General features: G+C 33.2%; 2 protein-coding genes and 2 non-coding genes across 8 annotated transcripts; 3 read left to right on the top strand and 1 right to left on the bottom strand.

Moving 5' to 3' along the window:
• Positions 1-26,142: 26,142 nt before the first annotated feature.
• On the top strand, positions 26,143-26,249 carry LOC128283031 (small nucleolar RNA R71). Its single transcript, XR_008273374.1, has one exon. It is a non-coding gene; the product is annotated as a small nucleolar RNA R71 (small nucleolar RNA).
• Positions 26,250-44,044: 17,795 nt separating this feature from the next.
• On the top strand, positions 44,045-50,133 carry LOC108486959 (calmodulin-binding transcription activator 2-like). Of its 5 annotated transcripts, XM_053019896.1 has the most exons (13): positions 44,080-44,475; positions 44,568-44,619; positions 44,820-44,939; positions 45,127-45,242; positions 45,773-45,861; positions 46,088-46,133; positions 46,359-46,635; positions 46,810-47,102; positions 47,435-47,797; positions 47,885-48,543; positions 48,790-49,363; positions 49,536-49,844; positions 49,928-50,133. In XM_053019896.1, exons 2-13 carry the CDS (start codon positions 44,610-44,612, stop codon positions 49,982-49,984), a joined length of 2,913 nt encoding a protein of 970 aa, XP_052875856.1. In that variant the 5' UTR covers positions 44,080-44,475; positions 44,568-44,609; the 3' UTR covers positions 49,985-50,133. The 5 variants fall into 5 exon arrangements, with proteins under 5 accessions (XP_017646617.1, XP_052875856.1, XP_052875855.1 ...); XM_017791128.2 differs by lacking the exon at positions 44,568-44,619 and having other exon boundaries at positions 44,045-44,475; XM_053019895.1 differs by having other exon boundaries at positions 44,080-44,619.
• Positions 50,134-50,670: 537 nt separating this feature from the next.
• TRNAG-UCC (transfer RNA glycine (anticodon UCC)) lies at positions 50,671-50,742 on the top strand. The gene has a single exon. It is a non-coding gene; the product is annotated as a tRNA-Gly (tRNA).
• An 8-nt stretch (positions 50,743-50,750) lies between these two features.
• On the bottom strand, positions 50,751-52,136 carry LOC108488386 (1-Cys peroxiredoxin). The gene is made up of 4 exons (XM_017792663.2): positions 51,943-52,136; positions 51,694-51,842; positions 51,431-51,577; positions 50,751-51,120 (listed from the first exon to the last, which is right to left on the bottom strand). Exons 1-4 carry the CDS (start codon positions 52,058-52,060, stop codon positions 50,875-50,877), a joined length of 660 nt encoding a protein of 219 aa, XP_017648152.1. The 5' UTR covers positions 52,061-52,136; the 3' UTR covers positions 50,751-50,874.
• Positions 52,137-72,089: the final 19,953 nt, after the last annotated feature.

Here is a 72,089-nt window from a genome sequence, read left to right as displayed (position 1 = left end):
TCATTTATAAGATCATATCTAAGGTGCTAGTAAATCGATTCAAAAGGGTGTTTGATCTTTGTATCGAGGACAATTAAGGTGCATTCGTGTTGGGTAGACAAATCAATGATAACATCTTAGCGGCCTATGAAATTTTACACTCATTCAAAAAGAATATGAAGGGTTCAGTTGGACCATTTGCCTTAAAATTCGACATGAGTAAGGCATAAATGAAGTTTTCTTAAGTAGTTGTTGTGTCAGTTGGGGTTCTATAACGAATGGATAACAATAGTAAAGAGGTGCGTAACTTTTGTGTCTTATTCAGTAGTGCTGAATGGGACTTAAGGGGGCGAATTTAGGCCTACTCGGAGTTTGAAACAAGGTGACCCATTAAGCCATTATTTGTTCATTATTTGTGCCGAAGGTTTCTCCGCTTTGATTAATAAGGCAAAGTGTGAAGGACTAATTGGTGGGGCTAAAGTGGGGATGAGCGGTCTAGCGATAACGCATTTGTTTGTTGCCAATACAATATTTTGTTTGGTGAGGCTACAAAGGAGGTGAATGATATGAAATTAGTGGTGGCCGAATATGAACAAGTTTTAGGACAGTTGGTGAATTTTGAGAAATCACTTATATATTTTAGTAGTAATGTGAGGGTAAATAGAAGAGAACAGGTAGGAAGAGTATGTGGGTTAAGAACGTCAAACAATCCTGAAAAATATCTTGGATTGCCAACTATGGCGGGTCGTAGAAATAAACATGCTTTTCTTGGCATTAAAGAGAGATTACCAAGGAAATTGAAAAGTTGGAGCGTGCGACATTTGTTAGTTGGAGGGAATGAAGTTTTTATAAAATTTGTTTTACAAGCTATTTCGATTTACGCAATGCAATGTTTTATGTTATCAACTTCCTTTTTTTCGTGATTTGGAGAATATTTTGAGCCTATTTTGGTGGCGTAATGTATCTACAAACAACGGCATACATTGGTGTAATTGGACTGCTATGTGTACATCTAAATCGTAAAGGGGTATGGGGTTTAAGGACTTATTCAAGTTTAATATGACCTTTTTAGCTAAACAATGATGAAAATTATTTATGAATCCTAATAGTTTGCTTGAAGTGTTTTGAGAGCTAAATGTTACCCAAGTGGTGATTTTCTGAGTGCAAGGTTAGGTTCTTACCCATCGTACACTTGGCAGAGTATTTAGAATGCCCGAGTATTGTTGGAACGTGGTATGGACTAGAAAGTAGAGAATGGCGCCTCGATAAATATCTGGAACTACGCATGGTTGCCAGGTCCTGGTGATGAAAAGTATACAATCAGCATATTAACATTAGCTATTTAATATTTGTTAATTTAATAGACTTGGAAACATTTACCTGGAAAGAAGAAGTCCTCAGAGTCTTGTTTGATAATGAGCAGGTGAATAGGATTTTGTCAATTCTTTTGATTAATAGCAACTAGCTGGATGAATTGGTATGGAGGGGTGACAGTACTGGAGATTATATAATAAAAAGTGGTTATTAGTGGCTCATTACATAAGGTTTAGATTCAATGGAGGGTAATATTACAATACAATCTACAATATTAAAAACCTTCTATTCAAAAATGTGGAATCTAAAACTTCCAAGTAAAATCCATAGTAGTATGTGGAAAATAGCTAATGAATTTATGGCTACGCTACATAATTTGAGAAAGAGAAGACTGGTGGAGGATGATCTCTGTCCGATTTGTACCTCAGTCAGCCAATGTTCCAGTGCATGCTTTGGCAAGTGAAGGCTGGAGTTATGCCCAACCTGTATGCTAGATGGAAGAGGCCCTAAAAGTTGTGGAAAATCTTGTCAATCGGGATTGAAGTGATGTTGAAAATGAACGATTTGGGAGTTGAAAATTGAGGTCAGAGGTGATGTGGGTTCTTTAAAATCCAATAGGCTAAGCGATTAACAGAGGGGTTTTGGTTTTAACCATGTTAATGCCATTTCTGTCAATGGTGAGGAACTATTACCTTGGTGGTCTAATGCAAGGAAGGTATAGATGATTTTTGGGAAAATGAACAAGAGCTCCAGACCCTTTCTTTATTTTTGCTTGTTTTTCTTTAGGGTTTCTAATTTGTTTGTTTGGTTTCTTTATTGTTTTGTTGTTTCAGTTATGTGTTTTGAGTTTTTTTCCCTTGTTTATCGAGGTACCATTTAGTTGCCCAGTATTTTGAGGGCAGCTATAAAAGCTGGGGGCTTGAATCTGTTGGGGTTCCCATTATTATTAATACATCAGTTGTTTTATTCAAAAAAAAAGTTTCAGCAGAATCAGGGTTTCATATTTTATATATATGTGCATAGAAAAATAGGGAGTGCATAACTGTATAATCATCTTTTGGTCTTTTTTTTAGTTTGAATAAAATTTCCTTTTTCAAAATTTCCTTTTATTATTTTTTTGTTTTATGAATATTTTCTCATAAATTTGTTTTGGTACCAAGTCAGAAAGAGATCATTGATTTGATGTTGATAGTCATATAGTTAAAAGAACCGTTACGATTATTTTTCATATTCGGTCTACCGGGGAACACTTTGGCATGTCTAGTTAAGTTGTTGGTTAGATCCATCAAGGGAAATAACAATTGGATTTAAACGGCCTGTGCAATTGAGGTAGTTGGATCGAGTTGGGCCTTCTAGTTCACAAGGCTACCACAAAGCAAAATAGTGGACGTGTGTTTCATGGTTGTTCTATAATGGTTAGTTGTTGGGCATTCCCATAATTAATTTACACATGAAAGAGTTGGTGTCTTGAGGCCTTATCGGTTAAAAGAGAAGACTTGCTATCAAGGATCAGTCGAAATCGAAGAAAAAATCGAGCTTGAAGCTAGAATATTATCACATCGGTTTATGCAATTTAATTTAATTTTTGTTTATTTTTATTGTTATTTTTACAGCAATTATTTTTATTATGTTTACTTTTATCATATTTAAATTCCCTTTCTTTTTATTTTTGCATAGGCCGTCATACATCATGGGCACGACAATTGCTTGGCACGACACCTGTTTGTGCAACTTGATTAAAATGAAACGATAATTTTAGATATCTCAATCTTTGTGGGATTGATCCTACTCCCTAAACTGCTATTTATATACTATTTAAGAGTAGAAATAATATTTTTGGTAGATTCAACACCCATTGGTAGGTGAGTTGACATACTTTTTTGGAATTCAGATTAAACAATTCAAAGATAGCATTTTTATTTCTCAAAAAAATACTAAAAATCTAGTTAAAAATTCAAATTAGATTCAGCTAAGCCATTTTATTGAAGCATGATTAGTTATTTTTTGTATAACCACTAAACAACCATATCTATATCATGGTATTGAAATTTGCGCTTGTTATCAAGTTGCTCCTAAAATTAGTCATCTAAAGGCAACAAAATATACATTGAGGGAATAATGGAGTTTTATATTTGGTTGTCTAAAGAAACCAAATTTAATATGGTAGAGTGATGCAGACTAGTTTAGAAACTTGGATTACCTACGAAATGCATCTGGGGCTTGCTTTTATTTAGAAAACAACTTTGCATCTTGGTTCAGTAGGAAACAAAACTCAATTTCACTCAATTTCTAGAGCAAAATGTATAGCAGTTGATAGTTGTTGTGGTTTGGATGAAGTAAATGCTATAAGATTATGGTATTGCCACTCTGATTGCCACATTATATCATGATAATACTAGTGATATTAGTATTTCAAAATATCTTTGCTTCATTCTCTTACAAAACATATTAATATTCACCACCACTTAATTAGAGGGCTTGTTGAAACTAAAAGCATTAAGCTACTTCATATGGCTACATCCATGCAACTTGCAAATATCTTTACAAAAAACTTAGACAAAAGCAATTTGAAGGTTTAAGGATGGAGCTAGGAGTGTATAAACGATAATTTATTTTTTGTACTTTTTTGTTTAGAAAAAGGGTGTGCATTAACATTAAGAGTATAGTAAATTCTTCTTTTGACTCTTTCCAAACCATATTCATTAATGAGCAATAAGTCTTTCATCACATTTTATTTTTGATGGAATATCAAAGAGATTCTCATTTATCATTCTTCTCTTTGTCACATAACAAACAAAGGCTCCATGTTGTCACAAGCCTTTAAGTTTTTTTCATCATTTGTTCATCTCCTTGCTTGGGTAAACTTCAATCTCCTCTCAATTTCTCATCAATAGCAAGAATCAAAAGAACCTATATTGATGCAACCGAAAGAAAAAAAAAGCAATGTTGAAATTGAACTAAACTAGCATATTCAACCAAGAACCAGTAGGTTCAATGGTTGAACTACTAAAATTTAACTAGGTTTTTCAAGAATAGCTTCAAATCATTATAAAATAGGGAATTGTGAATTGAAAAACTAGAAAAATATTGTTGAATCATCCTTAAAGAGTAAACCATTTACTATATGAACTTTGAACTTATATCTTCCATTAGCCGTCTTTAACATAAACTAAAGTGGGAAAGCGGAAAGCAGATTTAGAAAAAAAGGAAAATGAAAAGGAAAATAGAAATTTTAGTTTCGAGTTCAAGTTTCAAGTTTCAAGCTTGATATAGATTTTAAACATCCTTCCCACAAAAAAATAAGATGGTTATGAAAGGTGAAATGAAATGTAAAAATTTAAAAGCTTAATCCAGAGAAACCACACATCCACAAGACAAAACTAAATTAGATTTTGGAAGTGAAAATCATGTTCCTTTTTCCAACTTAACCAAGAAGTTTAAAAATATTTTTGTAAGAGCGTACAAGAAACCCAAGTTTTTAAATCAACAATGTAGAAAAATGAATGAAATTATTTGAAAAGTTCATAAAAGAAAAAAATATAAAGCTTGAAGACTACACTTCTGAAAAATTGTGATATAGACATTTGTTTCATCTAATCAGGTTCGTCAAGCATTACAAGGGTGCTTAAGATGAAATGGAAATAAGAAAACTTGAGATAACTAGGGTGAAACGGTGAGTTTTAGTTGTAGGGGAATTAATGAAACAGTGCGCAACACATTATTAAAACGGGGCATTTTGGGATCATTGTTATTAGTCTTATCTAACTTTTGTAACGACTCTCTTCCCATTTTTTACTTTTTATTTTGCTGCTATAAAATAGATGGTTAAGCAGTTATACATGATTTTTCTCCCTTCATTCTTCTTCTTTCTATCAATTCTCTCTTCTATTTTCTATTTTCATCTTTTTGGTTCAGCATGCATTAGAGGTATTAGAGCTTCATCGATCATCAATAGCGGGTGATAGGATCACTATTCAATAAAAAAAATGAGGCCATTTTGCAGTACGTGATGGCTAAGATTCAAGAGGAACTACCTCACTAGGATGCTAAGTTGAATGTTAAACTCGAAACTCAATTGTAGGAGTTTAAGGATGACTTTAAAGGTGAGCTTCAATCTGAACTTCATAATCTATTCGAGTAGTATTTTGGCAACCCCACTTCATCTACTAATAATTTGACAGCTTAGGCTAAGGGCAAGGGGATCTTAGGAGGGGCTCTATCTGGATTTCCTTTTAAGGAGCCATTGGAAATTCCTTATCCTTCTCTAGTGACAGGGAATGCGAGTATGCCCTGGTCAATTCCAGTGGAGTTCCAAGAGAGATTGTACAAGCTTGACTGTCCAAGATTCAATTAATCCGATTTAAGAGGGTGGTGGTCAAAGCTCAAAAAATACTTCGAGGCAAATGGGGTAATTGACAATGTTATAGTTTGAATGGTGGTGCTACATCTGGGAAGAAAAGTGCTGGATTGGCACCATTTCTATGCTCAGAAGCATAGAGGATTACATATGCTGGATTGGATCCGTTATGCCCATAGTTTGAAGGAGAGGTTTGGTGTGAGTACTTCTTGAGACCCCGTGGCTGAATTAGTAACTGTTATGGCGTGTGTGCGTAAAAAAAACCAATTTTATAAAAAAAAACTATATTAAAAAGTAATTTTAAATGCAAGTGTACAATGTCAGTTGTAATATTTATAGTTCCGATGGAACACGAAGTATTCCAAGGGGTCAAACATAAGGGAGGTGGCGATTGAGCAATTCCTAGCTAGGAGCATGCAAGAGAAGGAGTGTAAATAACTAATCGTTAAAAGCTATATTATGACAAATCATAAAATGAGAGATGATTAACCTAAGTTATCAATAAACTTTCTAAAGGACTAAATCATAAAGAATGCAAAGTGATGAAATTAAAAAAATAACTAACAAATGGTGGTTGGTTGAATTTGATATGGTCCAGTAATCATTCAGTTAAAATTCTAAATTGATTAAACTTTTAAAGTGGTTCCGTTTTACCTCTCGGTCCCAACTTTACCAAATTAGACAAATTAGTTCGATTTACCTCTTGATCTCGCTAGCTAGCCCGAAGCTAAAGAATTAGTGCTCAACAAGATTATGTCTCGGTGTCACTTGCCTAAATCTTCCCTTAGGGTCGTCAATCCTAAGTTTTTATGTTCATTCCATTTGGTCCAATTTGTTGCAATTTAGTCCCTTAACCAAAAATTAGCTTACCCATACCTCTATCCACAAACCCCCTTAAGAGTTTAGTTACTAATGTTAAAAGCTAAACTAACAAACATAAAAACAACAACCATGACATCCGTTAAAGAAAAGCTCAAGAAAAATAAGAAAGTTGAGATTTTTAATGAAGAATACTTAAAAGCAAAGTAGAGATGAACATCTAATAGTAAAATAAGAAGCAAGAAACATTAAAGTTAATGGCTTTAACAACTAAAACTAAATAGAACTGAAAATACATAGCTGCATTAAAAGAAATGAATAAAAAATGCAACTAAAGAGAATTGAAAATTCAAGACTTTAACACGTAAAGGAAATAGACTAAAAGTGCACATAAACCATAGAAGGAGAGTAACAAGAACAAGAACAAGAACAAGAACATAATGTAGGAAAAATAAACACTCCACTAAGGATTAAGGTGAAAAGAAGAAACCTTAGAAAATGGAGAAGAAAACCTAAGAGAAAACTAAAGAAAAACTAAATAAAAAAACTAAGCTAATATGACCTCCTCTCTCCTTAGCCAATGTTGGCTGATTTAGCAACAAATTCTAACCCAATTTGTTGACCAGTATGCCCTTGAATGGCCTCGTCTAATTAATGTTTTGGTTGGACAACATTACCCCTAACGTCATTTGTTGTCCCTTCGCGACAGTGATATCACGATACCCAAGGTTGGATATTGCGATATCATCATCAGTCTTGAAATTAGGTGTTCCTTTGTCACATGGATATCACAATACCACTATAGGTTGCTTTAATCCTGGGGCTGATGGGGATATCGCATTTCCCATGCTTCGATGTCGTGATACCCCTTCTTTTGGTGATATTTGTGCACTGTTTTAGGCCTCCATCAAATACCTACAACACTCAATCGTACGCTAGGGTCCCTAATGGCACAATTGGCCAATTTGGGTTTAAAAAACAAGTATAATGAGGCATTTACACTTATTCAATTGAAAACCTAAAAACTAATAAAAACTACGAAAAATATATGAAATTACCTGAAAACAAGCTCTTTAAGTATAACGAGAAAGCCTAATTTCACATATCAAATTATGACAAATCAAACTCATCTACATTTAACTCTTTTCTTGTCTTTAAGCAAACACATAAAGCTTCTTCAACTATTTCTGCAACGCTTTTAAGTTTGGTAGAGACATTCAATATGAGACCTTAGTTTTTTTTTTATAAAAAAGACTCGAGGGTCAACATCAATTTATTGCATCATTTAAAACTGACTCATGGATATCCGAAGGATAATCCACATTAAAATCCCAAGTACAATTCTTTTCCATAACCCATTTACAAAGATGGTCCACCACTTTATTACAGCATCTTGGAACCCAATTAAAATTGAAATAGTAAAAAGACTCCATTAGTCTATAAGTTTCCTGAACGCAGTAGCCTAAAGTAGTTATGTCCGTATTCATTTTATTAAAGCGATTCACCAGGCTGACACAATCAGATTCAAAATCCAACTTAGTCCAATTATTGGTACGGGCAAACTTAATGTTTTCTTCCAACAACTGCAGTTCCGCCCATTCAATTTGCAAGTCTTTGTCCAAAACTCTCACTCGGCCACCAAGAACAAACCTATCAGAGTCCCTAGCCAGAAGCACGTAACTCATTTTCTTTCCAATAATAGTTGCATCGAAATTTATTTTAACTACCCCCTATAAAGGTTTCCTCCAGACTTTCTCCATTATAGTGCTTTCTAAAAGGTTAAAGATCCGGAAGTCATGGCTCAAGGATACGGCTCTCTCCCAAGTCACTTTGGCTTCTTCCTCAGTACCCCAAAAAATGCGATTGTTTCTGCTATTCCAGATGTTCCATAAGACAGTGATAAAGTTAGAGATAGCTTTTTTGTCTAGCTCTCTCACCACGTCTTCAATCCAATTGATACACCAAGAATAATAACCATCAATCAGTTTATTTTTAAAACCACCATACACAAGCACCGCTCGGGCCATTGGGCAATCTTTCATCGCGTGAATAAGAGTTTCCTTATCTTGACCACATCTCGGACAGGAGCTATTAAAACCATTGCGAATGCTGGAAATTTTTTCATATGTAGGGAGGATATTGTGACCCAGTCTCCAACAAAAAATACGAATTTTTTGGAGGTTTTTAGTTTCCATATGAATCTCTAAAAAATCTGGTGGAGATCAAATCCAACATACTTGAGAATCAACCACGAATAAGCCGACTTGGAAGAAAAGTAGCTGTGAGGACTATAGAACCAAATACGTAGATCGTCAGGGCCATTATGGAGAATGGGAATTTTGCATTATCACCGTAGAGCTCATGATCCTTTTTTCATTCTAACCATCCTTTCTCTCATTAAACAGCTCGCACACCTTGTTCTCTTGGACCAACCTTTTATTGAAACTGATGGGATCACACGAAAGCCCTTCAAAACCCCAGTTATCATGCCAAATCTTAATACTTTTGCCATTACCAATATTCCAGCCTAAGCTTTCATACAAAGCACAAACATTCTTGGCAATAGCTTGCCACATGTAAAAAGGTGTATCTATACTTTTAGGATGAAAAACATCACCATCGGGAAAGTATTTAACACTTAAAACGCTATAACATTAGGTGTCCTTGCAATAGATTAAGCGCCACACTTGCTGACCCGAAAGAGCCATGTTGAAAAGCCGTAAGTCCTTGAAACCATGGCCTCTCATACCTTTTGGATAGCACATCCAGTCTCAAGATATTATATTCCAGCCCATGTTCTTCTCCCTTCCCCCCCACCATACACGTTTGATCATAGTTTAGAGCTATTCAAAAAAGCCATTGGGGGTATGAAACACCGAAAAAGTATATGTAGGGATTGATTAAATGATCGATTTGATGAAGATCTCCTTGCCTCCATTAAAATGTAAATGCTTCGACCAGCTGTTAATTCTACTAGCAGTACGATCCAAAATACTCTAAAATACACTAGATTTCTTTTTACCAATAGGAATGGGTAAACCGAGGTAGCCGTCAATCTTAGCAACCACCTTCATCTTGAGTAATCCACCCAGATTTGTGTGCTGATGCATTGGGGTGTTAGGACTAAAGTAAACCATTAACTTATCCAAATTATTGCTCTGGCCAAACATATTTGCAAAAGTATCTAGGATTCACATGAAAGTCTCCACTTCGCTTTATTGGTTCCTAATAAACAAGAGAGCATCGTCAAAAAAAAATAGGTGGTTAATTCTAGGGACATCCCTACTTGCGTGTATGCTAGGCATTAATCAACATGTGAGATAAAACATCCATGCAAAAGAGAAACAGATAAGGGGATAAGGGGTCCTCTTGACGAAGGCCCTTTTCTAGGGTAATAATATCAGTAAGGGTTATATTGCATTTAACTCTATACTTAATCGAACAAACACAATTCACAATTTTCTTAACCTAATCTCTAGAGAAACCTATTTTTATTAACACTTTTTCAAGGAAGCTCCATTCCATTGCTCATATCGAGCTTGACCACACAGTCCTTATTAGGGCTATTATTTGAGCTGCGAATGTAGTGCATGAGCTCATGGGCAATTAAAACGTTGTCGTGGATCATCCGCCCAGGAACGAAGGCGCTCTGATTTTGGCTAATGCAATAAGGAAAGATGTCTTTGAGCCGATTAGCTATGTAATACCCCATACCCGTACTTGAGACCAAGATAGGATACGAGGCATTCCAAGATTTTCAGAATAATTTCAATTAATTTATATTATTTAGTATTCATTTTCATGTTTCATGTAACATCCTTTTTATATAGTCAATTTAAACATCATATAAAATACGATACAATATTTAAATTTTTATATTTACATGCTCATTCAAAATATACGAACCTACCTGACTAAATTGCAGAAATACCAAGTTTTAGGGGCATATTGGTAATTTACCATTTTCCCAAATTTCACCCAATCTTAAATTGATAATTTCATTCAATTTATTAATTTAGATAATAAAACAATTCATTCCTTCAATTTAGTCATTTTTGACATTTTTACAAAATTGCCCCTAAAGTTTTACTTTTATTCAATTTAGTCCATGAGCTTAAAACATGAAAATTAGCCATGCTAACTGAATATTCATATATATATATATATATATATATATATATATATATATATATATATATATTCCTCCTCCTCCTCTCCATTCCACATCCTTAATGTATATATCATGCTTACAAGTAACGTTATCAATAATTTCACTATTGACTTATATGTATATTCAAAGCTATCCATCCGTGTCATAGTCACTAAATTATTTATATCTGGAGCTATGGAACTCCAAATTATGATCCGCTAATTTTTCCTGAAACTAGACTTATATATATTCTTACCATAAAATTTTCAGAATTTTTGGTTTATCCAGTAAGTACATTTTATTCTTTAAATTTGCCCCTGTTCTGCTGTCTGACAGTTCTGACCCTTCTTCACTAAAAATTAATTATCTCCTTGTACAGAATTTTAATGATTTTCTTGTTTATTTATCTTGAAAATAGACTCATTCAAGATTCTAAAAATATAAATTTAATCCCATAATTATTTTTATCCAATTTTTTATGATTTTCCAAAGTCAGAATAGGGGAACCCGAAATCATTCTGACCTTGTCTCACAAAATTTATTATATCTCATGATTTACAAATCCATTGCTTACACTGTTTATTCTATGAAAAACTAGACTCAATAAGATTTAATTTCATATTCTGTTCATCTTCTAATTCGATTTCTACAATTTATGGTGATTTTTCAAAGTTAGTCTACTACTGCTGTCCAATATTGTTTTAGTTCAAGTTGTTTATTTCCATTCTTCCCCCGAACTTTAATAAATAATAATTTCGTCCCTACTTAATTAGCCTCTCAATTGAGCTCATTTTTCTCAATTAACACTTTGTTCTATCACCTTAAACTACTTTACAACTTTTTGAAATCATAATTTCGGCACTAGACTTTAATTCTAAACATTTTCACAATTAGGTCCTAAAATTAATTTCCGTCAATTTTACTTAATAGAATTATTTTATATCAAAATTAAAGCTTCAATTCTATGTTTATTTATCATATGCTTCCAGCACTCATCCATAATAACTTTAAAAAGTAGCCCTTCAACATAAAACTTATGAATTACTTTACAATTCAATCCTTATTTCATTTCTAACTTGAATTTCTATCAATTAAACCTTTATTTCATCATTTTACTCAACATGAACATCATCTAGAAATCTAATAACTTTTAAAATATCAACTTAATTTTATCAAAATCTTGTTCCAAAGCTTCTAAAACATCAAAATTAAGTAAAAATGGCTAAATTGACTTACCTATTAAACTTCCAAACCTTGAAATCTCAATTTTTCCTTTTCTCCCTTTCTTTCTTTTCTTCCTTTCCACTGCTCTCGGTTTCGTTTGGCTTTCTGTTTCTATTTCTACTATTCTTTCTTTTTGTTTTTATATATATATATATATATATATATATATATATATATATAATAACAATAATAATTATAATAAAAATCTATTTAATAACAAATATTTATTTAACATTTGTACTAATTATTTTTATACACTTGTTTTTCTTTTCTTTTATACATATATAATAACTTAATAATATACTTATTATATAAGTAAATATACATGTATTTTACAATTGTATGTATATTAATATTACACATGTCACCATACGCACCATACATTTGTCTTATTTGTATTTATTTATTTCATAAAAATATTATAATATAATTATTTAATTAATAAATATCCTTTATAAATAATAAATATCTACTAATAATTAAATATACATATTACAAATTTATGTATTCAATTTGTTACTCATGTATTTTATAATTACCACACATTTGTCACTATTTTAATTCATTTCATAATATAATATTAATAATAATTAATATTTAATATATATAAAATCTAAGAAAAATCTTAGATTTTTCAATCTAATTGCCGCCTCAACAATATTAAATGGCATATTTTCCATTTTGGTCCCCTTTCTTTTTATTAATCTATAATTAAATTTTCACACTTTATTCAATTTAATCCTTTTATCAGTTATCCTTAATTAAGCTAAATTCACTTAATTAAACTCTAATTAACCACTCAATTAACTTTTTAAATATTTTTGATAGTTATTTACGGATCCACTTTTCAGTAACTGAGACTCGAAAATACACTTTTTCCGATAATCATAAAATTTGGGTTATTACAAGCTAGGACCTTAGAGATGATCTTATAAATGACCCTGCTCAGACTAATCGAACGGAAGATAGTCATTTCACAGGGGTTCTTAGTCTTAGGGATCATGACAAGTAAAGTTTCATTAATGCACTCAATATCTTTATTGCCTTTAAGGATATCATAACACAGCCTAAGAACATCATTACCCACGGTCAACCAATGCTCTTTAAAGAAACTCCCCTTGAGCCTACCAATCCCCGGAGCCTTGTGAGGGTCCATTTGTTTGAATGCAGCCAAAATTTCTTAACTTTCTATTCAAGCTCCTGTTCATACTATCGGTAATGCACTCAGGAATAAAATGCAAATCAATTTCCCCACCTGAATTGATAGTGGTCTTGAAAAGGTCGTTGAAATAGCTCCATGCAATGTTACAAATCTCATTTTTGTCAACGTGCCACATCCTATGCGAGTCTTTTAACTTTTCAATACTATTCTTTTCCTTACGACGAGTAGCCCGTACATGAAAGTAATGGGTATTTCAATCACCTTCCCTAAGACATTGGATCCGAGTTCTTTGCGCCCAATACTTCTTTTCCATCTCATACAAGTGACCTAGCTTACCACGAGTAGACTTTAGGAGATTGGTTGACCTCTTGTAAATAGGCCCATCCATGAGATTAAAAATCTTATTTTCCAGCCGTTAATCTTGTTTTTCATTCTTTAATACCGTTGGTATTGCCACGGACCAAGCTTCTCATGAACCTTCTCAATCTTGTCCAAAATATTACTCTTCATGTTAGACTAAATGCGAGTAATGATATTTCTAGCCTCCTGCTCCTTTGCCCAACAAACATCATATCAGAACAAAGAACTGGGATCACTGTATTTCTCACCCAACTGGCTTCTTAGCGAGTTCATAATAATAGCCTTATGGTCAGACTTAGAATGGCGCACAACCTTAGTAGTGAGAAAAGGCATTTTTCTCAATAATGTCCTCAGAAATAAGAAATCTATCCAATCTTTCTTTAATTTGGTTTGAACCCTCTCTGTTATTGGTCCAAGTGAACCAACCATTTCTAGTTTTAACATCCACCAATAACATCTCCTCCAGAATATCACAGAAATCGTTCATAGAGCTTTTTGGCTTTCTACGCCCTCCTTCCTTTTCAGCATTGTTAAGGATAACATTGAAATCGCCCCCCACGATCCATCATTCCTTAACCGTGCTTTTCACCTTCCTAATCATGTCCCATGACTGTTTCCTTAAATTTGGATCGGCTTGACCATAAAAGCCTGTAAATCAAAGCATCTCATTATCATCCAAACAAACCAATGAGTCAATATGATGTTTAGAATAGTTTTGCACCGTGACTTTCACTCCTTCCCTCCACATTAAAGCTAGCCCTCCACTATTTCCTTCCGCATTTACAGCCATACATCCCTCCATTCTGCATATAGATCGAATTCGAGAAAAACAATTAGAATGAATTTAGTTTCACAAAAAAAGAAAATATCTAAGGCATTAGAAACAATGAGTTACTTCAACTCACGAATTGTCGCGGTGTTCCCAATCCCATGACAGTTCTAGCAAAGGATCTTCGTTGCTCTTGGCGAGGTTGATCGCCAGCCGCCACCTTAAAAGGTGAAATATTGTCCAAAAATCTTCTCCTTACAAATATGGACGGGCTCTTGTCTGTATTATCTCTATTTGGACCCCTCTATCTCTTTCTCTTATTTCTGAATCGTCCCATCCCATTGCACATAGATTTATGGCTTTATTTTTCTAGAGCAGAAGTAGCCATTGAGTCTTCTACATATCCCTTATCTTTTCCTTTTTGAACAAATTGTCGTCTATCTTCCCTTGTGTCTGTTTCACTTCCTATCTATCTGATGATTGTGTAACTAACTAAAAATTTAACTTAAGGCAAGCGTACCTATCGAACAGTAGTATAGTTATGATGAGACCGGAATATCGTATCCACGAGGACTAAAAGTACTAGTAGTTACTCTATTTTTATTATCTAGCCTAAGAATTTAAGGGTGTTTTTTAAACTAAACTAATTTTCTAATTTATCTAAGATCACGACAGAGGCGAAAGTTGGAAAATACTTTAGGAAAACCAGTTAAGAAGACAATATCCAAGAAAGAATCCACCTAGACTTCATTTATTACCTTTGACTTAGACGATTTATTCACTTGACTTATTCCGTAGAAATCCATAATTTATGATACTATCTCTCTCGAGACTAGAAACAACTGACTCTAGGTTGATTAATTGAAATCTCTTTCTAATTAAAACCCCTATTGTCGCATTAACTTGATCTATGGATTCCATTATTAGATTTGACTCTAATCCAACAGATATATGTCTCCTATTTCTAGGATTGCATTTAACTCCACTTAATTATGAATGATCTACTCTTAAACAAGGGCTTTTGCTCCACTAAATAAGCACATCAAAAACCTGGATTAATATCTTGAAATATTAAAGCAAGAAGTAAGACTCATAATTAAGAATAAGAATAAGTATTTATAATATAAATCAAAGCATAATAAGATTCGTCTTAGGTTTCATCTCCCTTAGGTGTTTAGGGATTTTAGTTCATAATATTAATAGAAAACATCTCAAAGTTTGGAAAACAACAAAACAAAAAGAAACCCAAAGAACTTCTAAGAAATTGGATGGAAATCTTCAGTCTTGATGTAGATCCTGGCTCTGAGGTGATTCCGATGGCTATTCGTGAGTATTTTCTGCCTCCAACTTGTGTGTCTCCCTTTAATCCTCATCTAGGGTGTTTATATAGGCTTTAAATGCTTTCAAACCCTCAAAAGTGGCCTTTTCCGAGTAAAACTAGACTTGGGCTCGACAGGGACATGGTCGTGTGCCACGCCCATGTGCAAGTGCTCAAGTCGTGTGTAATTCTGAGTTAATTTCTAGTCGACATGGCCATGACACACGGGCGTGTGGTCTACCTGTGTGCCTTACACGGGTGTGTGGTTTACCCTTGTAGAAGTGCCTAGGTCGTGTGTAACACTGTTTTATGCCCAATTTGTCCATTTTGGCCCGTTTTCTCGCTTCTTTTGCTATCCTAAGCTCTCCTAAGTTTAAAACATGAAATTAAATGATTAGGAGCATCAAATTCACTAAAACCAAAGAGAAATCATTCATAAATATGCCATGCATGGGGTAAAAATATGTATAAATTACGGTTTATCAAATACCCCTACACTTAAGCATGTGCTTGTCCTCAAGCAAAATCCTCAACTCACGATAAAAAATAAATTCTTCTCAACTTATAATTCTTATCAATAATGTTTCAAAATAATTCACAAGTAGCCATACATTAAGAAAAATTTAACTAAAAAGACATTAAAGTTTCAAATACTCAAAGTTGAGCATTTTAATCATAAAATTGTAGGCATCCCCCTTTATCTAAGTAATTATCTTTAATTCCAAATTGACAAGGGTTGACATCCTCACTGAAGATTCACTCAAATCACTCAATGTGTTTAAGGTTCGATGATTAAGCACTCATTAATCAAGCATGAAAAGTTATTACCATAAGCTTGCATGAAAATCAAATCTCCACCACTTATAAATGAGATGATACACAAATCAAAAGGTCTTTGAAGGGTTGTAACTAGAGGTGTGCATGGGCCGGGCCACCCGGCCCGACCAGAATGCCCGCTCGAAATTTGAGAGGGTTTGGGCAAAAATATAGGCCTAAAAAATGGGCTTGGGCAAAAAAATTAGGCCCATTTTAAAAACGGGCCGGGCCTCGGGTATGGCATTTTTGGCTCGAGCCCGCTCGGCTCGGCCCGAATTTACTACATAACAAAAAATCTATTTTTTTAATATTGTTTCATTATTGTTTTCTCCCTATTTTGCTACTATTTTGCTATTATGTTGCTACTATTTTGTTGTTATTGTTTGGATATTGCATAAAATTTATTTTATTGTTAATTTTTTATTATTTTAAACACATTTGTTAATTTTGTTATTATTTTAGAAACATTTACTTGTTAAGTTGCATCTATTTTAGTGTTATTTAAGTATACATATTTTTTAAAATTTATTTTCAATATGTTGAGAAATATTTATTTTGATGTTTTTAGTATTTTTGATAGTTTATATATATTTTAAAATTATATAAAAATAATATAAAAATTAATATAGGCGGCCGGGTCGGGCTCGGGTTTTAACATTTTTATTCGGGTATGGCTTGGGCAAAATTTTAAGCCCATTTTTCGGGTCGGGCCAAGCCTGGGCCTAGCAAACGGGCCTAAATTTTTAGTTTGGTTCGGCCCGGCCCATGCACACCTCTAGTTGTAACGGGGCTTTAGGTTAAGGTGTGGATAAAGGCTAAAAAAGAAACGATTAGAATCGAGATTAACTTGATAAATTACCTAACTGGAAAAATAACTAACATCAATTGAATAAACATGAGCTTCATTTTAGAATATGGAATTAAATACTTACGCTCAAAAACAAAGAATTACTACCAATATGTATGTACTTTTTTTTTTTAGAATAAGAATATGTAAGAGAAAATTATAAGATTCGAATAAAAGAAAATAGTTAGGCAATTAACCAAATCAAATCTTGACAAAAAGGGACTCAATAATTAGGAAAAATTCTCAACGAATCAAAAAGTATGATATAGAGATTAAAATTTAGGGTAAATTAAAAAAAAATAGTTTGTTAAACTCAAAGCGGTTCACCAGGGGTTAATTATGATGGTAGGCTTTTTATGGGGTAAATGGGTTAAAACCTAAGTGCCTTTATCATTTTAGTATATCAAATCACAGGTGTGGTCTCAACATGTATAATCGATGCAAGTTCTAGAATAACAAATCAATGTTGACACACTCATAACTAATAAAATCAATGAGCAAGAAAGATATATGCTCCAAAAGGCTCAAAATCTCACGAAAATTATGGGTATTTGATATCAATCCTGTAAATTCAAAAATTCAAGATAATACCTCAATTCAGGGAAACAACCTAACAATTTTATTTCTCAAAAGCCAACTCATCATGCTTGATTCCTTAATTTCTTAAAGTTTAAACAATTAATGCACAATTACCTATGGTTTAATTCAAAACATATCAATAATAATCATAGATCAATCATAATTTACTCTAATAATGATGTGAGAAAATCATTTAAGAACAAAATAAGAATTCAGGGATTTTCTGATAATCACATAAATAACCTCCCTACACTTAAGGTGTACATTACCCTCAATGTATAGAGATAAATAATAGCAATATAAGTATAAGATTATAAAAGAGGGAGAGAATCGAAACTACCCTGAATTTGGATGTAATCCTTGAAAGAGCAGAAACAGGTTTAGAAGCATTGAAAGTGATGTATATGTGACATGTAGATAGAGGTGAAGGTGGTGGTAGAGGTTGGGCTCCAAAATGATAGTGCCCAGTGAAGAGGTTATCGTGGTGGTCGATGTCATGGTGGCTATGGTCGTGGTCGAGCAGGACATGGCAGTCGTGGATGATTGTATGTGTATGCCTTAGTAGTACCTATCGACTGAACCTTTTGAAACTGCGATGCCATCGATAATATTCAAGAGATTTATATGTATATGGTTATTAGGGTTAGTAATAATGAAATAACTAGATAAAATAAAACTTAAATTATACAAATAAAGTCTTGTAAGTAATTGAAAATGAAAGTGCAAAAGAAATGCCAAAATAAAAATAAAATAAAATAAAAAGCAATTTGAAAATTAGATGGACTTAATAGTCCTCGTCGACAGCTGGATTGTGAGATGGTGGTGCTGGAAGGCGATATGTGAAAATGTTGGCAGATTTGTTGTAGTGTCACCTTGTTGCTGTCGAATTGTTGAGTGCAATACTACTCAAAGCAATGAAGGTGGTCAGAAACTTCAGATATTGAAGCAGCCGCATGAATTGGTCGGTGGCTCAGTGGTGGCTGTAATGGTGGGTCATCTTGAAATGTTGAGATATCGTCAAGAATATCCTCGGCGTCATCCTCATCGATAGCTCATGCAATTCGATACTAAGGAGGGTCGAACCCACGACGACGCTCAATCATCCTCATATGGAGCATACTTTGGATGCCCTGTGGGGACATCTGGCCAATGAGAGTGAGCGATGAAGACTTGGCCACTATATTTAGGAGCCCGAAGTAGCGCGCTAGACGAGTCACATATGGGCCTAGGCTGATGACTGCCTTCCAGTATCGCTCGGTTTGATGGCGAAAAGCAAGGGCAATGAAGTAGGCGATGTAAAAAATGTGCCCCAGCCTCATGCTCCACAGGAAGTATGCATCATGAGTTTTCACTACACCAGTGCTTTTTCGTCTCCCTGTTAAAGTGTGTGCCAAAAGAGCGTGGAGATATCGCAGAGCTGGAGCTAGCGCTGATGCCTTGGAACGGTTGGGGTCATCGATGTCTGTAGCAGGCATCATGGTGTTCCAATATGATGAAGGCGCATAGTGGATGTGTCAGTGGAGGTGAGGAAAGTTTTCGGCCTCTATGAACTTGTTTGTATATAGTCCCAAGGCGACGCCAAATTCTAGGACACTAAATTGCCGTGCTAGACCGCCAAGGCAGAATTGAATTGTTCTTGGATCGTCATGCTCCACCATAACTGTTTGCATCTGAAATGTCGAGCATAGTTCCAAAGTGAGCTCTAGGTACATCGGCTCGACGATGTCAAAGAATCGGTCCCATAGAACGGTGGCTAAGAGGGCTCGAACCGAATAAGCTAGATGGACCTGTTTTAGTGCGGTCTAATCAATGCAACAGCCCACACCTAGGGGTCGAGCCCGTAGTATCTGGAATAGTTCCTACTGTGGTACTAGTGGAAATTGGAGGTATGGATGTCATATCTCATTGGGAGGACCCGAGGAGGATGTTGTTCCTTTTCGCTTCTTAGAGGTTGGGACGATAGTTTTTTTCACGAGTATTTGTCATGGTGTACCTGAAAGAGATAGAACAGTGATATGACTAAATTTGGAATACCAATCAACTACATCATGGGATAGGATATGTGGATAAGAGTAAATGTGTGAGAAAATAAATACTAATAAGAAAAATGAGCAGAGTGTAGAATCGAGTCCTATATATGCTATTACCCAAGCCGTCAGTACACTAATTAAATTAGCCATAATAAAGGATTAGTAACTAGACTAAACTAAACTAAAAATTCAAAGCACCTAATAGTGACTAAGGATGATCCTATAAGTAGCATAATAGAACAAAACATGGCAATGAATCCCAAACTAGTAAAATTAATAAGAATAATCGGCACATAATCAAGTGAAAATAAATGTAAATAAATAAATAAAGGATGAATAAAAGAGAGATAAAATTAAAATAAAATAAAGAATAAAAGAAAATAAAAGTGAAATAAATCAAAGAAAAGAAAAGGATGATATAAGGTGTAACCGATGAGGGTCGAGGGTGGGTCAGCTGGGGAAACGAAGTGGCACGACGGAGGAGGGGGTGGCGTCAGTGTGTGGCGGTGTTTGAGCGATGGAGGAAATGGGGAAAGTGAAAGGGAAGAGAAAAGGAAGAGAGGAGAAAAGAGAAATAAAAGGGAAGCGAAAGGAAGAAAAGAAAAGAGAAAGAGAGGAGAAAGGGGAAAGAAAAGAAAGAAAAATGGAGAAGAAAATTGTGGCTGGTTTGGGAAAGAAAGTAAATAGTGAATGAAATAAAAAAAATTAGGGTTAGGGGGAGATTAAAAGAGGGGCCACGGTCGTGTAAGCCCCGTTTTGGGCCACACGGCCGTGGCCCATGCCCGTGTGGTAGTCTCTTAGCTCGTGTTTTTCATGATATAATAGTCAGGATCACACACGACTACTTTGACACACCCGTCCCCAGGCCGTGTGGTGCACACGGCCATGTCGTACGGCCGTGTGCACGTTTGTTCGCTTCTCCCACGCCCGTATTAGGTCCTCCACGCCCGTGTTCATGGCTTATGTTTATGGGTAAATGTTTCAAGTCAGTATTGCATATAGCTCAATGCCACACTCGTATGTCTTGGCCGTGTGACCTACACGGCCACATCGTACGGTTATGTGATACTACCTTTGTTTCTCACACATCCATGTCCCATCCAACACGTCTGTGTCCATAAGCAGGATTGTGCACGACCCTTAAGCACGGCTGTGGCTTTCACCCGTGTTCTATCCTGACTTCGTTTATTATTTTGTTTCTTTGGGCAAGTCCTCATACGACCGTACGCACGCCCGTGTATAGGGCCGTGTGGTTCACACAGTTGACTCGCACGGCCGTGTCTCTGTTGAATTTTTGTGAAAATTTAGGTGTAGTTTTACCACGGTCTAGAACACCCCCGTGGGTCTTAACCGTGGGCTTCACATGGCCGTATTGCATAGCTATGGTTCCCTTGTCGCAGCCCGTGTGCTTCTGTTTTGGGAAAAATGTGAGTCCTGTTTCAGTATCGCCTTGGCCACGCCCGTAGGTCTTTGCCGTGTTCAATACAGTCGATCATCTCATTAAAGTGCTCAAGGTTTACACAGTTCCAAGTATGCTCGTGTCTCCATCCTGTGGGTGTCACACGGCCTCGGACACGCCTGTGGGTCTAAGTCTTGTTCGTCTCTATCAAATGTCAAAATTACCTGCAGCTGAACTATGAACAGTTAAAGAAAAAGTCAACCCTATTTAGTGAGGGTAGTGCTTGGGTTACTTCCCAAGAAGCGCTTATCTAGAGTCTAAGCTTGACTTTACCTTGTAACATATTTAGGCAAGTTCGTGGAGCCGAAGCTCCTCTCTATTATCTCTAAAGTCCTCACTGTTATAAAGTTTAAGACGATGTCCATTTACCTTGAAAGTGCCTTGTGATGGGTGACTTACCTCTACTGTGCCATATTGAAAGATAGTTTGGACTACGAAAGGACCTGACAATCGTTATTTAAGCTTCCCAGGAAATAATTTGAGCCTCGAGTTATATAACAGGACAAGATCTCCAACTTCAAATTGCTTGCGTTGCCTTAAACAAGCGTCGTGGCGGCGCTTCGTTGCTTCCTTGTATAGGCATGAGTTCTCATATGCATTGGTTCGCCACTCATCTAACTGGTTCAACTGCATCAACCTGTTTTCACCTGCAAGTTTGGGATCAAAGTTTAGAAATTTTATAGCTCAGAATGCTTTGTGTTGTAGCTCAAATGGTAGATGACAACTTTTTCCATAAACAAGTCTGTAAGGTGATGTTCCTATGGGGATCTTAAAAGCAGCTCTATAAGCCCATAAAGGATCATCTACTTTTCTCGCCCAATCTTTCCTATTTAATTCTACTGTCTTTTCTAGGATACGCTTATGCTCTCAGTTTGCTACTCCGACTTGCCCACTAGTTTGAGTATAGTAAGGGGTAGCTGTTCTGTGGTGAACTCCGTATTTCTTAAAGGTCTTATCAAATTAGGTGTTACAAATATGAGTACCCCTATCACTGATAATTGCTCTAGGTGTTCCAAAAATAGAGAAGAGTTTCTTAAAGAATCATACTACCATTCTAGCATCATTAGTAGGTAGAGCTTGGGCTTCCACCCATTTGGACATATAATCAACGGCTACTAAGATTTATTTATTCCCAAACGAACTAGGGAATGGACCCATGAAATCGATACCCCAAACGTCAAATATTTCACATGAAAGCATATATGTTTGAGGCATTTCATCACATTTGGAGATATTACATGTCCGTTGTTATTTGTTACAGGAAGTAACATACCTGTTGGCGTCTTTGAATAGCGTGGGCCAAGAAAAACCTGATTCAAGCATTTTATGTACGGTCTTAGTTCCACTGTAATGTCCTCCAGTCGGTCTTGAGTGGCAATGTTCCAAGATCTTAAATGCTTCTAACCTTGTAACGCATCTCCTACTAACTTGATCTGCACATATATAGAAAAGAAAAGGGTCTTCCCAAAAGTAGTTTTTCACATTAGTAAAGAATCGCTTCTTTTGCTGATGTGTCAACCCTTTTGGGATATTGTTAGCGGCTAAAAAATTCGCAATGTCTGCAAATCAAGGTACCTCAGAATCAAATATAGCAAAAAATTGTTCTTCAGGGAACGAATCATTTATTTCAACTTCATCTAACTTTTTGGTACTTGAATTTTCAAGCTTGGAAAGATTATCAGTCGCGAGATTTTCAGCTCCTTTCTTATCCTGAATCTCCAAGTCAAATTCCTGCAATAACAGAATCCATCGAATGAGTCGAGGTTTTGCATCAGTCTTAGTTAAAAGGTAGCGAAGAGCAGAATGGTCAGTATAAATGACAACTCTAGACAATATTAGATATGGCCTAAATTTATCGAATGCAAAAACCACAGCTAGCAACTCTTTCTCCGTGGTGGTGTAGTTTTCTTGTATGGCTGTCAAAGTTTTGCTAGCATAATAGATAGGTTGAAAATGTTTGTCTCTTCGCTGTCCCAAAACTGCATCTACTGCAAAGTCACTCGCATCACACATTAGTTTGAAAGGTAAATTCCAATCAGGTGCGGTTATAATTGGAGCATTAATCAATTTATCCTTTAAAGTATTAAACGCTTCAAAACATTCCTAATTGAAATTAAAGGGCACATCTTTTTCTAGTAATTTAGTCAAAGGCTTAGCTATTTTAGAAGAGTCTTTAATAAATCTTCTATAAAACCCAGCATGTCCTAAAAAGCTTTTAATTGCCTTAACTGAACTAGAGAGAGGTAGTTTTTCAATGGTTTCAATTTTAGATTTATCAACCTCAATCCTTTTACTAGAAATTTTATGTCCTAACACAACACCTTCTTGAACCATAAAGTGACATTTTTCCCAGTTAAGTATAAGGTTCGTTTCTACACATCTTATTAGAACTCATTTTAAATTTTTAAGGCAAAGATGGAAAGAGTTACCAAATACTGAGAAGTCATCCATAAATACCTCCATGATTTCTTCTACGAGTTCGTCAAAAATGGCCATCATGCAACGCTAAAAAGTAGCAGGAGCATTGCATAATCCAAAAGGCATTCTACGATAAGCAAACGTACCGTATGGACATGTAAATGTCGTCTTTTCTTGATCTTTAGTAGATATTGAGATTTGAAAATAACCAGAGAGTCCGTCTAAAAAATAGTGGTACATGTGCCTTGATAATCTTTCTAACATTTGGTCAATGAATGGTAGGAGGAAGTGATCTTTTCTCGTGGCATCATTCAGCTTCCTATAGTCAATGCAAACTCTCCAACCCATGACTGTCCTTGTTGAGATTAATTCATTCTTCTCATTGGCTACAACAGTTATGCCTCCTTTCTTAGGAACAACCTGTACTGGACTTACCCAAGAACTATCAGAAATTGAATAAATAATTCCAGCATCTAGGAGTTTAATTACATCAGCTTTAACAACTGCTTTCATGTTGGGGTTCAGTCGTCTTTGAGCTTGCACACATGGCTTATATTCATGTTCTATTAAAATTTTGTGGGTGCAAAAAGAAGGGCTAATCCCTTTAATGTCAAAAATTTTCCAAGCTATGGCCCTTTTACACTCTCTTAATACTTGGAGTAATTTCTTTTTCTCCTTGGGTTACAAGTTAGAAGCAATAATCACTGGTAATGTAGAATTATTTCCAAGGAATGCGTATTCCAAGTGATTTGGCAATTGTTTAAGTTCCAGTTTGGGCGGTTCTTCAATAGAGGGTTTTTGCTTAAGTTCATCGTTTGCCTTAATACCCTCATATTCTGCTCGTCTTGGGAAGGGTTCATTGGAGTTTAGTTCAGTTTTGATCTTACCTATCTCAGGATCATCATCATCTACCTCCTCTTCTTGGGCAAGACACAATTCTAATGTGTCCTTATGTACGATTTTTTGGGAAGAATCTTGAGTAGCATGATCAATAGAGTCAATAAAATAACATGAGTCATCCTGTTCCCTAGAAAATCTCATGGCATCATAAATTTTAAAAATAATCTCCTCGTCACCTACTCTAAGCACAAGTTTACCATCACCCACATCAATAACAGCCCTAGCAGTGGCTAAAAATGGATGACCTAAGATTAAAAGCGCTTCAACATCTTTATCCATGTCAAGCACAAAGAAATCAACAGGGAATATAAATTTATCTACTTTTACAAGTAAGTCTTCTATAATACCCCTAGGATATTTAACAGATCTGTCAGCTAGTTGAATACTTATCCTAGTGGTTTAGGTTCCCCAAGGCTAAGTTGTTTAAATATTTTATATGACATCAAATTAATGCTAGCGCCTAAATCATCTAGTGCCTTCTTAACATTCAAACTACCAATTAAGCAGGGAATAGTAAAACTTCCTGGATCTTTCAGTTTGGTTAGCAGTTTATTTTGGAGTATGGCCGAGCATTCTTTGTTGAGTTCCACTGTAGATAAATCCTCAAACTTCATTTTATTTGTTAGAAGCTCCTTTAAAAATTTTTCATATGCGGGCATCTACGAGATAGCTTCAACAAAAGGTAAATTAATATGTAATTATCTAAAAAGTTTGAGAAATTTACCGAATTGTGCATCCATGCGGTCTTTCTTTAGCTTCGCTGGGTATGAGATTGGTGGTTTATATTCCCTCAACACCGGTTTTTCATTATTTTTGGGTTTTTCCGCCTCACCTTCTTTTCTGTCAGCTTCTGTTTGTAGCTTCTTCTCAGATTCAGCTGACACCTTCCCACTCCTTAATGTAACTGCTTTCACATGCTCTTTTGGATTAGGTTTGGTATTGCTAGGTAGGCTCCTTGGTGGTCATTCTGAAATCATCTTAGCCACCTGTCCAATTTGATTCTCGAGCCCTTGGATCGATGCTTGCTGATTTTTAAATGCAGTTTCAGTGTTCTAAAAATGGGTTTCCTCTATTGAAATAAATTTTGTCATCATCTCCTCAAGGTTCGGCTTTTTCTCTTATTGGTAAGGTTGTTGTTGGAAGCCTGGAAGAGGTAGTGGTCTTTGATTCCCTTGGCCTCCCCATGAGAAATTTGGGTGGTTCCTCCAACCTGCATTATAAGTAATACTATAAGGATTATTTTGAGGTCGAGGATTATTACCCATATAATTCATTTGTTCGTTCTTCATGTTGTGGCCATATGGTGGGTATTCTGAATTGCTCGTTCCACCTCCACTTGCACCGCACTGTATTACTAGATGAACCTGTGAAGAACCAAGTAAACCATCAATTTTTCTATTCAAAAGTTCTACCTGATTAGAGAGCATAATAACCGAATCGACGTTAAAAATGCCGGCGGCTTTCGTCAGCTTTGTCCTCATGACTTGCCACTGATAATTATTCAATAACATCTCTTCTATAAATTCATAGGCCTCTTCAGGTGTCTTATTATTAATAGTCCCACCAGCAGCTGCGTCAATCATCTGTCTAGTCGAAGGATTCAGGCCATTGTGAAAAGTTTGAACTTGTAGCCAAAGTGGTAGCCCATAGTGAGGGCACCTTCTTAATAGATCCTTGTATCTCTTACATGCATCATAGAGTGTTTCTAAATCCATCTGCACAAAAGAAGAAATATCATTCCTTAGTTTAGCTGTTTTAGCCGGCGGGAAGTATTTAAGCAAAAATTTTTCCGTCATTTGTTCCCAAGTGGTGATTGATCCTCGTGGTAACGAGTTCAACCACTGTTTAGCCTTATTCCTCAACGAAAAGGGAAATAACCGAAGGTAAATGGCATCGTTAGAAACGTCATTGATCTTAAAGGTGTCGCAGAATTCCAGAAAGTTTGCTAAATGAGTGGTTGTATCCCCATCCTGCAAACCATCAAACTGAACAAATTGTTGTATCATTTGAATCGTGTTAGGTTTCAGCTCAAAATTATTTGCAGCAATAGCAGGTCTAGCTATACTTGATTCAGCTCATGTTAAACTAGGTTTAGCATAATCATACATAGTACGAGGAGCAGGATCCTGATTTACTAGGTTCGCAACAGCCACAAGAGGTAGCGGATTATTATGATTATCATCCATCTCCTTGGTTGTGGTTTGAATATCATCCTCTTGCCCTTCCTCTATGTATCGTAGGCTTCGCCTTATTTCTCTTCAGTTTCTGCGAGCTGTGTTTTCTATCTCACTATCAAAAAGTAGAGGTCCTGACGGGTTTCTTCTAGTCATAAACTATAAAAACCTGCCAAAAGTAAATAAAAAAAATTTAGTGATTTAAGCAAATTCAAAATTAAATTGCAAAAAAAAAAAAAATTGGCTAAAGTAATAAAAATTAAGCGTTCCTAATGTCTTAGTCCCCGGTAACGGTGCCAAAAACTTCATGATCGTGTAACTAACTAAAAATTCGACTTAAGGCAAGCGCACCTATTGAACAATAGTATAGTTATGATGAGATCGGAATATCGTATCCACGAGGACTAAAAGTACTAGTAGTTACTCTATTTTTATTATCTAGCCTAAGAATTTAAGGGTGTTTTTTAAACTAAACTAATTTTCTAATTTATCTAAGATCAGGACAGAGGCGAAAGTTGGAAAATACTTTAGGAAAACCAATTAAGAAGACAATACTCAAGAAAGAATCCACCTAGACTTCACTTATTACCTTTGACTTAGACGATTTATTCACTTGACTTATTCCATAAAAACCCCTAATTTATGATACTATCTCTCTCGAGACTAGAAACAACGGACTCTAGGTTGATTGATTGAAATCTCTTTCTAATTAAAACCCCTATTGTCGCATTAACTCGATCTATGGATTCCATTATTAGATTTGACTCTAATCCGGTAGATTTATGTCGTCCTATCTCTAGAATTGCATTCAACTCCGCTTAATTATGAATGATCTACTCTTAAACAGGGGCTTTTGCTCCACTGAATAAGCATATCAAAAACCTAGATTAATATCCTGAAATATTGAAGCAATAATTAAAACTCATAATTAAGAATAAGAACAAGTACTTATCATATAAATCAAAGCATAATAAGATTCGTCTTAAGTTTCATCTCCCTTAGGTATTTAGGGATTTTAGTTCATAATATTAATAGAAAACATCTCAAAGTTTGGAAAACAACAAAACATAAAGAAACCCAAAGAACTTCTAGGAAATTGGATGGAAATCTTCAGTCTTGATGTAGATCCTGGCTCTAAGGTGATTTCGATGGCTATTCGCGAGTATTTTCTACCTCCAACTCTGTGTGTCCCCCTTTAATCCTCTTCTAGGGTGTTTATATAGGCTTTAAAATGCTTCCAAACCCTCAAAAGTGGCCTTTTCTGAGTAGAACTAAACTTGGGCTCGACAAGAACACGGCCGTGTGCCACGCCCGTGTGTAAGTGCTCAAGTCGTGTGTAATTCTGAGTTGGTTTCTAGTCGACACGGCCATGACACACAGGCGTGTGGTCTGCCCGTTTGCCTCACACAGGCATGTGGTTTACCCGTTTGGAAGTGCCTAGGCCTTGTGTAGCACTGTTTTAAGCCCAATTTGTACATTTTGGCCCATTTTCTCGCTCATTTTGCTATCCTAAGCTCTCCTGAGTATAAAACATGAAATTAAAGGATTAGAAGCATCGAATTCACTAAAACCAAGGAGAAATCATTTATAAATATGCCAAGCATAGGGTAAAAATATGTATAAATTATGGTTTATCACTGTCCTCATTCGATAGAGTCTTTGTCATTACTACTTCTACTCCATTTCTCCATATCCCCTTTTCTTTGTTTGTGGTTACAATAGTTGCCCTCATCTAACTACCATATTGGAGGTCTAACACATTTGACTTAGGGCCTTCAACTTTGTTTCGGCATCTTTTTGTAGTATGTCCGATCAAGCTACACAAGTAACAAAAGTCTGGTAGCCTCTCATGGTTCAGCACACACATTATTTCAACCCCATTTCTTCCTACTAGCTTCACGATCCTCCGTAAAGGTTTTGATGTATTGATTTTTATTTTTAACCTTATAAATTCGATCCATCCTCTATTTCTATCTTTCCAGTCGATCGCCACTAGTTCGCCTATAACTTTTCCCACATCCAACACAGTTTGACAATCTATGTATTCCAGGGGTACGTTGTAAACCCTTAGCCAAAAGGGAGACATGTTGAACTCATAGGTATCTATGTCTTTATCCTTCACAAAAGGCATCATTGAAAATAAACAGTTGTCGAATAGCCAGGGCATAAGGTTGAGGATTCTACTTCTGTCTTCCAAACATACAAACTTAAGGATTATGTCCCCGACTTTCAAAGCTACAAAATTTACCTCCTCTTTTGTAAACCATAGCGACTTGAAGACCCTATACATTGCCTTCCTGTTCGGTTTCTCTTCCGCCATTATTTTGCCCACTACCCATGACTCAAACCCTTGCAAGTTATTTTTGATGTTGTTGCTAATAACTTGGACAGACTCTTCTTCCGAGAATTTTAGCCTTTCCAATAACGCATTTATATCCTCAACCATTGTTACCTTATCGCTATCAGATCTCTCCTCCGTCAACTAACAAAAGCTAAAAACAATGACCGTCTAAAAACTAAGTAGAAGGTAAAGAGTCTGGTACCAATGACTAAAAGAAAACCCTGGCAAAAACAAGAAGACAGAAAAATAGACCAAGAAGCAGTAGAACTTAAAAAAGTAAAAACTAAAAGAAACAAAACAAAGCAACTAACAACAAAACAAAAAGGAAAAAATGAGACACAAAAATAAAACAAAACAAAACAGAAAAAGAACATAGAAGGGTTAAAAGAGCTTTCAGCCTGGTTACAAAATAAAAAACGCAAGATCAGTGCATCCACAAGGTGTCAGAGTCAGACAAAAGAAAAGAGCAAGTCACCCACCAAGATTTTCAAAACAGAACTACTCCTTTAAAGAAACAATCAATTCTATCAGGCTAAGTTTCAAGAACTTTAAAATGTAAAACGTTAAAGCCCCCATGCATGTAGAAGACAATCTAAAAGAATTCAAGAATACTCTTGAAATACCTCATTTTCATACAAATAACGTGGAAAAGTCAATCGAAAATCATTTTTCAGACTATCTTGGGCCCCCTAAAAGGTTTTTGTTGATTTTACCAAAACCATGCACTACGTACATAAATAGAAGAATCCCTACACGTGAAACACAAAACTGAAAAAGAGATTAAGAAACAGACAAAAATCACCGTTAGTCCGAAAAGCAGCCCTTCAAGAACACCTTTTTTTAATGACTAACTTTGATAGAATCCTTCCACATCAAATCACTTGCACATTACGCCACCGAGAAATTCCTCTAAAAGCAAAAGAGAAACAGCCTCATAACACCAACACACACAAAACCCCCCAAAACTGTCATAATATTCAAATGAATAAAAGCAGAATATAACACCCCTAACATGTATCTATCGTTAGACTAGGGTTATGAAGTATTGCTAGTCATATCACAGCTTTTACTAATATGTATATATTTTAATATTCAAAATTTAACTCACAGCAATGCTCCTATTTTTGTCTAATATCAAATCTTAAATCACATGACATTTATATGCTGACATGGTTTAAAACATAAATCAATATATAATAAAAACAAATTACATATATAATGTAACAAATTATCAACTTCTTTTATGGTATTCGAAAACTTAATAAGAAGTCAGACATTTCATTTCATACTTCTATGTAAACATAAATGTGTCATATGGTATTGTCAAATAACATATTCAGCTTTAATAATTTCTTGACTTCACGAACAACCAGCAAAATTTCTATATATGCATATATCATAATGACTATAATAAAAGCACATGTAAATCTCATTTAATGAATTATGATTGAGTACTTCAATACGCATAATCATTGTCAATAAACCAAACTCCCCTAATAAATTTAAGGCCTAATATGTCTAATTCATCATGATAAATAAATTATCATATACTCTATTAATGTAATATTTATATAAATATTGAATTTACCTCTTGCGTAAGTATCTGGATTTTTAAGAAATAATGCATGGCTTATCAAAGCACAATTCACATTTATTATACCCCACATAGACGAAACACTTAGCAATTTCACAATTATTATAAATCATGGTTATAACTTAATATAGACTCAAATTTACAATAACTTAATGTTAACAATTCATCCGGCTATATATAAATAGACACCCAAATCATATTCAAATAAGCTCTATCATAGGTCACATTTACGATTTAATAAACAACCCAACACAATATGTAAATTTATTCCATCTAATTAACTAATCCATAACTCACATACACTTCTCTCCAAACATAACCATGACTGAAACACTTTCGTGAATATCCAAATTCATCATCTTTTCAGATATATATAATACCTACTACGATATCATGCATTCTTGGCTCATAACATTATGACAAAAACGTACATAGACTATGAGCTACATAACCAAATTTAAACATAGAGATTAAGCCATTTTCGCATGGCTTGGTTTATACATATCCTAAATTCATCAAGTCAAGCACACTTTAGTCTATACATACCATAATTCGTATTTAACTTATAAAGGTACCAAAATAGTAGATAGTGTGATGAGCCTCACTGACGATCCCCGAGCTTGTAACTTGATTTCCAAATTCTAAAAAAAACAGAAACAAGTATACACACAGTAAGCTATTATAGCTTAGCAAGTCATAAGCAAATAATTGACCTAACAAAGTGTTCAACTCAATTAGGTTAATACATTGTAAATAAAAACTATATACCATTTAATCTCAACTAGAAACCTATATATAAATCCCCATGTATATATTCGCACATGGACATTATCTTGGCCGAATAGTCAAAAGGTTAAATTGTCTTATTATCATTCAACTTTCCAAACAACTAATTATATTATAATTAAACCTGCATATACTTTTTACATAAGCTAGTAAATCACAATATAATATAGCATAAATATTTATATATATATCACCAACAGGGCCATTTATATATATAATCATACACTTGCATATAATTATGAATCATTTCTTGATGCTCAACTTTTAAAATCACAAAGCCGAATTCACATACCAACATCACTTAAATTTATTAATATCAACTTCACATGAACAAACAAATATCAAGTATAAACTTATCTTATCATTAATAGCCAACAACTATTTCATACCTGGCCGTTTAACTTGTGATACACACTCGTATCCAATTTACCTTTGCCCGATGAACCATTCGGAATTGGATAGGACACTAGGTTAATCACATAAATCGTACAATGCCAACGTCCCAAACATGGTCTTACATGTAACCACATATCGATGCCACTGTCCCAGACAGGGTCTTACTCGTAAACACATATCGGAATCACATATCGATGCCATGGTCTTACTCGCACACATATATCGGAATCCTGTGTCATGACACATGTATCCTAGCTATTCTTAAGGTTCATACGGGGCTTTTGGACGTTGTAACTCGGTCGAACCGAACTCGGAAGTGTAGTAGTCAAATTTAATCATTTTTCGTCCATAACATATTAAAATTCTACATTTCATAACAGCATAGAATTATAACATTTAATTACCAAATAAACACGTCTTTTTGCTTATAAACTTACCTCGGATGTCGTAAAACGGGAAGGGCTGCTAGTCGATAACTTTCGTTTTTCCCCGGTCCAAATTCGATTTCTTTATTTCTTGATCTAAACATATTCAAATTAAGCTCATTCAAACATATTTTCATTCAATTTAATCCAAAAACACATAAATAGGCAAATTACCATTTTACCCCTAACATTTACAATTTTTACAATTTAGTCCCTATTGCACAAACACAAAATATGCAAAATTTCAAGGTACCCATGTTTAGCCGAATATTCCTATTGTTCATACAAGACCATATATTTCATTTATTTCACATTTTAGTCCCTCAAATTATTATTTATGCAATTAAGTCCTAATTACCCAAAATCATCAAAAACTCCAATACAGAATATGTTAATCTAAAACATATCTTTCATTTTTCATCATCAACCAAAAAAAATCACAAGCTATCAACAATGGCTCAACTCAAAATATTCATCAAAAACAAAAATTAAAGTATAGGTTTTGAAGGTTACTAAGCAACGATCTCAGAAACGTAAAAATTATCAAAAACCGAGCTAAGACTTACCTTGAATTAAGCTTGGAAGTGTACGAACCCTAGCTTTATGTTTTCTTCTTTTCTTTGTTTTATGTTCGGCAATGAAGAGAAAAAAAATTATGAATGAAAGTTTTATGATATGTTTTGTATCATTATAATAACTCAAAGTATTGGTTTCCTATTTTGCCATTAATGAATTTAGAACCCATACTTATATAATAAGGACACAATCGTCCACCTTACTTACGCATGCTTAACTTACAAATATTTAATTATATGTTTTATCAATATATGTATATATATTTAATGCCGTACACTAGCATATATACATACAATAAAAGAAAATGGACCTTTTGCATATAAAATGCTTCCACTTAAGAAGCCAACCCCAATTTAGTCCCTACTATTAGAACTAGCCAATTTTCAATTTATGCGTTTAAGTCCTTGTTTCTAAATCGGATACCTAAACAACAAAATTAAATCACGAAAATTTCACAGATATAAATTCACACAAAATAAACACAGAAAATAATTTTAAAATATTTTTCTAACTCGAATTCGTGGTTCCGAAACCACCGTTCCGATTAGGGTTTAAATCGGGCTATTACACAGACACACAAGAACAAAACAAGAAGAAAAATCGCCAGATCCTTGCTACTTGCCTTTAATTAACGTAAAGAAGATGGTCTATTTGCAGGAAAACTCAAGATTGAAAAATAGCATCAGTCCCTAGAAGCATCGAAATTAGGATTGTGGACAATGGGGCTTGAGTTTAATCGAGCTTGATTATATGAGACCTTAGTTGACTGCTCAATATTGGACGTCAACTCGATCTTGTGATCCACCTCCCTCTTTGGTGGTAACTTCTTCGGCAATTCGACTTGCATCATATCCCAAAAAGACTGTAACATCTATACCTCTTCCTTCAAAATCTTATTAATGGGTTCAATAAATTCGTCGGCTTTCAAGGTTTCTAAGTAGGGAACTTCATCTTTTTGTACTAACCGCACTCCAACACGCGTTTACTGGTGCTATGAATCAACACAATTAACTTTAAATATCTAGCGGTATGCTACAAGTGTGACAGATCAAGTTGTAATATTTGTAGTGTTATAATGAAACACTAGAGTATTACAAGGATCAAACCCAAGAGAATTTAGGGACAAAGTGATCAAGATGCAATAAGCATGCAAATAAAAAATCTAACTACAAAGTGATCAAGATGCAATAAGCATGCAAATAGAAAATCTAACTAACTACTTGCTAAGTACTATATTACGAAAATTCATAATCAAGGGTAATTACACTAAATTAACTAATTAACACTAAGAATGAGCAAATACTAAAACATGAAAAATTACACGATTAATAATCCAAGACAAACAAGCGGTTGGTTGTCTTTCATGTTATTGATTAGTCTTTGGATTAGGGATCTAAAAAGGCTTAAACTTCTAATTGGCCTAATTTTACCTCTTGGACACCATTTTACCAAATTAGACTGTTTAGTCTGGTTTATCTCTCGACCTCACTAAACTAACTCGGGACAACCAAATTTGTGCTCAATAAGATCTCTTCTCGGTCTCATATATTTAAATATTCACCCAAAGCTGTCAATTCTAAGTATTGAAGTCTATTCGATTTAGTCTAGTTTTTATAATTTAATCCATGTACCTAAAATTAACCAAACAACATTTCCATCAACCAACCCCCATAAATTTAGTTACCTAACATCATTTTCATGTAAACAACAACCCAACACACTCAAACCATACATTAAATAGACACAAGAGTAGAGTTAAAGAAAGCTTAGAAATTTCTTGATGATTGCTTGAAGAAGATGATGGCAAAAACAATGGAGATGAAAATACCTGTAACACCCCTATCCCGTGAATCGTCATTTAATAGGTAAGGGCATTACGGACTTGTAACTCATGTCGAACAGTAAAATTTTGAACTTTTCTTGAAATAAAGATCATTCATTTAAATAAGTACTAAGCACGACCAGGATAAAATTTAAACTTCTAAGTAAACATTCAAAAGATGCCATTTTCGCATGGCTTATATACATTAACCAAAAATATTCTTCCGCCACTAGTCTATTCTATACATGCCATAAAATAATTCTAAACATAACAAGTAACAAGCAAAGGATAGTGATAGTGTGACTAGTTCTTGACGATCCCCGAGCACAGTAGCCGCGAATGAGATCTATAAAAGAAAACAAAGTAAGCGGAGTAAGCATTACAATGCTTAGTAAGTTTTAAGCAGGTGTCAACAGATAACAATCAAATTATAACATAGTTGTTCGTATTTTTATTTCACTCTTCCTTCGGGCATACCATCCTTTTACCGAATATGCACCTCTCATCATATACAATAGGCAGATAAACTTTCACATAAAAGTGAGCTCATGTGACATAGATATATTGTATGATTTCACATAACCTCTCACACTGATCCGATGTCACATAATCATAAGAATAGTCTCATAGATTGCTCTCGTATGCATCACATAACTACCTTATGATTTAGTTCAAATCAAGCTCACATATAAACTTGGAGTACATACCTGTTTAACCTTTCGCATTGAATATATTTATAAGCAATTCTTATTACGAAGTCTTATAGCTTTAACCTCTACTCGGATTATCGGCGAGACCTTTAGCTCGCATTTAAATCTCCACACGGGTTATCGGGTCTTACCCGGACAAAATCTCCACACGTAGTCATCGGGTCTTACCGGACATAATCTCCACACGTAGTCATCGGGTCTTACCGGAATATATTTCAAGTTTCATGTACATTTAATCACATGTTACAACATTCACATCGACTGTCATATTTGTAATTCATTTGCCTCATCAAATATCTAATAATACACACCTTTCACATTTGGTCGTTCGGCCACAATATATGCACATCGCCTACATATTTCACACTAGCCATTCGGCTTTACCACATATATGCATGTTCATATTCATCACATTGGCCATTCAGCCTTATCACACATATGCATGCTCACATTCATCACATTGGCCATTCGGCCTTATCACATATATGCATGTTCACATTCATCACATTGGCCATTCGGCCTTATCTCATATATACACATTCACATTCATCACATAAAATCCTAAATCAAAATATAAATTTTCATGTATTCACATCACAATTGTCCAAATATACTTCACATACCACATATACTATCATGTATACACTTTGTCTTGGCCGAATCTACATCAATCATTTTCCAATGAATAATTCAATTTCACGCCATACTATCATTTCATATTCGAATACTCATAAACTTACAATTTCACAAATTTTAATATCGAAGATCCATCTAACACTCATATATCTTTTTACAATATCACGATTTAGAATTCACGTATGGGTTTAATCAATAGCTTATGAGCAACTAAAACAAGTTTTATCCATGTTTACAACAAAATCACATATTCACTACGAGCTGTTTTCTTGAGCAATAGTCACTAAATTATCTATAACTAGAGCTACAAAACTCCAAATCACTTGCCGTTAATTTTCCCTGAATATAGACTCGTATATCTTCCATCCATAAAATTTCCATAATTTTAGGTTTGGCCAATCAATACCAGATTTTTCTTAAAATTTCCCCTGTTTCACTGTTTGACTAATCTGACCACTCTTCACTACAAATCAAATTTTTCCTTGTACAGAATTTAAAATGTGTTCTATTCGATTTTATTTGAAACTAGACTCATTAAGGAGTCTAAGCATATAAATTTTATCTTATAACCATTTTTGTACAAATTATAATGATTTTCTAAAAACAGAACAGGGGATTTCGGAGTCATTCTGACACTGTCCCACACAACTTTAAATATCTCTTTATAGGAAATTTCTTTGCTTACACGGTCTCTTTTATAAGAAACTAGACTAACTAAGCTTTGATTACATATTTTATTCAGCCTATAATTCCACACCAACAATTTATAGTGATTTTCTAAAATCACGTTACTGCTGCTGTCCAAAGCAAATTATTACAATTTGCTCTTAAATTTCCAAGTCCAAACACTTATGAACTTACCATTTGAGTTTAAGACATATCATAACCACATCATATCTTATTAAATCAACTCATTATGTCCTATTATGATTGAATTTACTCAACGTTTAATCACTTAAAACTTACCTCGGAAGTGGTCGACGACTAGATATCCACGGCTATTGGTTTACTTTCTCTTTTCCCTTATCCGACTTTGATCCTCTAAGCTCTTGAGCTAAATCAAACAATTTACTTCCCAATCAAACACAATCACACGGCATCCATATACATTTTAGAACCATCTTAACATATTTACTACTCATTTACAAACAAAATACTCATATCACATTTATAAAACTACCTTTCATAAACACTATGTATAAATATGCATTTCTTCACTATTTACTAAGTCAAGCCAAACCACATGATTTATTAATCGTTAATATGTATATATATACAGCATTAACAACTTCACTTAAGCTTAAGTATAAAATTTGGTCTTACCAAATTTTGCACATTTTACCAAAATAATAACTACCAATTTTACACATAAGTGCCGAATCAAATCATACCATAGTTACAATATCACTTGACTAATGAAATATCCAAAATATCAATCTATCATTTACCAAATTCATAAACCACATATAAGGCACATTTTAAACTCAAGCATGTAACTTAACAACTTAACCATTAGTTGCGAACCACAAACAAAACATATCATAGGCATGTAAAACATATTTTACCAGTTGATAGCCAAATATAAATATACAACCCTTTACCATTTCCAAAATACATATGCATGGCCAACCTTTTAACCATATATTCGGTCATAAAATTTATTCTTTAATAATTCAACCAATTTCACACTTTAAATCAAAACTAATTGCATCATTTATAACCGTACCTAAATGAACATCAAATAGTATACAAAACATATTCATACGTTAATATCTCAAACCTTACCTTAACAACCAATATGCAAGATATCACATATACATAACTTAGCTTATGAAAGCATATGTATTATATCATAAACACATCTTTCACCAATTACCTCACTTAAGCCAAATTTTATAATCAACCACAAAAAAAATATACCACAAATCATACTTCCAAAATGAGCTACTTCCATGGCCGATTATAATTCATCATTAACATATCTCATTTTCGAATCATATAATCAACATCACAAACACATCACCGAAACACAAATCATACCTATCATATAACAAGCATAACAAAATAAACCAACCATGTCAATATAACCATAATTTGATCAAACCTTGAAACCGAACTTAACAAAATAAACAGCCATTGAATGATTAGAACTTGAACTAACCACCTTCTTTATACATAATTTTCCAAGAATTTCAAGGTACTTACCTCTTCCAAACCTCCTCCAAGCCGAACATGAAGCAAGAGAACTCCTCTCTTCTTCCTTCCTCAAGTCACGGCAAAATGGGGGAGCAAGGATGAAACAACTTTGGTTTCTCCTCCCACTCCCCTCATTTTTTTATTATTCTTCCCACAACATATTAACACAAAAGGTTTATAATATGTTTTACCCATCACATTTTTGTCTATCCTCAATGTCATGGCCGGCCACTACTAATTAAGTGGGGGAATTGACATGCAAGTCCACCCTTTTGATTTCATGCACTAATTGATCCTTATAGATTAACCTATCACATTTTAAAAGTGTCATACATAAGTCCTATTAGCTGAATTCACATGCAATCGACTAAATCGAAGTTTAAAACTTTCACACATTCATATTCACATATAATAAACATAAAATATGACGGCTAATTATTTTTATGACTCAATTTTGTGGTCCCGAAACCACTTTTCGACTAGGGTCAAATTAGGGGTGTCACAATACCAGTAAAGATAATATTTTTATACTTTGAAAAGAAAATAGAGTTGAAATCTATTAAAGGCTTTGGATGAAAATGAAAATACAAGGTAAGTTTGGAGTACCAAAATGCAATTAGTACAAAAGCTATAGTAGAAACAAACTAAACTACCAACTAAAAACCAGAAAAAGCTAAGAACTAAACCCTAAAAAGATGAATGATACTAACTACTTAGCTAAAAAGATGATAGATAGGAAAAACTAAAGTTGGATCCTTTAAATGTTTAGCCAAAATGTATTTTTAACGGTTGACTACAATCCCAAATTTTGGACAAAACTGCCCCTAGATGTTGTGTTTTGATTGGAGATGGTGTTGGACAAAAGACTACTTTTGCAGCAATTTTGTCCCATCAAGCAGTGGTGGCACAACATCCAGGCTTCGGTGTCACGACATCCTAGATAGTAGTGAATTCGTGGTTGTGGAGGGTCTTAGTATCGCAACATCCCCTGGTCAATGTTGCGACATCACTGGTGATGACTCCAATTTCTTCACTTTAATACATTCAAGGCTATCATGACCTTGAAAGCTCGGTTTCATGATTTTAGCTCGGTGTCACGACTCTCTCGACAATAAGCTTTAAGTTGATTTTGTGTTAAAATTTTTATATCCTTAAGGTGAAAGGATTAGGTGTCGCGACTTCCATAGCATCAGTGTCACGACACCTATTCTGAATGATGTTTTCCTCGAGGTTGGGCTATCGTCGTCTTCCTACACCAACTCGTTAGGTTACCCTATGGCACCATTTTGCCAATTTGGGTCACAAAAGAGACAAAACTTAGCCAAAAATGTTTATTAATGGTAAAAGTTGAAATTAAACAAAATCATAGAAAAGATACTTAATTTGCTTGAAAATAAGCTCCTCAAGTGTATTGGAGAGTCTAATTTGACGTATCAAATTACGAAAAATCATGTACCCCCTTAACAAACTGGATTGTTGCCAGTACCTTGGCTTCCACACCCCATCCCATTTAATTGGCACCATACATAGATGGTGCGAATCTAACATGCATATACAATTAGGAAAAGGAACAAGTAGTGTATTAATCCGGTCAATAAATTTTAATCCAACCACAAAGTCATAATCATTAAGTGATATTACATTGATATTTTCATTGTCGGTGTAACTGCCAAGTTAAAGTTCAACTCATTTTGCAAAACCTACTGTTAGAACCCTTTTGGAATTCAGTGTCTTGATCCACCCCAGTTCTTTCTCACCCTTAAAACCAAGATTCTGAGTAGTCTCTTCGAACATGAACAAATATGAAGTGCCCATGTCAACAAGGACATTCAATCCTCTGCTTGCAATAGTGATGTCTACAAAAATTAACCCATTTTGCTTACGATCCTTCTTGGCTTTGATACAACTCAAGATTGAACCAAGCTTCATTAGTGCTTTTTCTAGCTCATCATCCCCTTTGATGGCATAAAACACAGATCATTTTAGACAGTTCTTTACCATATGTAGACCCTAGCAAAAGAAGCATTTCATTAGCCCATTCTTCTTCTCCTATGGCTTGTCGGGCTTAGCTTTCTGAGCAACTTGGGTCTTACCATCACCATTCTTTGTTAATTTTTTTTATCTCCACCACCATTGCCCTTTGGTTTGAATTTGGGCTTGGAAGACTCATATTTTTTTGACTTTTTAACAATCAGCTCAAGAAGCGACTCTGCAACGATCATGGCTTTAGTAAGTTCTTCGACCCTACGGTTTTCCAATTTTTACTTAACCTACGACTTCAACCTATCCATAAAGAAGAAGAATGCCTCTTTTCACTTAGATAAGTGATTTAGAGCATCAATTTACTAAACTTTTTCACATACTCCCTAATTATGCCTTATTGCGAGAACTGATGCAACTTAGCCCGATCTCATTCTCGACATATTGGGGGTAAAATTGCTCATTGAACTCTTTTTGGAACTCTTCCCAAGTCTCAATTCCAATCCTGTCTCGCTTTTCATCTGTGGACCTACGACAACACCATAAAAAAATGACATCAGTAAAAATAAATAAAAGTAGTATATACCTTAGCATCATCATCCTTGATGCCCACGATACAAAAGCATTACTCTATTTCCCACAAGAAGTTGTCTACATCCCTCGTGAACTTTTACCCTTAAAATTTTTCAGTTTGGGGACATCAATCTTATGGATTGGTGTCACACCCAGCACCTATTTACCCACAACAACTTTGCACATAATGAGCTCTGCCTCGAGCTCCTCAATTTTCAAGTTCAAATTCGTCATTGTAGCTTTGTTTTCTTCCTTCATAGCTATCTTCTCAACTTCGAGAGCCTCATTCTTTTTTGTCAGCTTACCCACAACGGCATTGAGGAGCACTTGTAATGCGTTCATATTGGAACTAAGGGCTTCCGCCGCATATTCCTTAAGCTACTTTTTTCATCAGGTCCAGCTCATTAGTGTGTCCCTCAACTATTTCTAGTATTTCTGTCACTTCGCTCATGGATTCATTGATATTGACCACTCAACTTTTCAAAGTTGGCAACATAACCCTCAATTGCTATTTTTTTCTAAACCTCCCACAGGTCTCCATCAAAACATTCTACTCGTTTACTCCTTTCGTTATCTCAACTGGCACCTTCGAACTTTAGCTCGAATACCAACTGTTACAGGGCTAGAGCTTAAGTCTCGCAAACCACGCGGTCTTGGATGATTTCTTTGTTTCAAATCTGCCTAAGTCAGCCTTACTCTTGATAATAAGAATTCATAATAATTACATCAAATCCAATTACATCAATAACTGAAGTTAATGCCTATCTACAATATGAGAATACTAAAAGATTTAAACCATATACATTCTTATCCTTTAGGATTTACAATAATTATCCTGATAATAGTACAAGTTATTGAAGTGTTTAAAAATTAACCAGGATCCATATAGATAGACCTCAAGTCTCTTCCCATCAATAGGCCGATGTTGTCAGGCCAAATAATCCCCAAGAATTATCAAGATGTGCCTTGATAGCAGACTCTTTTACACAACCTACTATAAATTTAAGCAGTACCAAGCACCAATCAACATTACTCCTTGACACTTCTCATAAATTCCCTTAACAGAATTTATTTATGAGTACCATGTAAATTAACTCTTAGCTGTTAACAACTATTATATACATTTTTTTTTATTCTTTTTGGATTTGTGTCCACGTCTTTTGGCATAGATCTAATACTAATTTCAAAATTTTATGCTCATTTGTTACTCTCCTTTTTTTTCTTTCTCAATATTCAAGACCTTTTCGTCCCTATCCCCTACAACTTCCCGTGTGAACTCGAGCCAGAACTCATTTGACTACTTTATTTTATTGGGTGTTTTAAAAAGGAAACAAATTTAAAACGAATAGTTTAGGTGGGTTATTTATATTCATTAAAAAATTAAGTTGGATTCAATGATTAAATTATATAATTATTTTTATTCATAAAATATATTCACCTACCTTAAAAATTATTCATCAACACAAACAAATAAAAGTTGGGAAATCTTTTCTCACTTCTTTTTCAATTAATTATTTATTATACATTAAAATATGTGTTTAATCATTCTTTTCTAAGCAATAAATAAAAATTAAATAGTGTAAATAAATAAAATTATATTAAAATATATTAAATTGTTAATTATAAAATATCTTGAATTGAATTTTAATTAATTTCTTAAATAATCTAGCAAACAAATTGAATTATTATTTTCAAATTAATCTCATTTCATTAAATTTAAAATAAGTTTGATAAAGTATTTGGTGTGCGAAAATATACTTGCGCTGATTTAAGTAAATTAAATTTAAATCTAATATTATTATATTAAATCTTTAATTAAATTAATGTCATGAGTCAATCAAGCTTTAATTCAGTGATAATATTATTAAATGCTATTATTATAAAAGTATTTAATCTTTTTACATTTTATATAAAATAAATAAAAACTCAATCATAAAAAGATTTGAATCATAACACAATAAATTTTGAATCATTTAACTTTATTATTTCAATAAAAATTTATTTGATTTTATTACATTTTTCACCCACAACCTCTTTTTATTTGAGACCTTTTGGTATTTGATAGATTTATTGAGCATCAATTAGTCTGAGTTAAATCAAATTCCTAAACAAGGACCCTTTAAACCCTATTTTTTATTTATTATTTATAACTCTTACTAAACTCAACACCTCACTTAAATATTGGTTAGAGTACTTAGGAGGTACATGTACTAAAGAGACCGAATCAGATTAGTCTCTTTATTATTAAATGAATCATATTAGGGCTAGTTTGGCAATACTTTTGAAAAATCCCGTGGAAAAATGCTATTGAGAAGTGCTATTGAGAAGTGCTTTTAAAAAGTTTAGTTTAAAATTTGAGTGTTTAGCATTGTTATTAAAAAATACTTTTGAAAAATAAAATGTCCAAATATACATTTAAATAATATTTAAATTAGTTAATATTATTATATTTTAGTAAAAATATAAAAAATTATTATAACTTGTCGTTAATATTTTAATATATGAAATATAAATTTTAAATATTTTAAGCAATAAATATTAATTATTTATAAAATTTAATTAGAATATATAAACTATATTTTAAATATTTAAATATAACATTAAATATTTGTAATTAGTATTTTAAAAATATTTTTTATTTTTAATTAATAATTTTAACACATTTGTAATTAAGCATCAAGAAAAAAAAAGAAAGTATTATGTTATTGGATGGGTGAAAAGTAATTAAGCACTAAAAGTGTTTTTGGGAGAGGAAAAACTAAAAATTTTATCTTCTCCTTTTCAAAAATACTTTTGAAAAACACTTCTGAAAAACTAAAAATTCCAGCTAAAAGCAATTTGTTTAGCACAACTTTTCTTCTAAAAGTGTTTTTAGAGGCAGAAGTATTTTTTTTAAGCACCGCAAAACAGACCCTTAGTCTATATATTATTAAAAGTAATCAAATAAATCCAAATTATAATGAAATTAATATTTATGGTACAAAAATATCTTGAAAAATATTTTTTAATTGCAGTTCAATTTTAGACTAAAAATTTTATTTATAAAACCATAATTAAATATTAAAGTATATCTTTTAACATAATAAATATTAGCTTTATTTTAATTCAAATTATTTATCGCTCACCGGTTAGTGACCTCAAAATCGGATAATCATTTCTTAAGGCTTAATTTAGGTACGCTTTTCAAAAATACTTTTTCCATCAATTTTATTCCAAAAAATAATTTATTGAAAAATATTTTTATTTCTAAAAACTGTGTGAGACTAAGAAGTACTTTTCTAAATTAGGCCTAAATTCATGATAATATATCAGTATTGTTGTATATTCGTTAGGAATAATTTATTGATTTAAATGATTATTTGTTAACAAATATAATGGAACATGTTGACTGACAATCCTCTTTTACGCTTTTTGTCAACTGTGGCATTCACGCGCTTCTCTTCCGCTTCCTCTTGTTATTTTGATTCTTTCTTTCCCGTGTTTCCATTTCTGCCATCTTCATTGAACACAAGGCATCTCCATTTGTCGATTTATTGTTGAAATTTATGTCGTTTCTTTGTTTTTGTTAATAAAACAATCCCCTTTCGGCTTTGGGTTGTTGTTGAATTCTCTTGAAGAACCCTTCTTTTCCTTTGCTTTCTTGGTTCTTTGGCAATGGTATACCTGAGGAGAGGTTGGGCGATGAAATCTGGTTTTATTTGGAGACTTTTGTTCGCTGATCAATAATGGCTCAAGGCAGAAGATATCTCCCCAGTCAGCAATTAGGTCCCTCTTTTTCTTTTTCCCAGTTTCTCTATCAAAATATGTGTCTTACAATGCCATCTTAATCATTCAATTTCCTTCTTTTTCCCCTAAAGAAAGCTTCTTTTGACTGAAACAAAACCGACTTGCCTGACTTTATGGAATTTGGTTAGTAAAAGGCTGAAGGAATCATCATAATCTATGTTATTTGTGCTTTACATGCTTCTTTTTTCTTTTTTCTTTTTTAAACTTCTCTGCTATTTCTTTATTTCCTTCAATTGGTTGTCTGTAGTTTCTACTAATTCATTCATTCCGATTTAAGTGACTGTTTTGCATGTTTTAAATACTTAATAATTTGTTTGTGGCAGACCTTCAACAGATATTGCAGGAAGCACAACATCGTTGGCTTCGTCCTGTTGAAGTTTGTGAAATACTTGGCAACTACACCAAGTTTCGTTTATCAGACAAGCCACCTTCTAGGCCTTCAGGTAAGGCCTTCACTAGCTTTGTTTAGCCCCACATGTTCTGCTACATTTGTTTCTATGCTTTGTGTAATTTTAGTTTAGTCTTTTCATCAACGTGCAAAGTTATGTCTTGTTAAAGTACTGCCATTTTTTCATGAACTTTGTGATGCCACATGCAAGTAGTGACCAAAAAGTGAAAACTTGTTTTCAGCTGGATCTTTGTACCTGTTTGACCGGAAAACAATTCGGTACTTTCGTAAAGATGGTCACGATTGGAGGAAAAAGAAGGATGGAAAAACTGTCAGAGAAGCTCATGAAAAGTTGAAGGTAACTTTTTTTTCTTTTCCATGATTGGTCCTAAGTGATGCAACTAGAATGTGAAAGGCTATATGGTTCACTTTCGCTGGACCATCTAAGATGTTACCATTTGGTTGCATGCGCTATGACAGAAACTAAATGAATGTGAAGAATGGAAAGAAAAAATTGGATATTCTAATTCCTATCCAAAAAATTGGATATTCTAATTCCTATTCATAACTCTAACCTTTTAACTTATGAATAAAAATTCCCCTAAAGTCACCTCTGTTAAGTGTTAGCCGTTGATAAGTAGATGATCTTTTACAAGCTCCAACTCTTTAACATTATATTATGGTATTAAGAGGTAAGCAGTTTCTATGAAAAACCTAATTCCTTAAAAGTTGATCAAATCGAGCCTTCACATCCCTGAGCCCATATTCTTTTATTGAGCACATTAATTTCTAAGGGCATCTATTATATCAAACTTGATTTCCGTATATTTCCATAAAACTTGTTCGTGTAACTTTTTAAGTGACTTGCTTTCTAATGGACTTTTGTAGATTGGAAGTGTGGATGTTCTTCACTGTTACTATGCACATGGTCAGTTTAATGAGAATTTTCAGCGACGTTGCTACTGGATGCTTGATGGGTAACCGGTTTTCTGACTATATTCACCAAAATAGTTTTTCTGGAATTGTTATTGGATTCTCTTGTTATGTTCCGTTCATGTTCTCTTTTTTTGTAGCTCTTGTAGAGGGTAGCATTATTTCGATTTATTCCTTTAAAATATATATTTTAGTAACCCTTCTTTTGCAGTAATTACTTCCTCTGGTATTCAATGTTTTAAATATTCGTTGTTATCATTCTCTTTTCAGGCAGTTCGAGCATATTGTTTTTGTTCATTACAGAGAAGTAAAAGAGGTATCCACATACCCTCTCTCTGTCTTCTTAGGAATTAAGTTAAGATAAAGACTTTGCAAAGAATTCTTGTCCTTGTCCACGAGAAATGCTCTTTAGGTTGCAAATATCTTGGAGTGTCTGTGTTTTAACTCGTGAATTTGAACTGTTATTGGTTTGATTCTTTTTTTTATTTATTTACATGTGACAATTTATTATTATATAATATGATGGATCCCTTCTCTGCAGGGGTACAGGTCTGGAATCTCCTGTTTACTAGTGGACCCAGGATCACAGAGTGAAAGCCTGCAAACTGGTTTAGCTCCTTCCCTAACACATGAAAATTCACCTGCTGCTACTATTCAGGTATCTCCCACATCAACCAGCAAAATTGGTTGGAATGGGAAAACATCATCTTCCAAATTTGAGGATGTTGACTCTGGGGATGATCCAAGTGCCGTTGCTCCTGACCAACCTATATATGGTTCCAAGTCTTGTACTGCTTCAGTGGAGCCTGAAGTTGCTGGTAAGGTCAATTCCACATTGGAGCCCATGATATGTCGTTATCAACTTTAAAATAATAATTAAGCTTGAAATAGAAAGTAATAATCAAGCACCCTAAAACACAGGTCTTTAGTACTTTATTTTAGCAATCTTTAAAATCATGTAAAATCTTTGCTGATCACCCACCATTTTTCAGGTTTTCCAGAATCAGGGAGGAATCCTCCTGGTTCATGGCTTGGAGAATCTAATTTTAATCACAACACTGTATCTGGGTCATCTTTCTGGCCTGGCAGCCATCACTTGGCCACCAATAACATTAGCATGCTAGATCATAAGCTCTATGTTGAACAGCCTACGACATCTGACTTTATAACTAAGGAAGCACAGGTGAGACTGCATGATGTCTCAGATGCTGTAACATGTGGAGATAAGTTAATCAACGATGGAGATGTCCAAGCAGTTGGAGAATATCCGGAGAAACTAACCCAGGTCTGTTATGCTGAGTATATAGGACATCTGCATTATAGCATTGGGTCTTAGAACTTAGACCTATGTATGACAAATGCTTTAGAGGAGTATGCAATTTGTGCTTGGAGTTGTATAGCATGTAAATGCAAATCATGCCTTTTGTAACTTTTTGCAGCTTCAGTTTTGAAGTTAACACAAATGTCAAGTATAATACTGTTCTTCTGTGTCTATTAACATAAGCCATCATCTTATCAGCTATGATATTGAGATGATGTCTAGAATCAATCCAATTTCCCTTGTATGTTTTTCCAGGCATGTTGAAAATTTATCAATTGATAGTTGACCTCCTGCAGGAGCTACAATCTCAGAATTATTCTGGTTTTGAAAAGGTAGTCTCCACTTCCATGCAAAACGAGAAGGAACCCAAAGGCATTGGTAAAAATTATGATGAACCAGGAGAGCTGAAAAAACTTGATAGCTTTGGAAGATGGATGGATAAAGAAATTGGTGGAGATTGTGATGATTCCTTGATGGCTTCTGACTCTGCCAATTATTGGAGTACACTTAACACTGAGACTGATGACAAGGAAGTGTCCAGTTTATCATGCCATATGCAGTTGGATATTGATTCCTTGGGTCCTTCTCTTTCTCAGGAACAGTTATTTAGCATTGTTGATTTCTCACCTGACTGGGCATATTCAGGTGTTGGAACAAAGGTACAGAAATATGATATGCATGTTTTGTGAAAGCATCATTTGTTTTCAGGAAATCATATTTATCCGTGAATGCTTTTTATGTTTTAGGTTTTACTTGTCGGAAATTTCTTGAAAAACAAGGAGCTTCCTATTGCTGCCAAATGGGGCTGTATGTTTGGTGAAATTGAAGTTTCTGCTGAGGTTTTGACTAACAATGTTATCCGTTGTCAAGTTCCTTCTCATGTGCCTGGACGTGTTCCATTTTATATCACCTGCAGCAACAGATTGGCGTGCAGTGAGGTAAGAGAGTTTGAATATCGTGAAAAGCCATCTGGATTTTCATTTATTACAGCTGTTAAATGTACAGCACAAGAGGAAATGCACTTGCAAGTTTGTTTGGCAAAATTGTTACATACTGGCTCAGGGAGAAAGTGGTTGGATTGTTCTGTTGAGGAGTGTGATAAATGTAAGCTGAAAAGTAGCATATGTTCGATGGGTGTAGCAAGTGCAAATGATTGTATACAATCTAAAGAGGGTTTGATTCTGAATTTGCTAAAGCAAAAACTTTCTCAGTGGCTGATACACAAAGTCCATGAAGATGGCAAAGGTCCACTTATTCTGGATGACAAAGGTCAAGGAGTTATACATTTGGCTGCTTCTCTTGGTTATGAGTGGGCAATGAACCCTATAGTTGCTGCAGGCATAAGTCCTAATTTTAGAGATGCAAAAGGTAGAACGGCGCTTCACTGGGCATCATATTTTGGAAGGTCAAGACTTGTGCAATAACTTTCATATATCTAATTCATGTTATATATCCCTGTATATTCAATTACATATATAATCAGGATAAGGGCATCATATTTTGGAAGGTCAAGACTTGTGCAATATCTTTCACATAAATAATTCATGTTATATATCCCTGTATATTCAATTACATATATAATCAGGATAAAGCAAATAATGGTTTTGGTGGCTTTGTATTGATTGTCATTTTTTTAATACCCTTTCTCCAGAGAAGAAGCTGTCATTGCACTTATTAAGCTAGGTGCTTCTCCTGGTGCTGTTGATGATCCTACACCAAGTTTCCCTGGTGGAAGAACGGCTGCTGACTTGGCATCAAGTAGAGGGCACAAAGGAATAGCAGGATACCTGGCTGAAGCTGATTTGACCACCCATCTTTCTTCATTGACCGTTAACCAAAATGTGGTAGGCAATGATGCAACTACACCTGCACAAGAGGCCATTGGGACTTCTTCTGAAGTTGCTCCATCTAATGGGACATTAGATGACAATTGCTCATTGAAAGGGTCCCTTGCTGCTGTTAGAAAATCAGTTCATGCAGCTGCTCTGATCCAAGCTGCTTTTCGCGCTCGCTCAGCCCATTTAAGACAATTAACTAAAGGCAATGATGATATGTTTGAAATATCACTTGAACTAGGTATTCTTGGGTCTTTGAACAGGCTTCAGAAGACTAGTCATTTTGGAGACTATTTGCACACTGCAGCTTCAAAGATCCAACAGAAGTATCGTGGCTGGAAAGGAAGGAAGGAATTTTTGAAGATACGAAATCGGATTGTGAAAATTCAGGTACTTCACATCAACCTTTTCTTTTTCATATTAGGTAGGGTTATGGAAAGTTTCAAGAAATATTCTTTTACTCAGTGAGGTTGTTACTGATGTCTCTTGAGTAAGTTTTCCAAGCTGCTTTTTGTGTTTTCCTTTCTTTTGGTAAGTTCATTCTGGTTATCCTTAATTTCAGGCCCATGTGAGGGGACATCAAGTTCGCAAACAATACAAAAAGCTTGTTTGGTCTGTCGGTTTAGTTGAAAAGATAATCTTACGATGGAGGCGTAAAGGTGCTGGTCTACGAGGATTTCGGGTGCAAACTGCAACTGATAAGACAGTAGCAGGGATCAAGATAGAAGACGAATACGAATTTTTACAAGTTGGTCAACAACAAAAAGTTGATGGGATTGAGAAAGCTCTAGCAAGAGTGAAGTCCATGGCTCGTGATCAAGAAGCGTGCGAGCAGTACATGAGGCTAACTACAAAATTTGGGGAATCAAAGGTAAATTTTCAGCTTTTGGTGTAATAAAATATGGAAGGGTTTGAAGTTTGACTGTATTTGTTATAATGGTGAACACTGAACAGAATAGTGACAGAGGAAGCAGTGATAGCAGCAATGCGATTGTCAAGTCGAAGAGATAGCATAGAGTTAGCATTAGCATTTGCATAGCATAGGCATAGCTACTCTTGGTCTATATAGATGGGAATTGTCAATTACGGATCTTACTTTTAACTAAAGCAAAGTGTATCAGGATTTTTCTTTTATTAAAAAGAAAGTATTTCTACTCGAATACCGGATTAGTTCCCCCCAAAATCTTTTATTGTCCCATTTTTCCATTTTATATTTTCTTCCCAACAAGCCAATTCAACAGATGTAAAGATTGTAGTGACATTTCTGTTGCAATGACATAAGTTGGATATGAAAAATACAAACAAGAAAAGGAGCAAGGACAATTAATTAACCATTGTTCTATACGGCCACAAGTGGCTAGAAAAAAGAACAGTCGAGCATTTTCTGGTATCGGGCTCCAAATGGGTTGTTCTATTTCAATGGATTAGTAAAAGAACTGAAAAATGCAGAGTGCAGTGCTACGAAGTGCAAAGATGAGTTGACGTTTTGGTGAAGGCTGCATATCTTATGTATATATATGATAAGCCATGTTAAAAATTGGGGGTAGGTTTGTGTTGAAGGATGGTTCACTATTTTTAAAGCAGAGAGCTTGATCGTTATTGTTACATTTTCGCTTATTAATTTCATTATCGGTTAAATTTTTAATCAAGATTTTAATTATTTAATAATAATTTTGAAGTCTTAATTCCGTCAACAAGCGTTTGTAGTCCAACGGTTAGGATAATTGCCTTCCAAGCAATAGACCCGGGTTCGACTCCCGGCAAACGCAGTGAAAAATTTAATTTTATCCAAGTACAACTTTTTTATTATTATTTAACCGAAATTGCAAGCGGTGCTTACATGGTAAAACTTGAAAGACAAGAGTTGGAGTGCAAAAGTTCTTAACCATGACATATGTAATTCAGACGTTAGTGAAGCGCAGGTAATCCTTCCCTGATGGAAGGTTTTTGGTCTCAAAACCTCGAGGGAACATTTTTTTGGCTTCCTCGTTGGGCACCGATGGCGAAATCACTACCGGCTCCCCTTGTTTCCAGTTCGCCGGTGTCGCCACTTTGTACTGCGATGTCTTCTGCAGTGAGTCCACTGCCCGCATCACTTCATCCATGTTTCGCCCTGTGGTTGCTGGATACAGAAAGCTCAGCTTTATCTACATCAACACCACCATTATTTATTTGGATTAATTTTATTATAAGTCCTGAAACTATAATTAAAAATTCTAATTTGGTCCTCAAATGAAGATGTATAATCCACATATTTTAAAAATATGTGGCAACAAATTTGTAACATTTAAAATTTAAACTGACAGTTAATTGGACGAAACCCTTACGATTAATAAAATATTGATACTTTCAGAAAAATTAGAATGTTTTGAAATTAAGACCAATTCAAAACGAAAACCAGACCAAGTTAGGGACCTTCGATGTAATTGACCATATGTAGTTTGAAGATGACTTCACCTTGTTATCAGAGCCCACGATATGCAGAGCTCTGGATGGGAGCTCGCTCCCTGAAGAGTCTCTTTCATTTGGGTCCACCATGTTAAGTTGCTTAATGATCTCTCTCCTGGGATCTGCCACGATTGGGTATGCCACCTTGCACCCAGGCTGCCATGCCAGCAATAAACAAACAAACAAACAAACAAACAAACAGCGGCCATTTTTACAACCTTCTTACACTTCCTAACTTCAAATTAAAAATAAATAAATAAAGAAAAGGTTACCGTGTAGGCTTCAACATCTTTGATCCACTCCTTGTGTGACTGCACATCGTCGCAAGAGAAACCTAGAAGCTTAATCCCTCGTTTTTCAAACTCAGGCAGGTAAGCCGCCATCTTCCCCAGTTCCGTTGTACACACAGGAGTGAAATCAGCTGCATGCAAAAAAAAAAAAAAAAACCCATAAATTAATGAAATGAAATTTCAAGACAAATACAAAAATAAAAAAGAAGAAGCATATATAGGTGGAGTTACAAGGATGAGAGAAAATGATGGTCCACCCATTGTTGAAGTAGTCATGAAGGTTGAATGTTCCGTGGGTGGTTTCAACTTCAAGGTTGGGCACTGTGTCTCCAATGGTGAGGCCTGGCATTTTTCTTTTTTAGACAAAATGAAGACTGCTGCAACTGTTGGTGTGGAAAGTGGGAGGAGGAAAATGAATATTTATAGAAAGTCAAGGGCTGCTGCATGAAGATTACGTGGCGACAGTGTATACACCCTATTGAAATTCACTTCATTGTCCTTCTCCCACGTCTGCTTTTCTTTTTCTGTCTTTTAAAGTTTTTTGTTTTCATTATCATTTGTTGACAAGTCGGATATATTTTATTTATATTTGTACTATTTCTCTTTTGGGTTAAAACTAAATACAGATATTATTATTTCACTTCAATGGCTCGGTACATTCATCTTGCAAAATTTGTCCCACAGAGACGATGTCAAAGTTTGAAAGGAATCATGGACCCAATTTTTTATTTTTTAAAAAAAATTTCCTACTGTTAGTTTAAATAAAATATATTTTCGTTGATTTAATGTAATTAATTTTACATTGAGATTAATTTTAAAATTATATATTAATTTTGATTTAAGATATAATTATATATATGAATTTTAATTGTAGTTTAAATATATACTTAAAATTTTAATGTTAATTTAATTATATACATTTAAAGAAATAAATATATCAATTTATTTTTATATTGAATAAATATAATTATTTATATATGCAATATATAAACATAAAATAATATTATATTAATAATTATGTTAATAATTTATATGAATTGGATCAAATAACAATTTTATATATAAAATTACACATTAAACTATAATTTATATATAATTTTATGATTTAATCCTTTTACATTTGGTTTTGATCAATTCAACCCTTTAATAAATCAAAATATTAATTTTTTATACCAATTGAAATTTTCGATTTATATTGATCTAATTCTATCCAATTTTAAATGTATTGGCCTAAATAATACGCAACGATTGATGCATTAACAAAGTTGAAGAGAAAAACTAAAAAAAATTTTGGGTCAGGCATTTTTTTTTTCACATTAGGATTTGAGGTTTTTTTTCAAGTTAAGTATTAAATTTGGTAATTATTCTCGTATTAGGATATAGACTTGACAACTTTTTCTATATTGAGGCCTGTATTTTTTTGGTCAAAGTTAAGTTTTAAAATTAGCAATTATTTTCACATTTGGGCTTGAAGTTAACTATTGTTCCTACATTAAGACTTGAACTTTAGGATTTTTAAAAACTAACTTAGATAATAATAATAAAAAGTTGAAGTCCTAACATGGGAACATTTGTCAAGTTCAGGACTTAATTTGGAAAAAAAGTTTAAATCTCAATGTGGAAACAATTGTCAAGTTCAAGACTTAACTTGGATAAAATAAACTCAAGCCTCAATTTGAGAAAACTTGCTAAATTTAAGTCCCAAAATTGTGATTTAACCATATATTATTATCATTTAAACTTTAAAGATAAAAAAGTAACACATAATTTAAAAATGGAAAAAATTATATAATTGATGAGTATATTTTATATTTGTGAATAATGAAATTTTATTTATGAAATTGATTGATAAATATTTAAATTTTATTTAATTTCATTTATCATATATTTGTAAATATTTTATATATATTAAATATTTAAAAAGTATATTTAAATTTTAAACACTTTAAACAAACCAATACTATTACGTTTTAGTTTTAGTAAAAAAAAAAAAATTACGTATCCTAGCATGCTATTGATTTCCTTAGTTTGACTTCTTAATTTTTATTTTTTTATTTTTACTATCTTAAAGTATAGATGTAGGGCTAAATTTGTCAAATATGCAGTTTTTCTTTTTTCAAAATATGCCTGTATTTTTTTTAAAAAAAATTAAGGAAATAGGTTAATTTTTTAGAGGGTGTGTGAAAACGCGTCCAACTATCCTCTCAGTTGGCAGGAAAGGGCGCCCAACTGGGCGCATTGGATCATTTATCCTATATGCGCAAATCAAAATTAGGTGGATATTTATTCGGTGTAGCTGATAAACTTAAAAAAATTGAATGAAAAATTGATGAAACCCATTCAGGAATAAGAAAATGACATATGTGATTTGGATTGAATCCCAATGAAAAAAATCAATGAAAAGTTTGTGATAAGTTTAGCGAAAATTTTCTATATTATAGATTATAGGAAAATGGACCAAAACTTATCTTTTTTTAATTTAATTTTGAATTTCATTTTATTTAAAAAAATATAAGAAAAAGCCCCTTCGTTAGAAATTAGAAGTTATAAAAGGCATACTAGAAAATTTTCAAATTTTCAACGGTCAAATTTCAAATTTGACCAACAGTAAAATTATAAATGGCCTAATGGTAACTTTTTTCCTATATAAACCCAAGCCATTTTCCATTGTTTTCACTCAAATCCAATTCTCTTATGATTATTCCAAATTTTCTAATAAATTTCTATAAAAATATTCTAGTTTCTATAAAATATTCTAGTTTTACTTTATTATTTCCTAAATTATTCATTTTAATTAATTTCTCACTAATGACAAGTTCTCTTATTCGTTTCGACGACAAGTAGGGGTGTTTAAACGATTAACCAAACCGAACTAGTATTAATCGAATTAACAGAACTTTTTAATCCTTTAAACGTTAATCAACCGAAATATTTCGGTTAATTCGGTCAGTTAATCGAAATTTATATGTTTATGTTTTTTTAGTTAAAAACAAGTATAAAACATATCAAAAAAAATTAAATTGATAATGTTCATTTGACCGAATTATCCGAAGTAAAACTACGTATAATTTGTATTATTAATTATTAAGTTTGGTTAATTCGATTAATTACCTGATTTCGAACCAAATTAATTGATAATTGAACTTCCAAAAAATCAATAACCGAACTCCGACCAAATTAGATCGGTGCGGTTAGTTAATTTAGTTTGAACCGAAATTTGAACACCTCTAATAACAATCACATTTTCAACGCACAATTAGCAATGATAAGGAATTTTTTTTTTTTTATTAATTGTAATTAAGTTACTTTTAAAGTTTTTAAATTTTTAAATTTATAATTTATTTTTATTGATTTAAATAGGTTGATGATCGAGTTTTGGAGAGGTTCATATACAATCTACCAAAGAGCGCATCAAATACAATTCATCTTCATCTGCAATATGCGGGATTCTTAGATGCATCCCATATGCTCAGGGGCTGTAAATTGGATTCCACACTTATCAGCGCATTGGTGGAAAGATGGAGACTCGAGATACACATATTCTATCTTCCATGCGGTGATTGTACGATCACAGTGGAGGACATGATTTTACAACTGGGCTTATCGATGGATAGACGAGTCGCTACGGGGCGAGTTATCATTGCCGGTAAGGAGGACCTTTGCAACAAACTATTAGGGAAGGTGTTGAACAAGTTTCAAAGTGGCCGAATAGAGATCAAATGGTTGGAAGATAACTTTGGTGAACTTGATGAGTACATGATTGCCCTTGAAAAAGAACAATACGCCTGAGCATTCATCCTAAGGTTAATCGGAAGCCTTCTAATGCCCGATAAATCTCAAATTTTGGTACACATAAGGTGACTGCTATATTTGGTCGACTTCAAATTGTGTTCAACTCAATTGGGGATCAGTCTTGTTGGCCACGTAGTAACGAGAGTTGTGTCGGGTGACAGAACTGGATAAGATATCAATCGGTGGTTGCCTACTCCTGCTGCAGTCATTGGCGTGGTGGCGGTTACCATTTTTACTTCCCTAAGTCGATATACCTTATACATTCCCACTAGCGACAGGGTAAAATTCATTTGATAATAATATAGTTATCATAGTAAATGTTTTATATATATATATGTTTGAATTAACATATTGTTTGAATAGGTGGAACTTTAGGCCGAGTTATGTGGAACTATCGAAACAGCTCAAAGATATCCAACTACTATTAGATCAATGCTCGGAAGCCGAGGTTAGTTATTGAATTTCCCAAACATATAATAATTACGTAATGATTTGAAATTTAAAATTTAAAAATTTTATTGTGTACTACAATTTGAATGGATGTCATACGCCAATCTGACAATCGTAGAATGCATCCCACTAGAAAATTTGGCCAATTGAAATATGTGGGACGTCATTGGTAGTTTACACAATGATGAAGATGCACAAATCTGATTGAGTGATGCAGCAATATGGATGGAGACAAAATATTTCGCTGCCACTGCAAGACATTAAAGCACTGCACAAGCTTGATTTGCGGAAGAAAACCGATGAAGATTGACGGGAATTCCACAAGGAATATCGACATTTGGAAACGTAGGAACGATTTCATACCTATGTGTAAACCTTTTTTCACACCGAAAATAGAGACTTCTACGGAGCACATGCTATGGTTTAGACTTCACGGGAAGCCATATCTACTGTTGGTAGAGGCAAAGAGTAGGAAAATTCGTCCGAAGAGGCTATGACGACTGCCCTAGAATCCTAGGTTCAGAGCACATGGTGTGACAGGTTCGTCATCTGCTTCAACCCAACAAGGGGCACCGACGTCTACACCACATCCCAGTGAAATTTCCTTTATATTTTCTTAATCTTTTCACTAACCCTATGTATTTTACACAAGCACCCCACTATGCACCACCGCAACACCCTGCATCTACACCTCCTCTAGGTGTGTTTTTGGCGGCACCTCCATCCCCAACATATTACGCCCTAATGATGACATCGATGCCAACACCAATATCAATGTATCCACCAATAACAACGATTTCAAGATATTATCCGCAACTGGCTTTTGCAACATCGTACACTTATCCTCCGGTAGTGTCGCAAACACCTCCTGCGTTATTGTTTTATCAAGGTGGCTCTTATTCACAACCACCTTCTTGTAGAATAGAGAAGACACGATGGGAGGCTAGGATGACACCACACTCAACCACGGAGGAAGGAGATGAAGATGAAGAGGGAGTTACGAGTTCAAGTTTTTTGGATACCCAGAGATAATACTTTAAAAATACCATACATAAGTTTGAGGGCATAATCACAAGGAAAAGTTTAAGGACTTCTTGATATAATCAGCTTATTATTTTTCCCCATCTCCACCAAAGGCGGTGTCTTTAACCTCAGTCTTATCCGAAATCCGAGGTTGAGTTTGAGGCAAGATGACTCTCAGAAGGGGAACAATTGTGATAGTGGAGTAAAGGTGAAGCTCTTTTCGGTGTGACAACATTTGTCATTATTAAAAAACGCATTAATAACTACAACCATTGTCGTGCCAACTTGAGTTTTACCTCTACTTTGTTGAAACATCCACTCTCCCCCTGAGAGTCCTCTTGCATCCAACTCAGTCTCAGGCTTTATATAAGAAGAAAGGTTAAAGATACTGTCTTTTGTAGAGATGTAAGAAAAAAATTATGTTGATTACACTAGAAAGCCCCTTTATTTTTTTCTATGATTATGACCTCAATCTTATATATGGTGTTTATAAGCCACCATGTTCGGGTATCCAAAAAGCTTGAACTCATAACTGCATAACGACTGGCAACTGGCTCCGAGTTATACTCTAACTCGTGACCGTCTAATGACCGTCAACTAAGACCTTTACAGACATTTCAACTTGTGACCATATAAAGCATCACCACCATGAAACCTGATTTCCATAAGACGAGCTTCTAAGTTAATGGTCCCATCCTGACATGCCATATGAAATATGTGTGTCTTCGAACGTTATTGCATCCGTAGCAACTCAAACCTACCTTTAAGCTTTCGAAATATCTACCTCAAATCCCAAAAATGTAAAAAACCTTGAACCATAAAAAGCCCTAAACTCGTAAAAACCCCTAAAACCTATAAAACATAAATATTCAAAACCGTATAAACTAAAACCTTTAAACCTAACACCCCAACTTTAAAAATACATAAACCTTAAAATCATAACTTTTCAAATACCTAACCATAAAAAACCCTAAAGGAAAAAATCGACCAAGGAGAAAGAAACTGGATGCGTTTTCCTGCCAACTAAGAGGAAAACGTGTCCAACTAGGCGTGCTTTCCTGCCAACTATGCAAAAAATACGTCTAACTAGACTATGGGTGAGCAAAATTCAATTCGATTCGATTCAAAAAACTCGATAAAAAAATTCAAATTTTGAATTAAATAGTTCGAGTTATTTGAGTTAATCAAGTTATTTGGATCAACTCGAATAAAAAATTAAATTTTTTGGTTTAACTCGAATATGAATTACACAATTCGAGTTATTTGAAAGTCTAAATAAGAAAAGGCAAAACTACGTCGTTTTGATAAATGTTTATTTTTTCAAAGTTAAAAGTCAAAACCATTAATTTAAAAGGCAAAATTATGTCATTTTGATAAATATTTACTCATTAAGTTAAAACGCAAAATCATTATATTGTTTATGTAGTTAAATAATCTTGTACTTCATTTACTAGTTAAATAATCGGTACATGTAAATGCAATATAATAGGATTCGTTAACTCGACTCAACTTAACACGAAATTTTTTTACTCGATTCGATTCGATTCGAAAAAATTCAAATTAAGTTTGGTTGCTAAAATAGGATTCGTCAACTCGACTAACTCGAAATTTTTTGACTCGATTCCACTCAACTCGACCGAATACTCACCCCTAAACTGGACGTGTTTTCACACACTCTCTCCAAAATCGATCTATTTCCCTAATTTAAAAAATGGCCTATTTTAATTATTTTTTTTAGCAATTTTGGCTAATTTAGCCTAGATATTTTGATGTTTATCCCATCAATATTTTTTTTTTCTCATTAGTGAATTATTTAGTTTCAAATTATAAATTTAGTAATACTTTTGGTATTTTTATAGGGATTTTTGTTTAGAGATCATTTTTAATATTAATTTAAGTCTTTTCATATTATTATTTTTATCAATAAAGTACCTCTAATTATATTAATTATTAAATTTTGATATAAACTCTATTGCTATCCATAAAGTTTTAAGTTTTAAGTTAAAGGAGATAATATGTGTTTTAATATATTTAAATTTACATCCTTTTGATTGTCTTATTGTTGGTGTTAATTGAACTAAGTTATTATTAAATAATTTATATATAATTTAATTCTTTTTGTTAGATTTAATCAATTGACACGAAGGTATTGATTTTTATTAAAACTTTTATGTATAATGTTTTTCATTTCAACTAAATTTTATACTTTTAAAAATATTTTTTATTTTTAAAGATAATTTTTAAATTTTAAAATAAATTAAATTATAACTTGACATTTATGTGGCAATCCACATGTATGTCATGTCATCAAAGTTAAAAATATTAATTTTTCATAAAAAATAAAAAATAAATAAAAAGCTAAAATGTCTCTCTCTTTATTTTTCTTTTCTTTTGTAAAGTTAGAAAACTAAAAAGTCATCATGCCAAAAAAAGTGCTATTAAGAGTTAAAAGGTCGATTTTAAATATGATATCGAAAAAGTAAAAAATAAATTAGGTGAAATTATATTCAAATTTATTAATATTTCGATAGATAAAATAAAATTCAAATAATTAATATAAATTATTGTAAAATTTTGATTTGAATATATAAGTCATATTTTTCATATTAAAATCACATATAAATATAACCTTTACAAATTAATGAAAATCATAGTTGATGGAATCATTGATTTAAATTCAAAGTATCCATTTTTAAAATATATATTTAAAAATTAAGTAATGATATGACACAATATTAAAATGTCATGTTATCACATGAATTAAAATTGAAAAAATTATTAAATTCTAAAACTAATAAAAATTTAAAAAAACAAATTTAAGGATAAATATTACATTATCTTATAAATAAATCATTTTTTGTCTATGTATTATGTCTTTCATTTTTATCTTCTTGTAACACTGATCGAAAGTAGTATAACGTGACCATTGGAATTAGACTGACCTCTAGACAAGGACATAGATAGGGGGCTGGCAAGGGCAAGACCCTCCTAAAATGGAAATTTTTTATTTTGGTTCTTTAAAATTTTAAAATTTTAAATTAGTAAAGGTAAAAATATATTTTAGCATTTCTAAAAATTATAAAATTTGATTTAACCTTTTAAAATTATAAAGATATATACTATTAAAATGATAAAATTATATTTTTTACTATTATAAAATTACAATTTAATTTTGACTATTATAACTTCACCCAGCTATCGATAAAATTTCTCCTCTCTTATTTATTTTCAATTATTCTTAATCTTATATGTTTTGAATGTCTAATCTATGGGTGGATGGCACAAAGATTTCATAACATTTCCTCATCTTAAAATAATTTTTTTAATGTCAATATGTTTTCCAATTTGTTTCGAGGATATTCTCAATTTGAAAGATAATATCTGTGAATCTTTTAGAAATTAAAAAATCATATCATGCATGTGATTTTCTTTTATAACATTGTGTATAAAAAGTATCATTCAACTTTTACATGGCTGAGAATAATCAACCATAAATATTATTTTTATAAAGTATATTTTCTATATATTTTAAGTAATAATCTATAACATATATAAAATCACTGAGTTATGCAAAACTCGATTAATTTTTTTATTAATTATCAATAAAAGTAATAATTTTAAATCCACTAGATTAAGGAGGATGATTATTTGGATTAACTAATGACATGTTTTTTTTTTATATCATTATAAAATAATGGTAAGTTTGCACCTTTAATCTCTCTACTATGCTCACATTTGAGATTTAATTTTTATATTTTAATTTGACATAATTTGATCGTATATTTTTACAATGACATTAGCTAGTCCACATAATTAACATCTTTAATTATTATGATTAAAATGATGACGTGAATTTCTCTTAAAAATACCTTTTAACACAAATAAATATATTTCTTGCATGAAGTTGGGATTGAATTAAGAGTATCAACTGTTTTGACTTACTAATGATAATATGTAAATGAACTAAACCATATCAAATTGAAGTATAAATACTAAATCTTACATATGAACATAGATAGAGGACCATAATCATAATTTGATCTAAAGGAATCCATGTTTAACATAATCATTTGTCATTCAATTTAATAAAAAATTGACATTTAAAAAAGATTATTTTTAATTTAGGAAAACTAATCCTCAATGTCATTAAACTATTAGCAAATTTACGTTCTGACCACTCAACTTCAAAAAATTACAAAATGATCAATAAAATATTCAAAAGTTTCCAATTAAGTCATTTGGTTGTTAAAATGGTTGTTGTATGACCTTCTCTATTCACACTTCCTACACCAATTGAAAGCTCTCATTTCATTTCTTTTATATAGTTCATTTTTTTTTTCATAAAATAGCTTTTAACATTAAGAATCTGCAACCAAAATCAAACAACTTTTTTTTTTCTGATCTTCGACATTGATCGTCAGATCAACTTGGATTTAATGTATATTTTTCTACTCATCGATGGGTACTGATCCATCGTACTAATCGTCAAATCTTCGCTTGGAGCTCGTTAATCAAACTTAAAAAAGAAAGAACCTTAACAACAATAACTTAAATAAAAAAAATTAATAGGAAAACTTTCAAAGAGTTCAATAACTATTTTGTGACTTGAAGTTAAATAATCAAAATGTATTTACTAATAGTTTAATAACCTTGAGTGATGTAACAAAAAAGGAGATCCAAACTAATGATTTACAAAACCAAACAATTAAGTTTTTATAATAAACATTTGTGTAAGAGCTTAAAAGAAAATGGTGTAAGTTAAGCTGTTAATAATATCTCCACTCAGTTATTTTATCTTTATCCATCGAATCGTGAATTTTAGTCTGTGGGCAGATGGTACAAAGATTTCGTAACATTTTCTCATCTTATAATAATTTTTTAATGCCACTATGATTTTTCCAATTTTATAGATTACTTTTAAAGACAATATTGTAAATTTCTTTTTTTTTTAGAAAAAACTCATACACGATAATTGACTTATTTTAAAAAACAATATTAGAAAATTCAAACATATTTGAACTTTTACATGGATTAGAATAATCAACCAAAATGTGTTATTTTATTTTAATAAGCCTAAATTGACCGGCTTGAGTAAGGTGTTTTCTTTTTAAATTTTATATCAATTTTATTATTTATATTTGGGATTTGGGATTATCTCTCTCAATAATATTATTTTCAAGACTCAAACATGCATTCTTTATTTGAAAATATAATGTATTTTACCATTATACCTAACACTTAAACTTGATAGCACTTTCTATCACAAATATTGTTTACAAGATTTAATCCACGATTTAACACTTAAAATATACTTATTTTCTCACTTTGGTATCAAAATACTCATTTCCTCTATTATAGGTTTTGGTCCACCAATAACTATTGGGTAAAGTAGTAAGAAACATTGCATTCCCAAGAGTAGAACACGAATCTTAGAGACAACATTGTTGAGAAGAGTAGTCATAAACCCCGAATATAGATCTTAAAACAAACTATGGAGGATAATAAATAAATAAATTTTGGTCCAATTTTATAATACCTAGTTAAAAAAAAATGTTAGGCAATAAAAATACGGCACATGACAATCTTGTATCAAACATTTTAGGACACCCTGCAGAACAAGATCGCAAGTTTGTCAGTCTCCTTTGTCCAAGCTCATTTTAGGGGTGAAAGAATTTATATATATTTATATTTTAAAATAGTTTTGTATATTTTAAATTTCAAAATAATAATATAAAAAGTTGTTTTGAGGTTGTTTTGCTGGAAATCAGTTTATAAAAACATAAAAACACCAAAAACATCCAAGAAGCTAATACTAAATGATAAGGACGGGTGTGGAATAGGATTGTAAGTTTGTCCAAGTTACAGATTTGAGTTAGGGCTCTAGACAATCGAAAAAAAAAATTAAAGTTCGACTCAACCTGAAACACAAACAATCCAAGGATAGCAACAAAATCAAGTAATAAAAGAACAAGAAAACCGAATTAAAAATTAAGGTTCTTGAAAGAAACTAAACTAGTCAAGGAAACATTTGTTCTTAATGAATTTTAAACGAAATAAGGCTGCCAATTAAGTGAAAACAAAGAATTTGAACAAATTTGAAGAATAAAGACTAAAATAAAATGAAATTAAAAGAACATATCAAAAACAAGGTTTGGCAAGCCAAGAACAATCAAGAACCCAGTATTTGAAGTGATTTGGTCATCCTTGATAAAAAAGAAGTTGTCGAATTGAGATATAAACAAAAGAAGCAAAACAAATTAGAAATTGAATGAAAATAATTGAAAAAAGAAACCAACAAATGAAGGTAGGGTCGACCAAAATGAGTCCAAGAATGAGTAGAATAAGATTTCTTGGAAGAAAAGAAATCATTCTTGAACTCAAAAGAAGCCTCCAATTAGATCTGAAATGAAAATAACAAAAGCAATTTAGTAGAATGAAGAATTAAGCCAAAAGCAAATTGTTTTGTAACAAAAGATTTCAAACAACAAGAAAAGCAAAGAAATCCTATTTTTAGATGATTCTTAATGAGAGAAAATAGGAGAACACCCCTCTTGATTGAAAGAAGACCTATAATTAAGTAAAATCAAATATTAAATTCAAAGTAACAAGAACAAAATAGAAAAACAAATAAAAGAAAAAAGAGTGATGGAAAAGATGAAGATGGCATGTGGAAATTCCTAACGAGCCTTGGAAACAAGATGAATGCACAACCCCCTTCAAAAGGCTCTAATTTCCCCTCCAAGAAAAATTCTTTGACAAGAAAATGCTTGAAGATGATTCACACAAACTAAAAAGATTATTAAAACTCTTCTAAAAAAAACTTAAAAGAGAAATTCTTCAAAAAAAAACTTAAAAAAAATTCTTCAAAAGAAAACTCAAAGAGGATTTTATTAACTCAAAGTGAATAATGAATGAATGAATAAGTAGGGGCGACGCGCTACTTATAGCCTCTCAACCCCTAACTAATCTCTTAAACTTAAGTAATACGATAAGTATACCAACTAAGTATGACAACTCATCAACTAACTAATTAACTAACTAATTAACATGAAAAGATGTCTAAATGTGGAAATATGATAGGGCATTTGTCCAAGGGTCTAAATGGGCTTATTGAGCCAAATTTTTACACACCGATCCACTTATTAAATAAAATTGGATAGAAAAATTAAAATGTTGACAAATTAGACTTGTAACAATCTGATTTTCAGTGATGCCGGAAAAGGTGATTTTAAAATCCCATTTTCATAAACTGGGTCCATAAATATTAAATATGAATATTTATGGGGTTGGTATAAAATTATATTAAAGTTTGGTCCAATAATTTTGTTGAATTAATAGTTAATTTAGGTGTTGGAACTAAATTGTAAAAGTCCAATCTCTATAGGTTTTTAATTGGCCAAAAGCTTAAGGACTTAAATTGCAATTAGCCAAAGGCACAAAATGGAAATTAAACCATTTTGGAATATGTTAGTGGATGATGATGGTTTATGCACTAAAATGTGATTAGTAATTAATTAAGTTAATAAAATAAGGTTAATAAAATCCTAATTACACTATATATATAATAAGTTAGTGGAAAGCATGAAAGCCATTACTTCATCTTCTCCTTGTCATAGCTTGAAGAAGAAAATCTAAAGAAAAAGTTCAAACATTCGGTTCTTCAATTGGTAAGCAAATTAAGTCATTTTCTTGTTTTTTTTGGGGGAGGGGTCAAGAAAGTTTGATTTAACTAGCCTATATGCCAATTTGTAGAACTGTTAAAATTTTTGAAAGTTGCCATTGTTGATTTGTTGAAGAATTTCATATTAAATTGATAGATTTTAAGTTTAGATTATTAAAAAGGACTAGATTGTAAAGTTTAATTGTTAGTTTTGTGCATTGGGACTAAAGTGAATAAAATGTGAAATTGTATCAAACAAATTGGTTTAATAAATTCTATCTTTATCATTAATGTCTATTTTATAATGTCCTCACTGGTTTTTGTATGCAAAGAAAAATGAAAGCAAATATTAGTTCATTGATTATCTAATGTTTAACTAATACTAAGTTGCATTATGTGGTCAGATCATAATGCGAGAAAACAACTTGTGTTAGTATAGTTAATCAAAATTGAGCAAGCCGATAAAAAGACTATTATATCATCTATCGAGTCCAATTGGAGAGTTACCTTATCTTGGGTATCGGAGCGAAGACTCCCAAAAGATAGAGCCATAGATGTGACTGATTGGACTAGTGGTACATTGGACAAGGCCCAAGTAAAATAAATTCTAGATCCGTTTATGGATTCTTTTTTCACTTGTGGCATTCATGATGTGGCTTACCTAATCCAAAGTAAATGACAGGCTATATGCACATGACTCATATAATTTGATGTATTAAAACCTTGAGTTCAATTGGTAATAGAGCTAGAAGTTGGTACGTTAGGTATACGACTTTTGCATGAAATAATTCACTTACAATAGTGAAATTCATAGTCTAATAAAAGATAAATGATATTCTTTCATTGTCGTTATATGATATATGGAAAACTAATGTGATTACAGTTCATTTGTCATAAGACGAATGACTTAATTACTATTTGCTAGTAATTAACTTTTCATGAAGAAATATGTAATGAATACCATTAGATAAACTAAAATCATATCGGGAGAACATATTTTATCCCAAAAAGATTGAGGATGTCCTATGAGTGTAACACACATATGACAAGGCCATTAGACAAGCACTTGATATAATAGCTTTCATAATGGTATATAATGAGGAGAGCTCAGTCATGGTACTTTAGTGGAATGGCTCCATGGCTAAATAATTTTGTAATTAATGGACGAAGAGTTGAAACTTAATTACTAATTATTTGAGCCCTAATTATATATGTCCAATTGGTCCTCACTAGCTCGGCATAACCTTGATGGTTTGCAATAGAATCGATGATATGAAAATGTGAAATAACAAACTAGAAAAATAGACCACATGTATCACTATCTACAGTGAATGTGTTTTCTAATTATGAATAAGAGATTACTTGGAATTAAATTAATTTATTTGAGAAAATAATTAAATAATAGAAGTTCAAGTGGAAATTAAATTAATCAGGTCATCATAGTTTTGTGAGAACAAGATTAATTAAATTAATTTACCCATAAATTATGGTATGATAAAATCGTCATGATTCTAAAGGAATTAGAATTGGGTTAATAAAATAAATTTATTAGTTTAATTAATTAATTAAATTGAATAAATAATATTTTGAGTATAGGGAATGTAACGACCCGATTTCCAGCAATGTCAAAAAAGACGATTTCAAGACCTCATTCTCGTAAATCGAATCTTAAATATTTAATAGAGATATTTATGGAGTTATTTTATTGATGAATTGAAATTTGGTTAAGTGATTTAACCAAAATTATGAGAAATTATGGCTCAAAGACTAAATTGTAAAAAATTAATTGTTATAGATTTTTAATTGGATTAAGGCTTGGGGAGTTAAAGAGCAATTAATCAAAGGTCCAAAATAAAAATTAGATCATATTTAAATAAGGATTAGTGGACAATATTATGACATTGGTTTAATTAAATTAAATAAGATTAATCATAATTAACATATGATTAATTAAAGTTAATTTAATCTTAATCCAACAAGATAGGAAGCTCAATGCCATTTTCAAACTTTGAAGCTTTTGGTCCTTAAATTCAAGTCCTTAGCCATTGTTCTTTGATTTATATATATATATATATATATATATATATATATATATATATTATCTTGGAAGCTTAATTAAGCTAAACCAAGGATCAATTTTATCAATTGGTGAAGTTTTGATGAGACTCTATTGTTGAGAATTGAATTATTTAGGTGTTAAATTGATAGAAAATATGCTTAATTTAAGAAAAGAACTAAATTGTAAAGTTTAATTGATAGTTTTGCACATTAGGGAGCAAATTGAATAAAATATAATTTTTTTATGAAATTTTGGTAGTGAAGAAAATATAATGTCCCTAATGAATATATATGAAATCATATTTTAATACGAAGGTCTAGATCGAAAGTTATGTTTGTCCCGAGTTTATGGGCTAAATTGAATAAATTGAAAAATATGTATGACTTTGTAATTGATTATGATTTGAATTGGAATTTAATGTGGTGTATTTTTGGATTATTATTCATAGCTAAAAACAGCATAGGGCTATCAAGAGGGAAAGGAAAGGCTAGAACTACTACGAGTAACTCAATTCTTCAATTTGTATTTCAATGATTCGAATCACTTTAATTGTTGCATTTTTATATTTTTTTGTATGGAATGATATTGTGGTGAGTTGAAAATGGTTAATTGAATTGAATTGGTATGATTATTATTGATTATCGAGATAGATGACTAAATTGAATAGAATTGAAAATAGTGTAACTTGATGAATTTATGAAATTGGCTTTGAATTGGTTTGAATCATGTTATGTTATGTAATGAAATGATGAATTGGTTGATGAATTAAAAATGATGAAATGTAATGTAATTTGAGCTATATGATGAATTGGATAATTGGTTACTCTATTGATCGTTTAGGTAGAGTTGGATATAATTGGCATGCTATAAGATAGATTAAGTACGGATTACTTCGGCTATATGTCAATGAGCACTGGGCACATTTTCCTTCGGACATTTCGATGAGTGCAAGGCACGACTTTTATTTCAATTATACCGATGAGTGTTGAGCGCAATCTGTTTACTTCGAACATTCCGATGAGGCACTGGGTGCCAAATTGGCATGTTGGTTGAGATCCGTGTATCTATTTTAGTCTGAGTCATGTTAATAGAGTATATAATGTATTAATTGGTTTATTGGTATTTGATTAAATGTTAAAAATTGTAATACAAGTACTTATTTACAATATTTGAATATTGATAGCATGTGAAAGAGCATGCTAATTGGTTAAATGAGCCTGAAGGCCGATATGGAAAGATAATGGTTGAATTGTTTTCGATTCAGAAATTATATGTAAACTTTATTGAATGCATAAAAGTGAAAGAATTGTGAATGTAAATCAAATCGGTGTAGTATGTTCATTTAGTTGTTAATTAAGACAATATGCTTAGTTGAATCAATTGGCATAACTAGTGTATTTTTTACATTTGCAAATTGTTGTATGATTTGAAGATTTGCATAATTTGTATGTGAATTAGTTAATATTTTCATTTGAAATTAGTTATATCCAATTGATTTAGATTTTGTATTATAATGATTTGAATCGTGGAAATACCATTAAGCTCTATTGCTCAACTAACCGCTATCGAGCGTGCGTGTAAAAATAATTGATTTTATATAAAAAAAGCTATTTTAAGGAGCAATTTTAACTGCAAGCGTACAGTTTCGGTTGTAATATTTATAATTCCGATGGAACACGAAGTATTTCAAGGGGTCAAACCCAAAGGAGTCAGCGATTTAATGATTTCTATTCAATCAAGCATGCAAGAAAGGAGTCTAGCTAGCTACTCACTAATGTCTATTGTCGAAACCAATTTTTGAAAAGGGGTTGACTTTGGTTTTGAAAACGAAAATTAAAACGGGAGTCGCCACCGACCTTTATTAGGTGTGATCAGATGACCTTTGTTCTAATAAAGCATTTTAGTTTACTAAAACGGTGTTTTTGGTCTACGAAACTCGAGAGAATGGGTTCAGGAGTCGGTTACGTGCAAGGAAGGATTAGCACTCTCGTCACGCCCAAAATTGGTACCAAATTGATTAGTTGGTGTCTTAATGTCGAAAGTTAAAAATCGAGAATGGATTTAAAATACGATTCTTTTTATTAACGTCAATTTTAAAAATGCTTGAGTTAGCTCAAAACGATTATTAAAGATTTCCTCGTCTCGAGATATAGGAGTATCACATCCCGTAAGTTAGGACACAATACCATGAACTCCCGAGTGCAAGTTTATCTTTAATTTTAATTAGAATTCCGTGTATTTTAAAACTCAAAAGGATATTTGGCTATTTAGAACCAATGAGAAAATCGAAACCCCGTAAGTTAGGGTACAACCTCTCGATGTTCCAAAACGCGAAACATTGCCTTATTTTAAAATTTTTATTTTTGAATAATAGCGAATACGATACTTAAATGACGTACGTTATTTGTTTGGGTCAAGATACAACGATTTATTGGATAAATATAAAGAGACTTGATTCATGGGCCAAAGATGTGAAATAAAAGTACAGTGCGACATGGAACAATGATACATGTGTAAAATATTCGACAAGCGCATGGCAATAATATGAACACAAGTAAGCAAATTAACGTACATGCAATAGCAATAATCTCACAATATGCACTCTTTAAAACTAATCATTAATAATAAAACAAATGAATTGAATAATACAATTAAAAATGTAATAAATAAATAGTTAAAATCAAACTAAAATAACAATTGCAAGATGAATTTTAAATGACCATGAATGAATTTAAAATAAATAATGTAAAAAGGTTAAAATCAATTTAAATAAATAAGGTAATATGTATGTATGTATATATATAAGCCTATAATAAATAATATACCAAATAATAATAATATGTAAAACAATTTAAATAAGACAAAGAAAAAAGAACTCAGAATAAAAGAAATAAAAGATTTTAAATAGGGGGAACAAAGCAACAATCACGCAAACTTGCGGGGATAATTTTAAATGTAGAAAAATGCAAAATGGATGATTGAAACACGCAAGACAACAGAGGACCTGAGTAGCAAATAGCCCATTCGGGCTTTGAAAATGACCCCCCTTTTACACTACGTCGTTTCACCTTTTAAAGAAAACAAAAGGGTTTCTTCCTTTTGTAGGCAGATTTCTGCTGCTTATTTTTAAAAGAACTCAGCCTCCCTACCCCCTTTTCTCTTCCGTTCGGCTAGGGTCCTGAACCCCTCATCGCCGCCCTCGGTGGTTTGTCACACCACCATTACAATCAGTGGCCGACGACAAGCGAAATAGGCTACCTAGCCTCTGTTCGTGGTGCCTTTGAAGGTCCCAAATCCCTCGGTCGAGTGCCCGAAAACAAAGGGACTTCCCAACCTCCCCTTTTGGGCTCAACTCCGATGGAGAAAGAAGTCTCCAACGACCGACCATGGGGGTTTTCCGGTAAGTTTTATTTCCCTTTTATTTTTGTAAGTGAAATAAAATAAAATAAAAAAACTAAGAGAAACAAAAGTAAAAACAAGATAAAGAGACAGAAATTTTCACACAAAATAAAAAAATCACCTTTAAAATGAGTATTATGTTTTTTTGATTAGTTTTTGCTTGTAAAATGTACGTAAAAAAATTACAAGAGAGTAGATTCGGGCTTTTAAAGCCATTTACAATCGATTCCCTTTTAGTTTTTTTTGTTTTTTGCTCTTTATTTCTTTGCGCTCGCATGCTTCTTTCTCTGCTATTGTGCTTGTTTCAGATGTCAGTCGACGCGTGGAGGGCAACTGATGGAGCAGCGTGTGAGCAGATGAAGAGGTGCGGGGCGGTGGCTAAACGTTCCTAGGGTTCTGCTGATATTTTTTTGCATTAGATTGATAGTTTGGGCTGTATTTGTTATTGGGCTTATTGTGGTTTTAACGTTTGGGCTAAAATTTGAGTTTGGGGTTTTTTATTGGGCTGTTTATTTTGGTTTGAAAATTTGGTTTTTATTTATTTTTGTTTTTGGTTTTGAGTCATGGGCACCGGGCAAATTTAGGCCCGTACAACTGCCCCTCTTTGCTCATTGTCGTGTAACGAGAATAGAGCAAAGGCTTCAAAAGGGCCAATTTTGCCTAGTCTTGTAGGATCCCAACTTTTCGTACTCATCTTCTTCAAGTAGCCTCATTCTAGTCCACTGCATTTTGTTGCTTTGACCACTCCATCGCCATTTTGGAGAGATGGGACTTGTGGTTTCAATTTGCTTCTTTGGGACTTCAATGTGATATGGGATTTGTGATTTTAGTTTGCTCCGCTGCAACTTCGGGGAGACAAGACTTGCTATAAAAGATTCAATCTGACCTACTGCAACTTCAGAGGTATAGGATAAGATTAGCTATCTTCGGTCTGCTCCACTGCAACTTCAGGGAGATAAGACTTGTCATGATAACTTCGATCTGCCCCATTGCAACTTCAGGAGGATATGATTTATAGCCTTAATCTGTTCTACTGCAACTTCAGAGAGATTAGGTTTGTTTTGATCTGCTCTACTACAACTTCAGAGAGATAAGATCTGTTTGTCCACAGCTTCAGTCTGTTCCACTGCAACTTCAGGGAGACAAGATTCGCTGTATTCGATCTGTTCCACTGTAACTTCAGAGATACAAGATCTGTAATTTTCAGCCTATTACCCTACTGCTTAGGGGGTTAAGGCTTGGTGGCTTAATATGCTTCACTGCAACTTCAGGAAGGCAAGATCTGTAATTTCCAGCCTATTACCCTACTGCTTAGGAGGTTAAGGCTTGGTGGCTTAAATCTGCTTCACTGCAACTTCAGGAAGGCAAGATTCACCGTTGTGATTTCAATCCGTCCCACTGCATCTTCAGGGGTGTAGGATTTTTATTTCTTTAGTCTGTTACACCATTCTTTAGAGAACATGATCTATTCCAAATGATTAGGATGTCATGATCAAAATGGATCAAATGCTCCTAGCTAGATGTGCATGAATGATGTTTGCATGAATGCAAAATGTCATCGTTTTTAATGCTTGATTTGATGTTACTCATTGTTCACCGAGATTTTATCAATGATGTATTACTCTGCCTTTTCTTCGACTGGTATCATTGACAGGAAACCCGAAGAATAGTCACAATTTGGGCTATTATTTCCCCAACGCTTCCAACCCTTGAATTTGGGTAATTCAAACTAATTAGTCCCGTTTCAGGTCCTTGTATTGTTTAGAAGCATTTTGGAGTAATATGCAGAACTCTTTTGCGAATATTATTAGTCTATTAATCATCATTTCAACGAAAAATGCTTAAAAAGATTATTGCTTTAGACAAAATGGAATTTTATTGAGAGCAAAGCGTGAAATGAATAGGGTAATCGAGATAGCAAATTTGCTAAAATACAAAATGAGAACTAATAAATTAATGAAGATAGTGCATTTTGCCACAGAATACAAAATGAAT

Source organism: Gossypium arboreum, chromosome 10, assembly GCF_025698485.1.
Source record: "Gossypium arboreum isolate Shixiya-1 chromosome 10, ASM2569848v2, whole genome shotgun sequence".
NCBI classification, from domain to species: domain Eukaryota; kingdom Viridiplantae; phylum Streptophyta; class Magnoliopsida; order Malvales; family Malvaceae; genus Gossypium; species Gossypium arboreum.
Note: the sequence above shows the minus strand (reverse complement) of the source record. Positions and strands in the feature narration are given on the sequence as shown.

Coding starts and splice junctions, on each gene's coding strand:
- LOC108488386 (XM_017792663.2), bottom strand. CDS start 52,060: ATGCCAGGCCTCACCATTGGAGACACAGTGCCCAACCTTGAAGTTGAA. Junction 51,843..51,942: donor CATCATTTTCTCTCATCCTT/GTAACTCCACCT, acceptor TTTTGCATGCAG/CTGATTTCACTCCTGTGTGT. Junction 51,578..51,693: donor AAGATGTTGAAGCCTACACG/GTAACCTTTTCT, acceptor CTGGCATGGCAG/CCTGGGTGCAAGGTGGCATA.
- LOC108486959 (XM_017791128.2), top strand. CDS start 44,436: ATGGCTCAAGGCAGAAGATATCTCCCCAGTCAGCAATTAG. Junction 47,103..47,434: donor ATCCGGAGAAACTAACCCAG/GTCTGTTATGCT, acceptor GACCTCCTGCAG/GAGCTACAATCTCAGAATTA. Junction 48,544..48,789: donor TGGGCATCATATTTTGGAAG/GTCAAGACTTGT, acceptor CCCTTTCTCCAG/AGAAGAAGCTGTCATTGCAC.